We start from the raw sequence: 72,089 nt of genomic DNA, 5'->3' as shown, positions 1-72,089 counted from the left end.
AGACCCTTAGTTCCTTAATGATACAAAAAGCAGCTAAAAAACACTTAGACAATTAGATTTTCGGTTCTTCCTACTTTAAGGGCACGAAAATCGTAAAAGGTACAAAACCGTACAATACTTTTATTTGTCAACCATTGATCTCGAAATTTAAATTTTAGCGTAGAAATCACGTTTGGTAAATAACGTAAAAATGTAGGGATTCATATTAGTCTTTAAATCTGTATTAGCTGCCTTCATCTTATTGTAGAGTGTTCAAAAATTGAACCAGTTGTGTACAAAAATAGAAATGCTAATAATCTCTACCACCACCACATAGCGAGCTCGCGTGACCACGCAGGCATGTGACACGAAAAATTTTTGAAACAATACCCCTCAAATTATGTCTATACCCATCAATTTTTTTGTACAAGCTCATAAAATATATTATCTTAATATTTTATCTTTATTTAATATAGTAAAGAGTTGCATACCAAACAAGTTCTTTTTTTCTGACAAGACTATTTGAAATAGATTCGAGAAAAAAAGCATACAACAAAGTTCTAACATCAAGCTAACAAAAAAATTCTTCTCACGTTTGTTAAAAAAAAAAAACTGATTCAAGAAGTCTTCAAATAATGAAAAGACAACCGAAAATTGAAGAAGAAAGAATGAAGAACCCCCCTCAAAAAATAAGAAACATTTTTATGCATTCTTAGACAAAGTGTCAATGATCTCGCCAACAACACCGCCAACACTACGCTACAGCAACAACATTAACACCGCTGCTGGCAATAGCAACAGCCACAATAGCCGCATAATAACCATTGCCGGTCGGACGGCCGGCCAGCCGGACAGCTGGCTGGATGGCTGACAAGAACAAAAAAAAAAAAGAACTCCGAAAAATCAAAACCATAAAGATAGATCACATTTGAACATTTGTACATTAATGCCCTCCCCCCTCACCGAAAAAAGAGAGAACTTGGACAAAATGACGATAGTTCTATCTACGCAAAGGTACACATGACGAAAAGTTCACTAACCCTTTTTTCTTTCAGCACTGGCAACAAGAACAACAACAATAGCAACAGCAACATAATTCTAACAATAATTCATCATCAAAAGCTGGAAGATAGCGCATGAAGCGAACACTAATTTGTAGGTTATGATTTGTAATGTTGGAGCGGGATAATGAAATGTTCCCTTCAACATATGAAAGAATAATTTAGAGAATGCAAATTTTATATGTATGTGGATATTATTTAAGCGAAATAAATGTATGTTTTATCCGATCAGGAAATGCAGCCCAACTTAAACGACAACAAAGTTGTGTTTTCAATTATTTTCGCAAACGATTTTATACAAATTCGTGTGTAATTTATGTTATGTTTTCAAATTTACTTGGAAATGATTTTCTATTCATTTTACATTATTTGTTGTTCGCAGAAAACTGTGGAAACATCATAAATTCACTGGCTTCAAAAACTCCCAAATCTCCAACAATTAAAGCAAATTAGTTAAAACAGCTCCCCGCTAGGAAGTTGGATTCCGTAAGTAAAACATGCACAATTTAATTTTTACATAAGTGTCGTTCGTCTACTTTCAGCAGAAATGGAAAACGAAGTCCTAAAATATTCGCTGGTGTATCAAAATCTGAAACAAAATTTGAGGAAGGCATTTTGGGGCTGTATCTGATATCTTGTACCGAATATCATTGTGATGTAATGTATTGGTACATTGATGTTTGTAGCTACTTTTTCAATGGAATTGTCAAAAAATCCATATTAGAAGTTCTTTCTATGCTCTTTATCACCTGAAAGAGAAATGTCTATATTAGTCCACGATATCGTATAGCCCACAACGATACTCCCCGATATTCGACATTTTGACGATTTTAGGAGCGTTATTCACCGGTGTTGTTTCAAATTTTGTATTTAGAATTCGTAATGGGTACTACAGCCTATGACAAAAAAATTCGTATACAGGCCCACGTCTTCGTATAGCCTCTATTGAACGGAACTTCCCAATATTCGGTATTCTCATGATTTTAGCGACGTTATTCACCGGAGTTGTTTCAAATATCGTATTTAGAGCTCGTAATGGTCTAAAATTGTCTAGGCATGTTCAGGTCTTCGTATAGGCCCCATATATCAGTACTTCCCAATATTCGGTATTTTGATGATTTTAGGTACAATATTCACCGAATTGGTTTGAAATTTCGTGTTTTGTAGTTCCTAATAGGTACTACTAAAGCATGTGACATGAAATTGTAGCACCGATATAACGGCACCTCCCTATATTCGGCATTTTGATGATTTTAGCTACATTATTCACAGGATTTTTTTTTAAGTTTCGTATTTGAATATTGTAATGGCTAATGACAGAAGTTGTCTAATATATTTTTAAGATTTCAATAGCATTTTAACGGATTTTATTTTTTTTTGGAAAATTTCCGAATTCGTTCCAAACATTGGATGGCATTCTGTTTCTGTTTTTTTTTTTTTACTTTTAATACCCTACAACACTATGTGTTGGGGGTATTATAAGTTTGATTGGGCCAAAAATTATGTAACACCTCGAAATATGCGTTTCCCTCGACTCGCCGAGCTGAGTCGATCTAGCTATGTATGTCCGTCCGTCCGTCTGTCCGTCTGTCCATGTTAATTTGTAATCACTCTACAGGTCGCAATTATGGCCCGATCATCATCTTCACAAAATTTAGAATGGAGGTGCGGGTAAGGCTGGAATAGAACCCTATTGCTTTTGGAGATGATATTTAGGGGTTGAAATGGACCAAATACTGAAAAATGTCGGATTTTGCAGTAGCTATACAGGTCGCAATTGTAGACCAATCGACGCGGAATGTAGCTAGAGTTTAGGGCGGGGAAGAAGCCTACCAATTTGGGTGGTCATCGGATAATATTTATCGGGTAAAATAGATCACATATTTTGTGTTGAAAAAATTGAAAAATTTTCATTAAACAGCGTATATTTTAAATCCCGGCGAAATCACAAAGCCATGACAAGGTTACTTCTGACCTTTACATTGATGTTAACATCCAACAAATCGGATATATGTGCGATATATATGTCTATTAAAGAAGATATGCTTGAAAGATCTCTTATATGTCGAGAACGGCTGAACTGATTTCGACAGTTCTCATTAATTCAGAATGGCCTTTTGGCAGGAAAGAAAAAACGTCTAAAAAAATCGCATAAAAATATCTCTCTAAAGATGAAAATATTGATTTTGTAAAATTTTCTCATATTTTTTCAATTTTGTCATATTTTTGGCATATTTTCATTTTGAATTAAACATTTGGTAATATTTCTACAGCTAGCAAAACTAAGTAGTTAGGATATTGGATATCATATACAGATCGCATTTATGGTCCGATCCTTACGAAATTTTGCATGAAGATAAGATGAGGGTCAGAATAGAAACCTACTCTTTTTGGAGATGATCGTCATATATTTAGAGGTTGAAATGGCAAAATTGTCGGCAGGTCGTAATTATTGCTCGATCCTCACGTACATTTGAATGGGGGTTACCGCACATTGTAAAAGCCAAGCAGTTTCGGATGGCCATCCAAAAATATTCAATGTGTGAAATAGTTTGCCAACTTTTGTAGACAAAGTGACTTTTTTGGAGATTTCACAAATACAGGAAAGACGCACTTCTGACTATTTCGTTAACGCTAATTTCGTTGAAAAATATAGTCAAATATCTGTATCTCATATAGATGCGTTTCAGTCAAAAACCAATAATAAATGTTAATCTTTTGACACTTCTGAGATATTATAGGTCTTTGGGAAATATTGGTTCCAGATCTAGGAAGACCATTTACGTGCAACATCTACCAATAAATTGGAAATGAGCAAATTAGTTGAAAAATTTGATATTATTCGAAAATTAGAGAACGAAACCTGATGGTTTTCTTTTATTATTTGTCACAATATCTTGTGGAATTCTTTCGAGTATCTCGCCTATATAAACTGTATTGTTTATTATAGTGTTGTAGGGTATTCAACGGTCGGTCAAAGAATTAAATAAAACTAAAATTCTTTGGTTCCTCTTCTATTGAGCTTACGATCTCGTCACTTGGGTAAAAAATGTTTTTTTTTTTGTCATAGAAGTTATTTTTAAAATAACTTCTGGGGAGAATATTCCAGACAAAAAACAAGGGAACTGATGAGGATTGGTGGCTCTTTCCGAAACCTAGGTATTCCCTGCCTTACCCCCTGGTAAACATTACCATCGTTCTCCACTAATAAACAAACGTTGTTTTTATAAAAACAACAATAAAGGGATAAAGCCTGACCATTTTTTAGTTATTTAATATTCCTCTAATTTTAGTTTGAAAAAATGTGGAGGTGTTCCAGTTATACTCAAGAGCAATCATCATTCTTAATTTTAAGCAAAGTAAGCAAAGGCTACAGTCGTGTGGGGCCGATTAGGTGATACCCAACAATATGTTGAAAGGTCCCTTATGTCCAAACCATTTTACAGCTAAATATAATGCAATGGTCATACAAAATACTGGACTTCTTCCCTGTACTTAACTCTCTTCTTATTCAAAATTTCGTGTTGATTTGTTTTTAATGGTGCCCTCTGGAGCGACTGCAACATCAGGAAAATTTTAATTTTTTGGTCCATTTGAACCCTAAACACAATAGACTTTAATTCTGACCCAAACACCAAGCAAAGTTTCGTGAGTATATGTATATAACACGTAGTGTTGCAAGGTGTAAAAATTTATAAAATTTAAAATTCAAAATTGTAAATCAAATTGAAAAAATCTCATGCCATAACAAATATTGCAAAAAAAAATGAAAAATGTAATAAAAAATATATTCACTTTTTTATTATCGTATTTTTACGCCATTTTCATAGATATTATCTTTTTTTCTGGCAAGAGACCATTCCAAATTGATAAGAGTTGTGAAAATCTGTCCAGCGGTTCTTGATTTATAAGCAGAATAAATAAGAAATATTTCCTTTACATGTATATTGTACCTATTTTGCTATATATTTTGGCTATTAGCATCACTGTAATGGTCAGAAGGGACCTTTTAATGTATTTGTAATTTGACCAGGATTAAAAATATTCGCGATTTGGTGAAAGTTGTTGTACTTTTGTATAAAAGTTATGGTTTATTTTACCCCCTATATATTGTCCGATTACCATCCAAATTGAACTCTAACTCCCTGCGAATTTCCGCGTCAATTGGTTCATAATTGTAGCCTATAGAGCAACTTCAATATCAGGAAAATTGTCTGTTTTTGGTCCATTTTAACCCCCAAATATTGTGCGATCATCTTCAAACACAATAGTGTTCTATTCTGATCCTAGTCCCCTTCATTCCCCAGATTCATGGAATTTCAAAATTCAATACTTAAGTTTTTACATCCCTTATCGGCAATCTTCTTGTTTGTCCAAACCAAAGAATGAAGGGGTTCAATTACCTTTAAAAATTCGATGAGACGCCTGTCAAGAAAAAATGATTTAGCTTAGAACAAAAGTTATTATTAAAAACAATGTTTATGTTTTATTTATATCGTCAAAAAATACATATTGTTGTATACTTTATGTTTGTTTTATTTCACATTTATAGATGTGCGTATGTGTGTGTGTGCGCACATAAACAATGAAACATGCTTTTTGAAGGTGTGAAAGAGTTCGAATTGGATTTACATAAATTATGGAAATAAGCGTAGGGTATCTTTAATCAGCATTTATTAAAATGTTGAAGCATCCAAGAGAAATTTCCAAAGCCCAATTAGTTTGCAGGGTATTGGGCGCCAAATTGTTAGCATATTAAAGTTTAATGTATGTATTTTTTTTTTTTTTTTGAAAAACTGGATTTAATATCAAAATTTATGAAAAGAATGTGGGGGATGTGTTTTGTTATTCTTTGTAATCAAAATCTGTGTCATTTGATTTGTGTGGAATTTGGACCTATTATACATAATGATTCGACGTATGTGTGTGCAGTATTCGTATAAAGAAAAACATTTTTTTTTTTATCAAAAAACAAGCTATTAGTGAAATACTTTAAGAATTTCGGTGTGGTCAGGGGCACAGGGCCTCCGTGTGCCTACTGTACGACTATTTTCAATTTTTTTTTTCAATAAATCTACATTGTTTTACTGAAGAATGACCAACAATTAACGCATGGAAATTGGATGACCCACTGAAACTACAAAGGAATGACATAATCCAATTTTGGTCGAAAAAAGTCTGGCCTTTTATAAATCTACAAATTATAGTCTTGGACAATATATGGATTTTAAAATCCAAACCTTTTAATAATACTGGAATATATATGCCGAAATAGCTCAGTTGGGAGAGCGTTAGACTGAAGATCTAAAGGTCCCCGGTTCAATCCCGGGTTTCGGCAAAATTAATTATTTTTCAATTTATGAAATAATTAATATTTTATTTTAACGGATATTAAAACTTTTTACAGTGCAACACGCTTCAAAATATTATTATATTATGATTTTTTTCCTTTAGGTAAAACATAAATTAAGAATTACACTATTTTGTTCGAGAAGATACTTAATGTTAATGAACACTTCATAAATATTATAAAATATCTCAGTTTGCCGAAACCCGGGATTGAACCGGGGACCTTTAGATCTTCAGTCTAACGCTCTCCCAACTGAGCTATTTCGGCAAGTGAAGGCATTAATGTATTAATGTGGATTTTTATATAAAAAAGAATTAAATAATGCGAATATTGTCCGTTCTGGTCAGTATTTATGAAATTTGACTCAATTTGTTATTAATCTCTTAAATGTATATTCTAACAACCTGCAAGTACACTTTTTATGGAGGTGTGCATAGCACACTTATCAGCATTAGTGGCCTTTGTTCCGCAAAAAATGTTTCTAATTTAAATTATTTTTTAATTAAATCTTTCATTCCTATTTCTATGTTCTTTTACCAAATATAAAATGAAGCAGAAATAAAAAAAAAAACTTTAAATTTGTCCAGGTCGATCTTTGAATACCCTCCGCCATTTGGAACGAAGTTAGCAATTTTCCAAATATAAAATCCGTTAAAAATTCTGTTAATATCTTAAAAAATACCGAATGTAGCAGTTATATTACGGTCTATATGACGACGTGGACCTGTATAGGTAACTTTTGTCATAAGCTATTACAATATTAAAATGCGAAACTTAAAATAGTTGAATAATGTACCTAAAATAGACAAAATAGCGAATATTGGGAGGTACCGTTATATTTGGTCTATACGAAGGCCTGAACCCGCACAGAAAATTTTTTGTCTTAGGCTGTAATTCGAAACAGCCTAATACTAATACGGTGAATACTGTCGCTAAAATGATCAAAATGTCGAATATGGGGAGGTACCGTTACCTGAGGGCTATACGAAGACGCGAACCTGCATAGAAAATGTTTGTCATACATTGTAGTACCCATTACAAATTTGAATACAAATTTTGAAACAATTTCGTGAATAATGTCGCTAAATTCATCAAAATACGGAGGGCATTGTTATATGAGGACTTTACGAAGACGTGGACCTGAAGTACCTATTGCGAACTATAAATACGAAATTTGAAACAATTCCGGTGAAAATATCTCTAAATTCATTAAAATACCGACTATCGCGAGGTACCGTTATATGGGGGCTATGTGGAAACGAACTTAGCCCGCAAAATTTTAACCTTCTATCTGAATTCATTCGAAAGATAGTATTATTACAACAGATACATAGACAGACGGACATCGGACTTAGGATTTTACGCTTATCACTTTTTTGTTTCTGATATGAGTATTTCGAGGAGTTACAAACGGAATGACAAAGTAAATATACCCACCATATTATGGTGGAGGGCAAAAAATGAATAAACTAAGTTGACAAACAATTAAGCAAAGGCTATATAAGTGCGGGGCCTACCATGTGATACCCTGCAACACTTCAATAGGTTAGTAGCCCCCTTATGTCCAAATCCATTTTGGAAGATTTCAATAATGTCATAGAGCCCTGAACAAATGTTACTCTAAGGCATTTGTCGAATATTTACGCACTCGGTGTTGTTGTTAGGTATTCACAACAATTTCACACGAAAGTTGTGGTCCATTTTACAGCTAAATATAATCCAATGGTCGTCCCTGATCTTCCCTGCCTTAATTCTCTTTTCAAGCAAAATTCCGTATCAGGGCCATTTGAATTCAATACCAATAGACTTTATGTCTGACCCTAACCCTACCCCTTAATTTAAATTTATAAAATTAAAAATTGTAAGTCGATAAAAAATTAGAAAAAAATGTAACAACAAATATTAACTTTTATATTGGTATATTTTTCCGCGATTATATTATATTTTATCCCTTTTTGGAAAGAGACCAATCCGAATTGCTGAGAATTGTAAAAATCAGTCCAGCGGTTCGTGGCTTATAAGCAAAATAACTAAGATCTATTTATTTTACATATGAATATATTGTACCTAATTTGCTATGTATCCCATATCTTGGCTATCAGCATCACTGTAATGGTCGGAAGTGACCTTTTAATGTATTTGTGATTTGGTCGGGATTAAATATATTCGCGATCTAGTGGAAAATTTCGTTTTTTTATATAAATATTATTGTTTATTTTACCCAATGGTTGGTAGGCTTTTGCAGAGCTCAAACTCCTACTCCATGCTAAATTCTGCGTCGATTGGTTTGTAAAGAACAAAAGCAAAATCGGGAAATTTTTATGTTTATGTTCCATTTCAACCCCTAAATATATTGCGATCATCTCCAAAAACAATAGGCTTCTATTCGTTAGGATCGTGAGGATCGGCCCATAATTGCAACCTGTAGCGTGATTGCAAATTAGCATGGACAGACGGACGGATGGACGGACATATATAGCTAGATGGACTCAGCTCGGCGAGATTGGAAGATCCATATATGGTTTCCTATGTGGGGGACCAATATTTTGGCCCAATTAAAATTATAATACCCCCAGCACACAGTGTTGTAGGGTATAATAAATACACAAGTAAGCAGGCAAGTGAGTAAATAAATACATAAGTAATTAGACTAATCATAAAATCATAAATGAATAGAGAATTAAACGAATAAGAATTCAATTAATTAATATATAAATAAATATTTTGATATTTTTTTATTAAATTTTGGACATAAATCTTAAGTACTTTAAACCCTAAATATATTACCAAACCTGATTCCGATATTTCGAAGGTTTGAAAACGAAATGGTCGACTTCATCTCATTCCAGATTGTTGAGTATACATGTATACAAACTGTCTTAACGCCCAAACGCGAAGAGAAAAAGAAAAACTTTACAAAATTTATAAGAATGAAAGCAGCGATGACGTTTCCGTGTCCCACAACATTATGTGTGTCGGTCATCAACCTTCCCAAAAATAAAATTTTTAAATAAAAAAAAAAAAAAACAACAAATACAACAACAAATGTGCGTGTATGGGAATTGTGAAAACGATAGCCCCCCAAAGCATTACATGAAATAAAGAAAGCTAAAAGTAATAAATGACCAATAATAAGATGGGTCGAAAAAAATAAAAATAATGTTTGCCATACAATAAAACTTATAACAAAATATTGCCTAAAAAATTAACATTTTTGTTTAATGTAAAATTATTTTGATTTTTAAATTTGTACTAAAATGTTCAAAATGAGAAACTGAAATAATTTTATATTTTATTAAACATATCCTGATTGTTTGTTTTTTATTCCCTCCAACCGTTCGACCTTTCTGCCTCTCTCTTGGCATTGTTTTTTTTTGTTCTGTGGTGATTTACCGGTTTCGCAAAAAAATAAAACCCAATTTTGGTTTCCTTGTAAATTTAACTTTAACTCTTCAGATTCTTTGCCATGACATGGATGATGAGGACGTGGACAATGGTTATCTTTATGGTGATCGCTTTGTAATGGCAATTTTATTTTGTTTCACTTCTTCAATGTTCATCCCACAGAAGAAGAAAATAATCAAGCAGAATTGTAAAGGCTTTGTTTTAAGTTTTTTTTATATTCGAAAAAAAAAATAGATGGTTACATGTCGCACAGTGATGCGGAAATGTGTTTGACATATTCGTACCGAACCAAAGTCTTTTGAAAGTGTAACTATCAAAATATAAAAAAAATATCTGAATGTAGCATTAAGATTACAAATTTCATTGGCAAAATATAATTGAAAACCAGTAAAGAAAGTCTTAAAGTCGGGCGGGGCCGACTATATGATACCCTACACCACTTTGCTAATTTAGTAGAGCTCCACATAACAAATAAAAGTTTTTATGGGAGAATTCTATCATACACGCTATGATTATAATTATAATTTAAAGTTCAAAGGACTAAATATGCCGAAGCATTTGTATCTTTTAAATTCGGAATTGTATTGCCCATTTGGTGCACAATTAACTTGAAATCGGATAAATATATATATGGGAGCTATATCTAAATCTGAACCATCTCGATAAAATTTGGCAAAGATATTTCTGAGCTGTATTTGATATATTTCCCTGAATATCGTTGTTACGGAGTGCATATTACGGTTGTGGGTAACAAATATAACAAATCGGATGAATAATATATATGGAAGCTATAGCTATATCCGAACCGATCTTCACCAAATTTGACATACTAGCTACTAGACTCAATTCGGTCGTAAGTGCCAAATTTCATCCCTTTTGGACAAATATTAGACGTTTGGTGCACAATAAAAGGTAAATCGGACGAAGTTATATATGGGAGCTATATCCAAATCTGAACCGATCTCGATAAAATTTAGCAAATGTATTTCTGAGCTGTATTTGATATATTTCCCCAAATATTGTTTTTGCAGAGTGCATATTACGACGGCGGTGGACAAAAATAACAAATCGGATGAACTATATGGGAGCTATAGCTATATCTGAACCGATTTAGATCAATATTGGCATACATATTTTCAGGCCTAATTTGGGTGTATATGCAAAATTTCATACAATTCGGGCTGATATTACACGTTTGGTGCACAACAAAAGGCAAATCGGACAAAGATATATATGGGAGCTGTATCTAAATTTTGACCGATTATCTCCAATTTCAAAAGGGTTCGTCCTTGGGCCAAACAAATGATTTGTGCAAAATTTCATTTGGATAGGACAATAATTGCAAACTGTACTTTGTTTACAAAAATACATGGACAGACGGACGGACGGACATGCATAAATCGACTCAGAATGTGATTCTATGCAGATCATCAAAAGGAACTATGGGTCTATCTCGTTTCCTTTTGCCTGTTACAAACAAATGCACAAAGACATAATACCCTGACCACCTTGTGGTGTAGGGTATAAAAACGACCGAAAAAAACTAAACATAAAACAAATTTTTTGAAAAAATTATACAAAAAAATTTCTAGTTGTATTTAATTGTTCGCATATTAAGCTTGTCATTCCGTTTGTAACATCTCGAAATATACATTTTAGATTCCACAAAGTATATATATTTTTGATCAGCATAAAATTCTATGTCGATTTAGCGATGTCGGTCCGTTTGTCCGTCTATCCGTCGGTGGAAATCATTCTAGCTTCCCAACGAAATGAAGTAGGTTGGTAACATTTTACACAAATATGCATTATGCCTGCAGGACTTTTGGTACTGAAAATGGGTGATGTAGGTCCACGTTTTGGTATAGCCCCAATATAATGATACCTCCCTTATTCGGTATTTTGGTGATCTAAGCGACATTATTCATCGGAAATATTTCAAACCTCCACGGTACCTCCCGATATTCGGTACTTTGATGATTTTGGCGACATTATTCACCGGAATTGTTTCCAATTTGGTATTTGAATTTCATAATGGGTACTACAAACTATGACAGAAAATTGTGTGTGTATGTCCACGTCTTCGTATAGCGGCTAACATTCAATATTTTTAAGAATTTAACAGAATTTTTAACGGATTTTATTTTTTTGAAAATTGCAAAAATCGTTCCAAATAGTGGAGGGTATTCAAAGATCGCCCGGCCGAACTTACAGCTTTTTTACTCTTTTTCTGGAAACACTGTGCATTTTTATTAACCTCATTTTTGGTCGATCATTATTTAAAGTTTGCCTTTTCATGCATACATAATGAGCACCAGCGTATAGTTTTTTTTCTTCTTTGGTTACGAATGTTGATGATGATCATTCATCCCATCAGCTCGAAATGTTCTTCGAACCTTTGGTGTTGAACAGTCGGGCGGTCGGACTTTCGTGGTATGTAAGTACAGGTCTTGGCTTCACTTGACTTTTTGTAAAAGCTTGGATACGATATCAATAGAGAAGTCTTTTTGTGTCCATCCAAGTTATTTTGTATTTTTCGGACTTTCTTCTTCTTTTCTTCGAACACTTCACAAGGGCGTGGGTAAATTTTGTTGGTTTTGGTAAAGCCTATTACAGAGCCGCTTAAGGCATTTTGCTGTAAAAGGTTTTCTTTTTCTTGAGTGCCATTAATTTATGTTTCAATATTTGTTAGTGTGTATTGGTTTTTGGATTTGGGAATTTTTAGTTTTTAAGAAAAATTACATGAAGAAAAAAAATGGAAAATTGAAACATACAATAGCAATGGCTATATGTATTTTAGTATATTACTTTTTATGTTCTAAAACCTGTAAAGAATGTAAAAAATCGGGCGGGCCCGACTATATTATACCCTGCTCCATTATGTGAGGTACTTAAACACCAAATCAGATGGAAAATATGTATGGGAGTATATCTTAACCGATTTTTAACGAATTGGAAGTTCTTGCTTCTGGGCTGAATTCTGTCGGATGTGCCGAAATACATCCTATTAGGATGAATATCACACGTATGGTGCACAATAAGATTGAAATCGATTTTGGAAGATTTGGATGATTCCCAACAATTTCTATAGGGTTCATTCTTGAGTTAAAAAAACGATTTGGGGAAAATTTTTATCTCAATCGAACAATAAGTGTACTTTTATTCCGTATCCTTCTGCATGGACAACAGTGTATAAATATTGCAGGTGTTTTGATGTTTTAAAACGACTTTAAGAAATATTTTTTAGAGAAAATTTTAATTCTCCATATTCCTGGTAATGACGTTGGCGTATTTTTGCTTTTGACTCCATATTCTAATCGAATAGAAACATTTGTTGCAAAATACTACGAATAACCAAGTAAATGAAATTTGCAGTTATACGAGGGCTATATCAAGACGTGAACCTGCACAGACAATTTTCTGTCATAGGCTGCAGTATCCATTACGAACATCAAATACCAAATTTGAAACAATTTCGATAAATAATGTCGCTAAAATCATAAAAATACCGAATATCGGGAGGTACGGTTATATGGGGGCTATACAAAGATGTGGACCTGCACAGGCAATTTTCTGTCATAGGCTACAGTATCCATTACGAACATCAAATACCAAATTTGAAACTATTTCGGTAAATAATGTCGCTAAAATCATAAAAAATATCGAATATCGGGAGGTACGGTTATAAGGGGGGTATACGAAGACGTGGCTGTATTTTTCATTACGAACTTCAAATACCAAATTCGAAACAATGCTGGTGAACAATTTGAAACTCGAGTTGTGTACGATTTTTTTTTAATTTTAGCCTGTATTTGGACATTAGCCTTTTATAGTTTAAATGTGGTATTTGGTGTTTATAATATGAACCCCTTCAATGACAGCCAATTGTCTGTATGTACAGTACTTCTCGATATTCGGAATTTCGACGATTTCAGGCACATTTTTCAACGAATTCGAATATAGGCAATATCGGTCCACTCCAGAAGGAAGAAAAATGTGCATGAAATCGTCGAAATTCCGAATATCGAGAAGTACTTTACATACAGACAATTGGCTGCCATTGCAGGGGGTTCAAGGGGGGGATGGATAAACCAATTTTGCTCCAACTTTGCAAATCCTAATATTTGCACATGTGCTAGGTTAGGTGGGAACAAGGACAATATCGGTCCACTCCATCAAGTGCCTCCCCACAAAAGGCCAAAATTTTGAATTATTATAAGTCTTATAAAATGTGATGTAAGAGTCCGATTATCTTCAAATTACACACATCACAATATTTTTTTAACTTAAGTTCTGGTGTAAAGATGGAATATTTCAGTCCACTCATTTTGAAATTTGGATGTGGATTTGGAAATGAGTACTACATTTGTACGAAAAGTATTAAATGGTACTACATCTGGTATTTGGTGAAGGGATAGGACTGGAATCCTTAAATGTGATATTGAGGTCTCGTTTTTATCTGGAATGAGGAAATGGAAGTGGTTTTTGAAATGTGTACTATAATTGTACGAAAAGTGCTGAATTGTATTAAATTTGGAGCTAAAAGTACTAAATTTAAATAGTCAAATTTTTGGACGTTATGTGTTGGGATAGAATAGTACTGAAAATTTTGGTATTGAGGTCATATTGGTGTCTACAACGGAGAGAAGAAGGTGGTTTTTGGCTTGCATAGCATAACTGTACGAAAAAAAATCGTAACATATTTTGGACTGGGTCTTAGGACAGTCTTATATGTTACGCATTTTAGCTTCCCTCCTTCTAACTGCTAAGAAAAGGGGTCGCGAGTTGATTTTTTGTGTACCAACAATACCGAAAGTAGAGTTTTGAACTTAAATCATGCATGTAGGCACGTAGTATGTGAAAAGTTTTTAGAAATTCGTACTAAAACTTACTTATTTATATAGAAAACTTAAATTTGGTAAGTCGTTCTCCAGTTCTCCATTTTTTGCTGGTTACATATGAATAAAATTCCGATAATAAGCCCTTCTAAACTACGTTTTTTAGAAATTTACTCCAAATTTTCAACTATGTTCTGATGCATTAAATCGTAAATATAGTTATCTCGCTAATGTGACAATAATTAGCTCACGTTTTAGCCAAGATCAATAAAGCTATTATGTTGTTCACGTTGCTAGCTGTTGGTAGAACGACAACAATGTAAACAAGAGATTTTTCATGTTTCCCACGTTAACTTTTAAAAATTCCCCGTTCTCTGGGAGACTTTACGCTTTTATAGAGTAAAATAAAGCACAAAAAGAGTAAAATAAGACCACTCTTCATTAAATCCCCGCAAGTCTTACTCAAACAAAAATCAGCTGATTTACTCTAAATATCGTGGCCAGTATACTCTTTGGAATTCTCTTTCAATATTGTTGTGGGGGGGGGGGGGGCTATTAATGTGAATACAAACAAGTTTGATGGCATGAATAGCCAGTCTCTCATGGCCCCAACAGTCAATACCAACAGCAACAACAACGCCATGGAAATACTCCACAAACATTTATTATAAGCCCACAATCAACTACGTCACATCGCAACAAAATGCAATTGATGCCAAGCGGGGCATGGAGCGGGCAGAGCTACAACGTGTGTGTGCATGTGTGTTTGGCTAGGAGCAGCGGCAGCAGCAACAAGACAAGATCATGCAACAACTGCATTTGTTGTGTGTATCCACCGAATGCAATAACGCCAAGCTGCAGCGGCAGCAACAACACCAACAAGACAGGCACACAGTAGAAGAAGAAGAAGAAGAATAATGCGGAAGTGATATTGCATCCGTAATCATGTAACCAAACATGTGACTTTGTTTTGCCTCTCTGGCTCTAAGTTTGCTTCTTCTTCTGGGTTTTGGTTCACATAGGCCCCACATTTGTTGTTGTTGTTGGTAGTTTCGTTCGTTGTTTGGTTGTTGGATGTTGGTATGGATGGATGGTTGTGTGTTAATTTTTTTGTTTTTATTTTGTTGTTGGATTTATTCGGATTTCAATTGTATGAGCGAGCGAGCAGCAGTCAGCGTGCGATCTGAACAAAGTTCTCACACATCGAAGACGGCTCATAAAGTGACTAAACTGGTTCAAAATAAAAACAATTTTTTGATTATGCTTGTATGTATGTATATACGATGTGTAAGCTTGTCTACATGCATATATCACATGTGCATAAGGCACTATACAGTGGTTCTAAATAAAGATATTTACAAAAAAAATATCTATTAAAATAAGTTGAAAGGTCGATATTGTCGGGCAGATCGAACTTCCTTTATAAATAAATACATATGTCAACATGCACCCGTTGCGAATAATTTTTAGAATGTATTCTCTAAAAACAATTCAATTTTTTTATCTCATCCGCTAACTTGTAGACAAAGACACAATTATCAATTCCAAAAATGCGCCAAAATTTATAAAATATCCAAAAATATCAACTTTTTTATATATTGTGCATCATATGTTTCAAAATGTGATATTTCCTGTTATGTTGTCCCCTTGATAATGGTGTTGCTGCTGTTTCTGTCCATTGGCAGAAATATTGAGACGTCTAAGTTTGAAAATTTAAGACTAAAAACACTTATTTATAATGTTCAAATATGCGACTAAACATTTTGCCAACAAATTATGGAAATCTAGCCAAATAGAGAAGACACTTGTTTCATTGTTTTGAAAGTTTGCATTGCAAAGTAACCTATATAGAGGATGAATGTCCCATTCTTTTATACATTTTATGAAAATTTTCTGATTAAGGTAATACGAGAATATTTTTTTTTTCGAAAATTACATTCGAGTGTTTTTGAGAGCGCTCGGTTTGTAGATCAAAACTCCAAAATAGATTCGGGTTCTCATTCCAAACTTTTTTAAGTAGATCCATGTTTAGGAGTTGAGCTCTAAGGGATGATGAAAATATCGAATATTATGAGGGTTGTTATCATTTGACATTTTGACCTTTTGCAGGAGATATAAGATTTGCATTTACAAAAAGAAATCAGTCAGTTCCAATTTTCTAAAAAATATTGAGTGCTTTAAAAAGGAACAATACATTTTTTGAACAAGTGGAAATTCCCAAAGATGATTTAAAAAGTTCTCCTTTTTATACCCTCCATACAATATATAGAAAAAAGTTTGAGTTGAGGAAGCAAAACTCAACCTCTTTTAACAGTATCCTGCAAAATATGACAAATAAAAAGTGAAGTCTCACATTTTCTTTCTACTGCAGTATGCAATTATTATACCCTACACCACATAGTGGTAAGGGTATTATGTCTTTGTGCATTTGTTTGTAACAGGTAAAAGGAAACGAGATAGACTTATATATACTTCTAGGGATCTTCATAAAATCACTTTCTGAGTCGATTTATGCATGTCAGTCCGTCCGTCCGTTCGTCCATGTATTCTTGTGAACAAATTACAGTTCGCATTTATTATCCGATTGAGATGAAATTTTGCAAACAATATTTGTTTGACCCAAGGACGAACCCTATTGAAATTGTTGATAATCGGGATTAGATTTAGATAAAGCTCCCGTATATCTTCAACCGATTTCAAGTTAATTGTGCACCAAATGGCTAATATAAGTCGAAATGACCTGTATTTTAGTACTTCCCAACGAATTCAGTCTAGAAGTAAGTACATCAAATTCGGAGAAAATCGGTTTAGATATTGCTGTAGCTCCCATATATATGCTTAATCCGATTTGGTATTTAAGTCCCTCAAATTCGTAATATGCATTCGACAGCAATAATATTTGGTAACAGATATGTTATAGAGCTCGGAAATACCTCCGCCAAATTTTATGAAGATCTGTTCAGATTTGAATATAGGTCCCATATATGTCTTTAATCGATGTCGGGTTAATTGTGTACCAAATGGCCAATATCAGTGCAAATGACCTGAATTTTGGCATACATGTCCGAATTTAGTTTAGAAGCAAGTAAATTAAATTTGGTGAAAATCGCTTCAGATATAGCTATAGCTGCGATATATATGCTTCATCCGATTTGATGCTTAAGTCCCTCATATTCATAATATGCATTCGAAAACAATGATAATTGGTACCAGATATCTTATAAAGCTCGGAAATACCTTAGTCAAATTTTATCGAGAATGGCTAAGATTTAGATATAGCTCCCATATATATATCCTTAATCCGATTTCATGTTTATTGTGCAAATATTGGCTAATATCAACCCAAATGAAGTGAATTTCGGGACGTACGTTTCCATTTTGTGCAACTCGGCTCCGATATATTTTTATACCCTCCACCATACTATGGAGAGTATATTAATTTTGTCATTCCGTTTGCAACTCCTCGAAATACTCATGTCAGAACTAACAAAGTATATATATTTTTGATCAGCGTAAAATTCTAAGACGATTTAGCCACGTCCGTCTGTGTGTCTGTCTGTTGTAATCACGCTATCTTTCGAACAAATTGAGATAGAAGGCAAACTTTTTGCAGACATGTATATTTTGCCAGTAGGCAGGTTAAGTTCGTAAATGGGCCATGTAGATCCAAGTTATCATATAGCCCCCATATAACGGTACCTCCCGATATTCGGTATTTTGATGATTTTAGCGACATTATTTATCGGAATTGTTTCAAATTTGGCATTTGAAGTTCGTAATGGATACTACGGTCTAAGACAGAAAATTATCTGTGCAGGTTCACGTCTTCGTATAGCCCCCATATAACGGTACCTCCCGATATTCGGTAGTTTGATGATTTTAGCGACATTATTTACCGGAATCTTTTCAAATTTGGGATTTGAAGTTCGTAATGGATACTACATCCTAAGTCAAAAAATGAGCCATGTAGGTCCACGTCGTCATATAGCCCCTATATAACGGTACTCCCCGATATTCGGTATTTTTGATGATTTTAGCGACATTATTTAACGGAATCATTCCAAATTTGGTATTTGAAGTTCGTAATAGATACTGCAGCATAAAACAGAAAATGGGCCATGTAGGTAGACCTATAGCCCCCCATATTCGGTATTTTGATGATTTTAGCGATATTATTTAACGGAATCATTCCAAATTTGGTAATAGTAATAGATACTGCAGCATAAAACAGAAAATGGTTCATGTAGGTCTACGTCTTCGTATAGCCCCCATATAACGGTACCCCCTATATTTGGTATTTTGATGATTTAAGCTACATTATAAACAGATTTTTCTTCAAGTTTCGCATTTAAATATTGTGATAACTTATGACAAAATTTGCCTATGCAGGTCCACGTCGTCGTAGGCATTCGGTATTTTTAATATTTTAACAGAATTTTTAACGGATTTTATTTTTTTGGAAATTGCCAAATTTGTACCAAATCAAAAGTTCGGCCCGGCCGAACTTACAGATTTTTTACTTGTTTTTTTTTTTTTTTAATATAATCCTTCTCCTTCTCTGATAGCATATCATCACTCTAAAGCAAACTATAACTGCTGTAAAGCCAAATGTCGATAGATGGTAGATCTACTTGAAATAATTTCCTTTGTTATAGCCGGCCCCACCCGACATTTGACTTTTCCTTACTTGTTATGAATATGTATTTGATTGAAAATTGGTATGGAACCACTGTACAACATATAATTGTATTTACATACATTGTTATGTTATTAGTAAATATTTACATATACATTAAGTGATCGTATTTTTATGTTCATTTTTGTACGTATGTACGTATATTTGTACAGAATGTTATCTACATAAATATTTGATGTTGCGTACCAGTGGTACTGCAATTTTGAGCGATGATAACATGTCAATATTTAATGGTGTTCACTGTTCGAAATTATGTACATACCATTAATCTCACAGGAGCTATAACATATATCGATTGGAGAAGATAAGCTAAAATGTTATCGGATTAGATGGGTTTCAAGGATAAGCGAGTTATAGCAAAATTAGGGTATACATTGACAACATCATCCAAGGGCGTGTGATAGTCTCAAACAACTCAAAATGAAAATTGCACCTAAATAAGGAGGAAATGTGGATAACCTGTTTGTTTGATATTGAGAACTTAAATTGATTAGACTGAACTCTAGAAATTTGTAATTCAAGATTTACCAAAATGTAGACCAATATGACCTGGCTCATATTCACTGCCAACAGTTTGAACAAAAAAAGCTCCAAAGAAAATATATGTTGCACTGCTCTAAAAAAAATATGACCTGCACCTGAGCGAGGGGAATAGCAAAATATTTACTTTCGTGAGATGGCTGATAATACTAATTGTCATAATGGGGCTTATCGCGGTATAACACTCATATGCTCTTAAATTTTAATGGACTTGCTTTTTTGGCTACAAAATAATAACGAAAAGTGAGCCGGCAAATAATAATAAAGACAAGTGACAACAAAATATTCAGCACCTTGGCGTTCTCTGCTGTAACCGCATAAATGTTTATGCCATTAAAAAGTCGTTAAAACTGATTTAATTTAGAATACAAAAACAAACCCGAAAGCAACAACATAAATGTTGGCAAGAATTAAAAAAAAAACACTGACTTTAAAAACAAAGTCTGTCGTCTTCAATGGCAAGTGGCTGTGAAAATGGCTATGGGTCTTTAGCAATTTTCTGAAGAAGGTGCAGGCTTGGCAAAATGAAATGTAAACATGATCGTCAGCGATCCAAGCCATTGCAGACACAATATTGCATGAATTATATTGCCGCAGCGACAGCAGCACCAGTAACAACAAATGTTGATAACAACAACGGGACAACAACCACAACCAACGTCCTCGTCCTCCCCCTCGTCGTCGTCATCATCATCATCGGAACCAAAACAAACCACCAAAGGCATCATCAAGCAATTGATTGCATTAACACACCGTAAACATGGCTAAGAACTCAATAAAGAAGGACGATGTAAAACAATATTTGTCCATAGCCATTGGTAGCAATAATAACATCAGCAACAACATAACAACAACCACAAGAATATTTTATCAACAGAAACACGATCAGCAAAGCAATCAACCCAGCAATCAATTGCAGGGTGTGGACGACACTGACTCTGGCTGACTTTCTTTTTTCAACAATTCATAACAATTTCAATTTTATTGACATATTTGTTGCAATCGGATGGGTCCCCACTTTATCGCCTGTTTGTGTTGTCGTTGTTGTTGTCGTGGGAATCAGTTTTTTATGGCATTTTATGAGCGGACCTTAAATATATGACAAATTATGTCTTTGATCGTTTTGGAGTTGATATAATTCGTATAATTATTACCCTAAAGTTAGGTTTGATACAAATTGAGAATTATGGTTGGTTGGATAAGAATACAAAGTGTTGAATATTCTAGCTAAAACAACATGAAGGCAGTTGATGTTGTGATTTCACTATATGCGTTGAAATAGTTAAAAGTGTAAAAACAGTCCTAGTCATCACATCCAGAAAAAAAAGTATTGTATAACCGTATGCCTACAGAGTGTATATATCTTTTGATATAACCAAAATGTCTATCAGGCTGGCTAAACTTAGATATAGAAGGCAATAAACGAGTAGTCCTTACGTAAAATTAATCACTTATATTCTTCAAGAAATTGTGTATTAAAATATTTCCACTAACCAGTTATAAGGTAAAGATAGGCCATATCGCTCTTCTCATTCTTGCACCTGTTCATATATATATATATAATTCTCAAATAAAACGTAAATCGGTCTTCTGGTAACTCTCCAAAAAATTGCGAAATTTTTAATGATCCGGACTCTTTTAAAATGCGAAATAATTCACCGATCCCCAACTGGATGTACATATATTTGTTGCATGGATCTGTTGGCAAACCTACTGGTACTTTCTTGCTAGTTATACCCTCAGCCATATGGCTACAGGGGTGATGAAAAAACTGCAACCAATTTTAGACTGCTGTCATTTCTAAGCCACTGGTCCGACAGCTGTTAAAATTATTCCAGTGGCAGCTCATTATATTGTTTACAAGCGTACAAAAGCATTTTGGTGAGAATTTTCCAGAAAAAAGTTATTCGTGATAGAATTCAAGCCTGATAGTATGATTTCTTTACATTATTTGGCTGGAAAACCACAAGTGGCTATCGTTAGAGCACTCCAACATTTAAATTTGAATAAATCTTTTGTGTCTCGTACCATCGCTCGTTACAGTGATGCTGGCAGCGTAGCCCGACGTCAAGGAAGTGGACAGCAACATCAGCAGAAATGGTTCGAAAAGTAAAGAAGCGCCTTGATCGAAACCCGCGTCGCAGTGGCTGAAAAATGGCTCGAGAGCTGAACATATCGCAATATTCCATTCGGCAAATAATGAAAAATGAGCTTGGGGTAAAGCCATTGAAATTCAAGAAGTGCAAAAAAATACACCGCAACAGAAAGAAAATAGACTCATATGAGCTAAAGAGTTGCTTCGCTTGGCCGAAAGTGGTGAACTGCCGAATTCGGTTTTCCCCGATAAGAAAACATTCGTTGTCCAGCAGTTTGTAAACAAACAAAATGATCGTGTTTATTGCCAAACATTCGTTGTCCAGCAGTTTGTAAACAAACAAAATGATCGTGTTTATTGCCAAAGAGTTCAGCTGAAAATGTGCACCTACGGTTGACCACCAGATCTCAAGCGCCGGTCATAGTAATGGTGAGGCCGCCATAACAATCTACCGTGGCATCAGAAAACATTATGGAGGTGTATTGGGACACGCAAACATTTTGGCCGCAGACCTTGGACATTTCAGCAGAACTTAGCACCATCGCACTCAGTACGAGCCACCCAATAATGGTTACAAAATGAGGTTCCTCGCTTCATTTCCAGCGCACAATGGCCCCCAAAATCTACGAATACCAATTATGGAGGTGTATTGGGACACGCAAACATTTTGGCCGCAGACCTTGGACATTTCAGCAGAACTTAGCACCATCGCACTCAGTACGAGCCACCCAATAATGGTTACAAAATGAGGTTCCTCGCTTCATTTCCAGCGCACAATGGCCCCCAAAATCTACGAATACCAATCCGTTGGACTATTGTGTATGGAGTATTTTGGAAAACAAGGTTGACACTAAAAAATACCAAAGTGTCGATCACCTTAAGCAAGCGCTTCGCCGGGAATGGGCCAAAAGACCGCAGAGTAACATTCGGGCAGCGTGTGACGGTTTCATTGGCCGTTTGAAGGCCTAATTCGTGCCAAAGGAGACAAATTGGAACAAATCTAAACTTATTCTAAAAATTGATGCTATTTCTGACATTTTTTGCTTTCATTCAATAAAATTTTTTTAAAAAATGCAAAAATTATGGCTTTTGACTTTGTTGTGTTTTTTATCTCACCGTGTTTATCAATTTTATATTATGCTGTGAATACGGTAGATATCGGCCCACACCCTATGGTACCTCTCCCTCAAAGTCTCAAAATTGCGAATAACCAAAGCGATCATAAAATGTGAATTGAACTGCCGATTCTCTTCAAATTTCATACATCCGTCCGTCCGTCTGTCCATGTTAATTTGTAATCACTCTACCGGTTACAATTATAGCCCGATCTTCACGAAATTTAGAATGGTGGTGGGGCTAGGGTCAGAATAGAACCCTATTTCTTTTGGAGATGATCGCATAATATTTAGGGGTTGAAATGGACCAAAAACTGAAAAAATGTCGGATTTTGCAGTAGCTATACAAGTCGCAATTATACACCAATCAAAGCGGAAGTTAGCATGGGGCTAGAGCTTAGGGCTGGGTAGAAGCCTTCCAATTTTGATGGTCATCGGATAATATTTAGTGGGTGAAATAGGCCACAATATTTGTGTTATATAAAAGACAAATTTTCCATTAAACCGCGAATATATTTAATCCTGGCGAAATCACAAATAGACGAATAGGTCAATTCTGACTGTTACGTAGATGTCGATAGGAAATATATCGGATATATATAGCGAAATATATACACTGCGTATATACAAAGGAAGGGGATGTTAGTTAGAATGCTTATATCTCAAGAATAGCTGGACCGATTTGGACAAATTTTGTCAATTCAAAATGCACTCTTGACATAAAAGTAACAAATATAAAAAAAAATCGCCAAAAAATATGCCAACAATGATGTTAATATAGATTTTGTAGTATTTTGTTACATTTTTTTACATATTTTTTTTTATCGCATGCGATTTTTTCAATTTGACTTATAATATTTTGTAATATTTTTTTACAGCACAGGTTGAGGATATTATATAAGTATTGCAAATATCGTCCGATCCTCACGAAAATTTTCACAAGGGTAGGGTTGGTCTCAGAAGGGCTAGGAATATTGTTTTTAAAGATTTCCGAAATATATTAGGGGGTTGAAATGGACCAACAACTAAAATTTTCCTAATTTCGCAGCCGTTATAAATGTCACAAATAGAAGCCAAAGGACACGAAATCTCGCATAAAGTTAGAGTTTAGGACAGCGGGTACAATGGACCACTAATTTTGTGTGAAAAAATACAAGCATTACTTACAGGCGATATCTGAAATACACAAAAGTCGAACTTCTGGTTTTTTAATGTTAAGAGATACAGAGGGGCTTCTTGATTTTGGAGATGATTTCAAAATATTTAGGGGTTCAAATTAACTAAAAACATTAATGTTTTTCCAATCACACAATTGAAGCCAATCGACACGCCTGTGAAGAGAGTTTAGGGCAAGGAAGAATTCTAGCATTTTGGATGACCATTGGATTATTTTATCTGTAAAATGGACTACAGAAACTAACAGCCCGACGGAGTGCATAAATGTTGGGCAATTGTCCCTAGTAAAAATCCTAATTTCAAAAGCGAAATCTTCCAATATGGATTTGAACATAAGGGGGCTTCTAACATATTGTAGTGTTGTAGGGTATAACATAGTCGGCCCCGCACGTCTATAGCCTTTGCTTACTTGTTTAGTATAATTTTGTTAATTATAAAAAATAAAATAGTCAGTCATTTCTTAAAATTACATTTTTGAAACGGAATTTTCTGATATATGACACTCTTTGAGCGAATCAGTGACGTGTCTTATAAAATCTCAATATTTCAACAGATCTTTTCGGAACACAGAACAAGGGGTCAAAATGGCGAATAATCAAAAGTATCAGAAAACATAAAAATACCAGCATTAAATAGAAGATGAAGATATAATATTTGGTACAATAGGCTTAGAGTTAACGGATATTGACACATTCTAACCTATTTAAATTAATTTTAAACTATTACACCAATGAATCTGCAACTTCTGCAAAAGTCGTACCGTATGCATCTCAAAAGGGCTAATTCGATTCGAATTAAACTGAACCCAACTTCCTATTTTCATTCACTTCACTGCAAGCCGAGTTGAAGTTCGAGAAAAGCGATTGCATATTTGTGTTTGTTTTCTTGTGTGGAAACTTTGTCATGCAACTTGAGGCACAGACAAAAAAAAGAAGGAAGAAAATACCCAACAATGGTAGTGTCGTCGTCGTTGTTGTTGTTGTTGTTGCTGCCGTTGTCGTCGACTTGCATGCAGCAATGCATATAAAAATAAAAATAACAATAAAATCAAATAACAAATTACATGCAACACTGGTCACACGATCATCATCAAAAGGAAACCACATCACATACAAATGAGGATCGCCAACGAATGCCACGAAGAGGAGAGACCCAACAACAACAAAGCCAACGAAAGATCATCGAAATTCGTGCATTTTAATTCGTCTGAATTCGTCACGTATAATAACAACAAGGAAGTCAGAAATGGCAGTAGCTGGCTGATATAGGCATGGTGAGAACTTTTCACAATTATTAATTTGCGAATTTGCGAAGGTGATGGCGGCGTCGAAACAACAATGATGATGCCCAAACATGGGCATATTTGTTGGTAATGTAAGTATGTATGTATGGTAGATGTTTGTTAGCGCCAATCTTCGATGCGACATATGTATATGTACACGTGCATACATTGTCATCACTCATCACATTTTTTCCGGTATTTCAGAGAGTTTAGGTATTGGTGCTGTTAAGGTCATATGGAAAATAGTATATCGGCAAGCATATATTGTAGGACATTTTGTTATATCGTCTTCCAATTTCCCCTCTCCTCCTCCAATATGAAAGTAATGGTAAAGAAGGGATATATTTAGTCTGACATCACCACCAAAAAACCAAAAATATATATATACAGAAAAAGCTACCGGACTTTTCGGTCTCTAAATTTCTAGCACTCGTGAACATGGCATGGGCCGAAATTATGGTCGATTTAACTTGCTAACCACCCAAAATTTTAGCCGTATGTCCTGCCTTAAACTCTAACTCCACGCAAAATTACACTTCGATCGATCTATAATTATGATCCGTGATTAGGTAAGGCTGAAGAGGGGGGCAAAAACGATCGCCACATGTCCTAGTGGACATACACTTAAGCCAGTATTAATTATTGAGAGGTTTTATAAATGAATTTCAGTTGCCCTCACAAAATTCATTAACTGTATTATTTCATTTAGCACAATCTGATTTAGGTCTGGTATGGAGTCGATCCCTAAGAATTAGGATCTGATATTTGCAAACGCTGGGCATTGACAGAGAAAATGCTCCAAAGTTTCATCATCTTCCCCGCATGCCTTGCATATGCTGTTATCTGCACAACCTATTTTGTACAGATGAGCTTGTAGGCCCAAGTGACAGTAAGGATGCGTGTTACCTCACTAATCTCTTTCTTGACTAAAAATATAAGTTTTTATCGTTTTTATCTCATTGGAGTCGCCCCATACGATTTTTGTGGTTTTCCCTACGCCTATATGGGAATTCCGCGGCGGTATATTAGGTTTGTCGTTCCGTTTGTAACACCTCGAAATATACATTTAGACCCCACAAAGTATATATATTCTTGATCAGCAAAATGTTATGTCGATTTAGCGATGTCCGTCCGTCCGTCTATCCTTCTATTGAAAATTGGTCATGTCCACGTTTTGGTATAGCCCCCATATAACGGCACCTCCCGATATTCGGTATTTTGATGATTTTAGCGACATTATTAGCGGAATTGTTTAGAATTTGGTATTTGAAGTTCGTAATGCATACTACAGCCTAAGACAGAAAATTCTCTGTGCAGGTCAACGTCTTCGTATAGTTCCCATATAACGGTACCTTGCGATATTCGGAATTTTTTATGGTATTATAGACATTAGTCAAGTGAATTGTTTTAAGTGATGGGAATTTTTCCAAATTTCGTATTTAAAGTTGCTTATGCAGGTCCACGCCTTCGTATAGCCACCATATAACGATACCTCCCTATATTTGTTATTTTGATGATTTTAGAGACATTAGTCAACGGAATTGTTTTAAATCTCGTATTTGAAGTTCCTAATGGGTACTACAGTTTATGACAAATAATTAGTATGCAGGACCTCCTCTTCTTATATCCCCCACATAACGGTTTGCATTTAAACGGTACGTAAAACTTAGCTGTTTATACCCTACACCACAAGGTGGACAGGGTATTATGTCTTTGTGCATTTGTTTGTAACAGGCAAAAGGAAACGAGATAGACCCATAGTTCCTTTTGATGATCTGCATAGAATCACTTTCTGAGTTGATTTATACATGTCAATCCGTCTGTCCGTCCGTCTGTCCATGTATTCTTGTGAACAAAATGCAGGTCGCATTTATTATCCGATTGAGATGAAATTTTCCAAACAACATTTGTTTGGCCCAAGGACGATCCCTATTGAAATTGGAGATAATCGGTAAAAATTTAGATATAGCTCCCATATATATCTTCGTCCGATTTGCCTTCTATTGTGCACCAAACGTGTAATATCAGCCCGAATAGTATGGAATTTTGCACATATAAGCAAATTAGGCCTTAAAATAAGTATGCCAAATTTGATCGAAAACGGTTCAGATATAGCTATAGCTCCCATATATATTGTTCATCCGATTTGTTATTTTTGTCCTCCACAGCCATAATATGCACTCCGTAACAACAATATTTGTGGAAATATATCAAATGCAGCTCAGAAATACCTTTGCTGAATTTTATCGAGATCGGTTCAGATTTGGATATGGCTCCCATATATAACTTCGTCCGATTTACCTTTTATTGTCCACCAAACGTCTAAAATTTGTCCAAATGGGATGAAATTTGGCACATACGACCGAATTGAGTCTAGGAGCTAGTATGCCAAATTTGGCGAAGATCGGTTCAGATATAGCTATAGCTCCCATATATATGTTCATCCGATTTGTTATATTTGTTACCCACAGCGGTGATATGCACTCCGTAACAGCGATATTCAGGTCATGATTTCAAATTAATTTTGCACCAAATGGGCAATACAAGTCCGAATTTCAAAGATACAAATACTTCGGCATATTTAGTCTTTTGAATTTTAAATTGTAATTATAATCAATCAACTCAACTAAAGCTCAACTAAATTAGCAAAGTGGTGTAGGGTATCATAAAATCGACCCCGCTCGACTTTAGGACTTTTTTTACTGGTTTTCACTTCTTAATTCTTCCATGCTCGAGGATAAAGAAATTTCGAACTTAACTCCGAAATAACCATATATCTGTCGGTTTCTCAATTTATTTATTTAAATCACTATCCAATCGAAAAAAAATAAAAAAATCTTTTAGGCAAAAAAATATTACAAATCACAACATAGACCAAAATAGAACGTCCAAAGTATATGTGAAGCCATGACCAAATTTCCACTAATTGATCATAAATCAAAATTGAATAACCAAATATATTATTTTAAACATTAACAAAAAATCACAACTTTACATGGTATCTCCCATAGAAAGATGGTAGACAAGAGATTCAAACATTAAACATTTGACCAAATTTGGTCAATCCATGAACAAAATGTCGGACAAGACCATTAGAAGTTCATTAGCCATTTTATGAGCAATTTATAGTCAACAACTATGGCAACAATGTAATTTATAATTAAATAAACGGAGAGAATCAGAAAGAGATAAGGAGAAGAGAAACATAGTAAAGATGCGGGTATGGATAGGTACAACACGAAACGAAGACGAGGATAATAGTGTTGAATGTGGCAAATAAGAGGAATTATCAATATAAAAAAGAATGTAATTGTGATTGCACTATGGGGAAAAATCGGACAATATAATATAGACATGACTATATGCCTTATTGTAAATGGTAAAGCCTAGTTGGCAAATGGCAAAAGAGGGCAATTTCATTTGGGTTTTTGATGTATAAATCGAGTACTATCCAATGGCTCGTCCTCGCCGCATTTTCAAACTGAATGAGCTGAAGTCTCAAAGGCATCGAGTTCGGAGATGAGCAATGTCGGTCCACTAGCCCCACAAAAGTTCAGAATTTGGTAAAATATAATCAATCCTTATTGGCTAGGTAAAGCTACATAAAGCACCAATACAAAGTTTGTTTTGGGATCCCGAAACTTTGTTTGCTGTTGGAATTTTACATAACCATATGCGCATAACCTTCCGTTATGTTTATTCAAATTGTTAACCCTTTATGAAGGAGATTCTGAAGGAATGGGCCGATATTGTCCTATTCGCATCTGAGCCAAGTCTGATATAAATATTACAACCTGCAACCTACTTTCTTCACTTTATATGAGATACGTGATAATTTTCGGAAAATGTTGAAATGTGTGTGAGGTGACAAATATAGTGGATTATTCACGTGGAGTAGAGTATTCAACTTCCTCTAATACCGATAAAAATATTGGCATGTGTGAAATTTGAAGAGAATTGAATTCGTATTTCGCATTTTATAAGCGTTTTACTATTCAAAATTTTTATACCAGTAGTAGCGGACCGATATATTCCATATTCACACCGGATCTTGTATGTTGTCTTTGAAATATTGGTATGTGTGAAGTTTAAAATTAATTTGTGGAGGGGGTAGAAGAAGTAACATTTGTTAATGAAACAAGTAAAAATGCTGTAATTCGGTGAATTATGTACCTAAAATCATCAAAATACTGAGTATAGGGAGATACAACTGTATCTCAAAACGTGGAGCTGCACAGACAATTTTTTGTCTTAGGCAGTAGTATCCAGTAGGAACTTCAAATACCGGATTCGAAACAATTCCGGTGAATAATGTCGCTAAAATCACCAAAATATCGAATATCGGGAGGTAACGTTATATGGGGGCTATACGAAGACCTGGACCTGCACATACAATTTTCAGTCTCAGGCTTTACTATCTATTACGAACTTCTAATACTAAATTTGAAACAATTCCGGTGAATAATGTCGCTTAAATCCTCCAAATAATGAGAAAAGAGAGGTACCATTATATGGGGGCTATACCAAAACGTGGACCTCCATGACCCATTTTCAATATCAAAAGTCCTGCAGACATAATACACATTTGAGTAACATTTTAGTAAGCTACTTCATTTCGTTCGGAAGCTAGAGTGATTTCCACTGACGGACGAACGGGCATCGCTAAATCGACATAGAATTTTATGCTGATATATTATTGATCAACATAAAATTCTATGTCGATTATATACTTTGTGGGGTCTAAAATGTATATTTCGAGGTGTTACAAACGGAATGACAAACTTAGTATACCCTCCATACTATGGTGGAGGGTATAATAGAATTTTGTTGCACAGTGTAATATATGAAATTTACATTGATCTCTCTTCAGTTAAAACACTCAATTTTCGTCTAAACGGAATATTCACCAAACAAAATCAACACGGCAGCAGGGCCAAATTTGTGTGCCCAACGACCCACATTCACATCCCATTGTGCAGGTTCACCAATCCTACGGAACCAAACATCTGATTTCTAAGATCATCAGAGATTGAAACTGAGAATCAAGATAAGCTTAAATTAAGAGTTATTTTTTTATCAAAACAGAGAATAAATTAATCTGTAAAAAAGTTCTACAATGTTATGAGCCATGTTAGCCTCAACCTCAAAACTCTTTGAAGAGCAAATGAAATTTAAGAGCATGAAAAAACTGAAATGCGGAAACAAGTTTAATATAAACTCTTTTGACGTTTTTGGTTACCAGCCAGTCAGCCAGCCAGCCAGCCAGCCAGCCAGCCAGCCAGCCAGCCAGCTTGACTGACTGGGTGTGTGAGCCGTGTAGTGTGGATACAGGCAAGATACAAAACATAACAACAATAATAACAACCACCACCAGCAAACACTCACACAATCAGTAGTGGATCGTACAGCACAGACAATCTGGGTCACAATTTGCCATTGAACCGGTGACGTCACAAGGGGCCAATGACCGTAGTAAAAGCAACTATTCAGTCACAGCATTGCAACTGCCAACCAACTGCAGCGATTGCTGCAGCCACGGCAACAGCATCATCGCCATCCATCGTTGCAGCGATACAACCAACAACAACGAAGCAATCGCATCGACAAACAACTACAATAACAACAAGCACAGCCATGATCACGATACCTACTGCTGCTGTATGGAGCGAGACCAAGTACATTAACCACATTTGTTGTAAGCGCATTGCAAACAGCAACAACCATTATTTGGCTTAAACTTTAATACGGATACAAAACATGATAGTATGTTACCCATACACACACACACACATACACACAGGGGAAATACTGCTGATGGTGATGATGGATTGTAGTGTTACCACTTAGTAGGATTATGAAAGTAGATTTAAAATACGCCCTTTTGAAAGCTTATATCTCAAAGTAACCTAAATAAAGGGGGCAAATTCCACACACTTCTATATGTATACCCTACAGAACTATGTGTTGGGGGTATTATAAGTTTGATTGGGCCAAAAATTATGTAACACCTCGAAATTTGGTTTCCCACATTAGAAAGTATATATGGATCTTCCTATCTCGCCGAGCTGAGTCGATCTAGCTATGTATGTCCGTCTGTCCATGTTAATTTGTAATCACTCTACAGGTCGCAATTATGGCCCGATCTTCACGAAATTAAGAATGGAGGTGGGGATAGGGCCATAATAGAACCCTATTTCTTTTGGAGATGATCGTAAAATATGTAGGGGTTGAAATGGACCAAAAACTTAAAAATTTCTTGATTTTGCAGCTGCTCTACTGGTCGCAATTATACCACCAATCGAAGCGGAAGTTGGCGTGGTTCTAGAGCTTAGGGCTGGGCAAAAGCCTTCCAATTGTGATGGTCATCGGGTAATATTTAGTGGGTGAAATAGGCCATAACATTTGTGTTAAATAAAAGTCCCGGCGAAATCATAAAAAGACGAACAGGTCAATCCTGACCGTTACGTAGATATCGATAGTGAATATATCGGATATATATAGCGAAATATATACAATACATATATACAAAGGAAGGGGCGGTTATCTAAAATGCTTATATCTCAAGAATGGCTGGACCGATTTTGACAAATTATGTCAATTCAGAATGCCCTCTTGGCTTAAAAGTATAAAATCTAAAAAAAAATCGCATCAAAAGATGCCAATAATGATGTTAATATAAATTTTGTAGTATTTTGTGACATTTTTTTATTTTTTCATATTGTTTTATCGCATGCGATTTTTTCAATTTGACTTATAATATTGAAGTGTATATTTTGTAATATTTGTTCACCTTACAACACAGGTTGGGGTTATTATATACAGATTTCAATTATCGTCCAATCCTCATGAAAATTTTAACAAGGGTAGGGTTAGGCTCAGATAGGCTAGGCCTATTGTTTTCAAAGATGTCCGCAATATATTTAGGGGTTGAATGGACCAACAACTAAAAATGTTCCTGATTTTGTTCCTGTGTGAAAAAATACCAACATTACTTACAGGCGATATCCGAAATACACAAAAGGCGAACTTCTGGCTTTTTTATGCTGATTTCGATGACGAATATATCCAATTATCGTAGACAGGCAAATCATATAGATGAGTATAAATTTAGAGATACAGAGCAGAGGCCTCTTGCATTTGGAGATGATCGCAAAATATTTAGGTGCTCAAATGAACCAAAAACTGAAAAAATCCATTCAATTGAAGCCAATCGACACTCCCGAGAAGTTAGCTAAGGATAGGAAAGAGTTCCAGAATTTTGGATGACCATTGGATTATATTTAGTTTTAAAAATAACAGATCTTGCATTGATGGAAATATTGAGATGCACAATGTCTGAATGGAATCGGATGTTAATTTCGCATTTTAATGAGTTTCACGGCTATTCAAAATTTTGAGCCTTTGTGGGCGAGGTACCAGAAGAAGTGAACCGATATATCCCATCTTCACAGCAGATCTTGTGTCAGTAGAAATAATGGGATATTTGAAATATAAAGAGAACCTGATGCTTATTTCGGATTTTATGAGAGATATAAATATTCAACATTTTGATCCCTTTGTGGGGGAGGTACTTGATGGAGTGGACCGATATAATATAAATTTTTTTGCACCTGACCTAGCACTGACGCAAATATTAGGATTTGCAAAGTTGGAGCAAAATCGGATTATCGTTTCCCTTTCTGTGCAGCGATCTATGTTTGACAAAAATATTACTACTAAGGCAGTAGTAAAAGAATTACTTCGGTCTTTTCGGTTCTTCTTTAAATATTGGTTGGAAACTCCATTTTAAACGTGGCTAGCAACAATATTCAACAAAATGACTAAAATTTAGAATTTTTGTATTGGGGTCCCTGTTGGTGGTAAGTTTGCGATAAATAGGTTGTTTTGGAAATGTGTACACCAGTACACAAAAAGTACTAAATTGTATTACATTTGGTAGAAATTGGTGGCGGGTGAATTGATTTAGGGTCCTCAAAGTGGGGTTTAGGGTTCTCAAATTTCATCTGCGATTGAGATATGGAGGTGGTTTCGGAAATGAATACCACAAGTGTACGAAAAGTACTGAATGATACAATATTTGGTCTTAGGTGAAGGGATAGAGGGAAAATTGTGAAAATTGATATTGACATCACTGTTGGTTTCTGTGGTAAAGATATGGAGGAGATTTTGGGAATGTATGCTACAATTGTACGAAAGGTACTAAATGGTGCTAAATTTTCTATTGGCTGAAAGGATAGGACTAGGAAATGTTCCTCTAAACATTACTGAGTTCGGAATTAGGTGAAGAGATACAGCTAAAATTCTGATGTTATGGTCAGTATTGGTTTTTAATGTTTTACACAGGAAGACGTTTGGCAATTGAAATGAATCTTAAATTTGAAGGTGCACTTTTCAAAATTCGAATATAATTTACTTCAAAACTATCATTCCCAAAAATGTGGTTTTATTTAGGACTTATAATTTAATTTAGGTGTAGAATATTTCCTCCGCTGAAGTTTTCTGTCTAAATCGAAGTTTTATGTTACTTTCATACAACAAATCGAAAAAAGGCTGAGAAAAATGGATAAAAAAATCATTTCATTTTTTACGAAAATTTTGCATAAACTGATATTAAGTACGGCTTTAAACCTAGAATGCATTTTTATACCCTACAACACTATGTGTTGGGGGTATTATAAGTTTGATTGGGCCAAAAATTATGTAACACCACGAAATATTGGTTTCCCACATAGGAAAGTATATATGAATCTTCCTATCTCGCCGAGCTGAGTCGATCTAGCTATGTATGTCCTTCCGTCCGTCTGTCCATGTTAATTTGTAATCACTCTACAGGTCGCAATTATGGCCCGATCCTACGAAATTTAGAATGGAGGTCAGAATAGAACCCTATCGCATAATATTTAGGGGTTGAAATGGACCAAAAATTGAAAAATTCCTGATTTTGCAGTTGCTCTACAGGTCACAATTATAGACCAATCAAAGCAGAAGTTAGCATGGGGCTAGAGCTTAGAGCTGGGCAGAAGCCTTCCAATTTTGATGATCATGGTAATATTTAGTGGGTGAAATAGGCCACAACATTTGTGTTAGATAAAAGTAAAATTTTCCATTAAACCGCGAATATTTTTAGTCCCGGCGAAATCACAAATAGACGAACAGGTCAATTCTGGCCGTTACGTAGATTCCAATAGTAAATATATCGGATGTATATAGCAAAATATATACAATGTGTATATACACAGGAAGGGGATGTTAGTTATATCTCAAGAATGGCTGGACCGATTTTGACAAATTTTGTCAATTCAGAATGCCCTCTTGACATAAAAGTATAAAATCTAAAAAAATCGCAGAAAAATATGCCAATAAAGATTTTAAATAGACATTTGTGACATTTTTTTATTTTTTCATATTTTTTATCGCATGCGATTTTTCAATTTGACTTATAATATTTTTTCAGCTTACAACACCGGTTTGGGTTATTATATACAGATTGCAAATATCGTCCGATCCTCACGAAAATTTTTACAAGGTCAGAAGGGCTAGGCCTATTGTTTTCAAAGATGTCCGCAATATATTAGGGGGTTGAAATGGACCAACAACTAAAAATGTTCCTAATTTTGCAGCCATTATAAAGGTCACAAATAGAAACCAAAGGACACAAAATCTCGCATAAAGTTAGAGTTTAGGACAGCGGGTACAATAGACCACTAATTTTGTGTGAAAAAATACCATCATTACTTACAGGCGATATCCGAAATACACAAAAGGCGAACTTCTGGCTTTTTATGCTGATTTCGTTGACGAATATAGCCAAATATCGTAGACAAGCAAATCATATAGATGAGTCTAAATTTGAAGATACAGAGGGACTTCTTGCTTTTGGAGATAATTGCAAAATATTTAGAGGTTCAAATTAACCAAAAACAGAAATGTTTTTCCGATCACACAATTGAAGCCAATCGACACGCCGGTAAAGAGAGTTAAGGACAGGGAAGTATTCCAGCATTTTGGATGACCATTGGATTGGATTGGATTGGGTTATATGTGTCTGTAAAATAGACTACAACAACGAACAGCCCGACGGAGTGCATAAATGTTGGGCAAATGTCCCTAGTCAAAATCATAATTTCAAAATCGAAATCTTCCAATATGGATTTGGACATAAGGGGCTTCTAATGTATTGTAGTGTTGTTGGGTATAACATAGTCGGCCCCGCACGGCTATAGCCTTTTCTTACTTGTTTAATATAAGTGAATTCCTAAGGATTAGGAAAGATTTATATTTTCAATGTATTCTGGGACCACAAGAACACATGTAGAATGGCATTAAAATATGTTACAAATAGTGCAGGTACTATGGAGATACCTCGCAAGGCATACCTTATTTACTACGAACTGTGTCCCATTGGGGATGTTGTCGTTTTCTGCTTCCCTAGAACATGTTTAACCTCAATTGGCTAAGATGCATTAAAAGACATTTACTACGATCATGAAATAATTGATAGGGCTTGAATTTGTTTATCTCTGAATATATGGGTTCCGGTTGCGTGTGGTTGGAATGTGATGTAAAGGACTGTCCCTTTTGCATCTCAATTAAAATTGTTCAACACATGAAATAAAATGGCTACCCACATTCATACGACTCCCATTTTTTGTCGATTTTTCAAAAAGTTCCCCTTTAAAACAGATTTGCCCCGCCGTTGGCAACCCACAAACAGCCAATGGTGTTTGACTGTTTGTTACAAGGCAGTCAGCCGAATAACGAGAAGATCATTTTACACCGGAATGGATGGATGGTTGGTTGGATGCATGGAGTGTAGTGGCACTTCATTTCTGGTTTTCGGAATTGTATGTGTTCTACGTTTTGCTGTTGTTGTTGTAATTATTCTGGTTGGACTCTGCAAGCGAAGCGCGAGCAGCAGCAGCAGTATGCAGTAGTATATTCTCTGTTGGTTAAACCATACTGCAGTAGTTCCTGATGCTGCCACTACCATAGTTACGAACTTACTTGAAGTTGATATCGCCTAGTTTTTCTTTTTGCCATGATCATGGTTTTGTTGTTGTTGTTTTGACCACATTCATAAGTGCGGCGAGTACTCGTATATCGTGTCTAAATACTGGCTATGTGTGACTGCATTCATGCAGCAAATATTTGTACTTCACAGCATTGCATTCAATGTTGTTGTACTTGTTGTTGTTTATTTCGAAGTCAAGTATTCTCGGCTTTGAATGAATTCGTTGGGCTGAAACTGAGTTTAGACTAGACGACTAAGTTAGATGCAGTTGGAAGAGGAAGTTTTGTTTTGAATTTGTTGTTGTTATTGTTCTATTGAATGGATTTATTGTTGTTGTTGCTGCTGTTGTTGTTAACAAAGCAAAGGTCACATTTTTCTAGTCAACTTTAGTCATCTGCTTGGTGATGAGGATAATGATGCAGCTGATTATGACGATTATGGTATTCCACTAAAATTTGCATTGTGTTGCCATGCTATGGGTGAGTCCAAATATTGCAATTGTAAATTTGCCAAATTATAATATATAACATTATAAAAATTACTCTGATTTGCTTCAAACTAATTTGATTAAAAAATTGTCTAGGAATTGATTGATTGATAATTCGTATTGGTTTAAGAAATATATATGATATGATACAATATATGGTTCGAGGACCAATGATGTATTTTGTATACATGAAGAGGAATGTCTATTCCGGACACCGGCTGACATCTGAAATTGAATATCTTTTTCAACTTCACATCATTAGACACATAAAATAAATATAACTGTCGAAATTAGTTTTCAGAATCTATAAGGGAAAACTTTTTGATCGTCACAGTACCTTACTTTAAGCGGTTTTGAAGGGGTTTCAGATATTTCAAAAAAATTTTAGTAGGATTTCTCGAATGAATTTTAAGAATTATAGAAATGCTCTCTCATACACGCCGAAATAGCTCAGTTGGGAGAGCGTTAGACTGAAGATCTAAAGGTCCCCGGTTCAATCCCGGGTTTCGGCAACACCGATTTTTTTATAAAACTGTATAACATTAATTGTAATTCAAATCCTAAAAAAAATAAAATAAATGAGTAAAGGTCAAGAGTTGGGTCCCGGTTGTACCGGGCTGTACGATAGAAGAGCTGCTACCGGAAAAAATACATGAGATGAAAAAGCTGCAACCAACTTCAGACTGCTGTCATTTCTAATCCTCTAGTCCGACAGCTGTTAATATTATTCCAGCTCACTACACTGTTTACAAGTGTACAAAAGCATTTTGCTGAGACTGTTCAATCCTTGTTCGATCCAAATGTCTTATTTATATACAACGATGTGCTTCGTTTGAACTATATCGGCAGCTTCCTTCGGTTTGTTTTTTATTGCAACAATTAAGAACTTATATGGAAAAGGTGCCAGAAGTGTGGGCGGATTTTGACCGTTTACCCCCTAACATTTTTGCCATATAAGATTTTTGAAATTGCATCGTAATCGGATAATTCCTTCGCTTTCAGTTCGATATGCATGTTTAATAATTGTTTCAATTTTTACTATTTGCAGAAGAAGTGGACGAAAGAGGAAGGAATGCATGGATATTATCCATATTCGAAAATTTAGACCCATACAAAATTTAGACCCATACATAAATAATGTTTCGCCGCCGGAGCTAGAACCCATTATGACCCACAAATACCAATTTTTAAACAAATCCGTAAAAAAATGTGGCAAAAATCATCGAAATATCGGGAGGTACTGTTATACAGAGACTATATAAAAACGTGGACATATACATACAATATTTCGCCACACGAGCTACAACCTATTTTAGACAAATCCGTGGAAAAATGTGGTAAAAATTATAAAAATACTGATTATCGGGAGATACCGATATATGGGGCTGTGCCAAAACGTGGACCGATATATCTCATTTTCAATACCAGCCATCCTAGACACAATGCAAATTGTTGTTCCAAATTTTGAAGCTCTACGTCAAATAATGTGATATCAACAGACGGTCAGACAGACGGACAACATCAAATCGACTTAGAATTTTATGCTTATACGCTCCTTTTCAAGGAGGAGGGTATAAAAAATCACCCATAGAATATATATTATCACCCATAGAATGTAATAATCTATATATTCGAAAAGTGTTCTCAGTCAGATGTTAATATTTTCAGAAGAAATCTTCCGTGATAGATAATTTATCTTTTCAATTGTTCCAATGAGAAATATTCTTTCAAAATTTTCTAGGGGATATAAAAATATTTGCATATTTATCTTTCACAGTTTTTCTCTGTCGCTTCAGTACTTATTTCAAATAAAATCCAATTAAATATAAATAAATATTAAAAAATAAAAAAGGGACACATTACAGTTCGAATGGATTTTGATAACAATAATATTATTATCATAATTGCAGTTGAACACCTACTGTTTGAACTGCGACATATATACCGATATAAAGCTATATATAGCCGAAATAGCTCAGTTGGGAGAGCGTTAGACTGAAGATCTAAAGGTCCCCGGTTCAATCCCGGGTTTCGGCAAAATAAAATATTTTACCTCTTATAAGGAAAATTCTAATTCAATTGTCAGTTTGGCAGAAATGCACATGGCCACATTAAAACAAAGACATTTTGGCTAATACATCAATTGTCATGGATATGATTGACCACTAGTTGATAATTGACAGGATGAAATGGATAAACATTCGCACCTTTTCCAGCTTAGCCAAAACAATTGTATTATTAATATGGTATAAGTGGAATATTTAGGCGTGTGTCCACAAAAACATATACATACATTCATACACACATGTCTCCGTTTATATCCACAAACAAAAACAATTTTGTTTTTGCAATTTTGAAAGGATATACACAGATTTACTTACCTGCACCCTCCACATACTTCATTGGGCAGTTGTAAGAGTGGTAGGAATCACCAAAATACGCACCAACCGCATTTATTTCTTTTAATACAAAACACAGTATAACTATCCAACGTCTGTCCTTCTGGAAAAAGGCATGTGTCCTGCTTCGTGCTATTGTAGCAAAACAATAAGTATATCAAGGTGGTCAACAGAACAATACTTGTAGGTTATTAATTTTGGCCATGTGCTATATGTCCAGGCAACTGAGTTAAGTGTAAATGACCAGTTCAATGAGCTTATTAACATTTGAAATGTCTTAATTCAGGAAATTGATTGAGGTGTACTTAGATACGCTGAAAAGAGATTTGATGCGTATGAGTGCATTTTTGGGGATTTTGGCAAATGTTGCAAAAATGGCCAAGGTACATAAGTGAACAATAAAATAGCAGTGCTCAAGGAAAAATGTGGTCAAATATTTTCGGGAAACGTTTCCCATTAAGTATTCCAAATAACAAAAACATATTCAAAATAACAAAGTCTGTGCCTATCGGTTGAAAATTTTTCTGCAACGGAAAAATTTTTGATAGTGTGATTTCTTTATATTTGGCTGGAAAATCACAAGTGGCTATCGTTAGAACACTCCAGCATTTAAATGTGAATAAATCTTTTGTGTCTCGTACCATCGCTCGTTACCGCAATACTGGTAGCGTAGCCCGAAGTCAAGGAAGTGGACGGAAGGAAACAGCAACATCAGCAGTAAGTAAAGAAAAGTAAAGAAACGACTTGATCGAAACACCCGTCGCAGTGGCCGAAAAATGGCTCGTGAGCTGAACATATTGTAATATTCCATTCGGCAAATGTTGAAAAATGATTTCGGGGTAAAGCCATTGAAATTCCAAAAAGTGTAAGAACTTACATCGCAACAGAAAGAAAATAGACTCAAAAGAGCTAAAGAGTTGCTTCGCTTGGCCGAAAGTGGTGAACTGCCGAATTTGGTTTTCTACGATGAGAAAACATTCGTTGTCCAGCTGTAAACAAACAAAATGATCGTGTTTACTTGCCAAATAGGCCAGCTGAAAATGTGCACCTTCGGTTGGCCACCAAAACTCAAGCGCCGGTCATGGTGATGGTGTGGGCCGCCATAACAGCCGATGGTCTATCTCCGGCAATCTGGCAATCCGTTGGACTGTTGTGTCTAGAGTATTTTGGAAAGCAAGGTTGGCACTGAAAAATACCAAAGTATCGATCACATCAAACAAGCGCTTCGCCGGGAATGGGCCAAAACACCACAGAGCAACATTCGGGCAGCGTGTGACGGTTTCATTGGTCATTTGAAGGTTATAATTCATGTCAAAGATGACCAATTCGCAAAATCTAAACTTATTCTAAAATTTGAGGCAATTTACGACATTTTTTGCTTTCATTAAATTAAATTAAAAAAAAAGAAATTATGGCGTTTGACTTTGTTGTTATCTCAACCTGTATACAATTAAAACAACAGTGTAGGTATAAAATCTGTCCTCAGCGATAATAAATTTGTTATATCAATAAAAATCTTTCAACAGTGGCCTTATTATGTTTTCATGCTAAACATCTATTCTTGCCTTAAAAAGTTCTCTTTTCATAGACATAGAAAACAAGTAAAAAAATCTCCACCAAAAAAATGCTTCAAAAATTCTGTTAAAATCTTAAAAATACCAAATTTAGCCATTATATTATGGTCTATACGACGACGTGGACTGCATAGCCAACTTTTGTCATAAACCATTACAATATTCAAATGCGAAACTTGAAAAAAAATCGCTGAATAATGCAGCTAAAATTATCAAAATACCGAGAATAGGGAGGTACCGTTATATGAGCGCTACACTCAGACGGGGTGGTACAATAGTGGAAGGTATAAAAATCAAATACAGTTTATATTTCAATAGAAACAGAATGAGATGAATGTGTTTCCAAATGGCTTTAGCATTTTATGCAGCAAAAATCTAACCTCTGTAGGAGACATCGGTCGACAATGTTCAATGCTGTTTTCATTCATGAAAAAAAAAAACAATTTTCTGTACTCCTAAATCGAACACTACTGTAAAAATAAAACACACTGCACCTACGAACATTTCTTATTGGGGGTTTATTGGAATGAATATACCTGTCTTTTGTCTCTCGCTTTCTTTGAGTGACCATAAATGACGACGGTCATCTATTGTATCCTCTGTGCATTTGATTGTTTCAGTAACCTTTAGGGAGGCTAATCCCTATTTAAATTGGCAATGTGTTTCATTTCTCTTATGTCCGATTAATATTGCACGGAGATTATGTCGAACAATGGAAACTATGATTTTTGAACTAAGCCACGTGTATGCATCGTGGCGGCAAGGTGATGATTAATTTATTTGAAATCAATGCTGGTAACATATAGCTACACACTTTTGGCGACCACATGAAGGTTAATTGGAACGACAATTTAAAAAAAAAGATTGATTTGATTAATTCATTGTTTGGGTAGCACACGAGACTGGAATTCTTTAATAGCATTTTTTCACATGCAATTGCCTACATCTGCATGTATGGGTAGGTTCTGTATGTCGAGGAAGTATTTAGTTTATATGTACGCCGAAATAGCTCAGTTGGGAGAGCGTTAGACTGAAGATCTAAAGGTCCCCGGTTCAATCCCGGGTTTCGGCAAAATATTTTTTTCATAATCAATAGGCCATGTAAACCGATTCCTAATGAAAATGGAAATTTGAAGATCTCGAAATTAAAAAAAAATGTATGGGGAGAAGAAAACCATAGTTGCAAATAAGTCAGGATATCTTGGAGCTGTTCATAAGTTTATACTATATTTTTAGTGACATATGTTTGGTAATTTTTGCAGCTTTATTTGTTCGCCGAAATAGCTCAGTTGGGAGAGCGTTAGACTGAAGATCTAAAGGTCCCCGGTTCAATCCCGGGTTTCGGCAATCAACGTTTTATATTCAATTTATATGGTATGTTAATATAACTTGTATTCAATTATAATAAATATTTACAGATTGTCAAACCTAGATCAGGTAGTTGAACGTTGGACTAAAAAACTAGCGATTCCTTAGTTCAATCCCTGATTATTCGTATTGTATTGGAATCGAATTTGTTATAACCCAAACCAAAATGCCTTTCCAATGACTTGGCAATATATTCATATTACAATTATCGTATTCATATTACAATTATCGTACCATCTGTCATTTAGAAAAAAAAAAGCCACACCCTTCTTGCAAATCACACAATCGATCGAATCAAAAGACCAATAAATAATCATACGATGTATCTAGAATTAAAATAAACAATTATGTATATTGCACTCATTCACAAATAAAGATTTAGTTCTATTCCAGCAGCAAACTTTAATTGACGTGTTATTTTTTAACGCGAGTTTCGCCAAAGGGAGGAAACTCACTTTAGTTTTTAAAAAATATAATACTATTAAGAATGATTATAATTGGCGCAGTCGGTAGGATTACCATGATCGTTTGGTAGTCCGTGAAACGAAATCCTACGTAAAAGGATAAGTCCTCCGGAAAGGGACAATAAACTTAGTGATTAAAGAAACATTTTAGTGAATAGTAAAAAAGAAACAAGTTAACAAAATTACGTTAAACAAGAAAACTAGGAAAAGTTAAAAGTGGACATCACATCCTAATAAGAGAGAAATAAATTTTTAAGATTAACAAATTGTTACAAATTTAAAAAAGCAAATAATTACAATATAAGAAATAATTACGAAACTTAAAAAGTGAAAGTGGTAAAACATTAGAGGAAAACTAAAAAACATTAAAAGACTTACAAATAGCCAAAAAATAGCAACGAAGTGAAATTTGGAACATTAATAAGATTATAAAAAAATTGAAACAAAATGAATAACGCAAATCAACCAGCCCTTAACCCAGCGCAAAACAACATACAATTACGTACGCTAGACATCAATCCCCTTACATATATTGAAAAATTAAGGGAATTTGATGGGAAGAAGGAAGACCTCACAACATTCATAACAAATGTAGATGACATAATTCCTACATTAATGTTATACAACGAACAAGCTCAAAGAATGTGTATGAACATCGTAAAATCAAAACTAACTGGAAACGCCAGAAGAGCAATGGAGGTTCATCCCCATTTGACCCTTTGGACTGACATAAAAGCGATGCTAAATACCAACTTTGGTGGCTTTGCCACTGTGGACCAATTATATCAGGAACTGAGAGCAGCGCAGTATAAAGGAGATACTATGGATTTCTACAACCACATCCAACACAAACTAGCAATTCTTAACCAAAAATGTGGTCAGGAGAATCGATTGGATGAAGTCGATAGGAATATCCAAACTGGTCTGAAGACTTTTATAACACGTCTTCCAATCCATATGAGGACTGTATTATGCGCATTAAAACCACAAAGTATGGAGGAAGCTTTGCATGAATTGAGCTCTGCGGGATTCCTGAACAACGAAAAGAAGAAGGACAAACCACAACCAAGTCCCCAACAACAACATTGGCAACCAAAAATAATGCAGCCACATTACCAACAACAGCAACATTGGCAACCAACGATAATGCAGCCACATTACCAACAACAACAACAACATTGGCAACCAAAAATAATGCAGCCACATTACCAACAACAGCAACATTGGCAACAAAGGATAATGCAGCCACATTACCAACAACAACAACATTGGCAGCCGAGAATTGTACAACCAAATTTCCAGCAACATGGATCGCAACAACCTTACTACAAGCCTCAGCAACCACAAATCAGACAACAGCCTCCAACATCATATCAACAAAAGCATGAATCAATGGATGTTGATGCATCTCAACAATCAAAAAGGCAGACACACCACCAGGAGCAGAAATCATGTAAGAATTTAGAAGGTATTAACAATAAAATAGAGATAAGCGAAATGTATCAAGATGATTTGTATCAAGACAGTGTATATCAGGATAATAAAGAAGATCAATACAGTTCTGAATATGAGTATGGTACTAATGAAAATTTTGAAGCCAAAGCGGAAAATTTTCGGTTAGTTCCTTACAAGGAGCCACCGGACTTCCCTATATCATACTCAAAGGAAGATCAAGGAAAACAAGATTATTAATTGACACGGGTTCCACAGAAAATCTAATATGTAAAGATCATTGTCCTCCACAGTATATAAAAAATTCTCACACTCCAATATACATTAAAACTGCAGCAGGTGTCATTACGGTTGACCGCAATGCCCATTTTCCAAAAAATTCTATTAAGATTCCCCTTAATTCAGGTACAACATTTAGGGTGTATACCTTTCACAAATTCTTCGATGGAATATTAGGCAACCAAACATTACAAGAAAATTGTTCTGTAATTGATTATAGGAAAAAAGAAGTAAGTATTAACGGTCAAAAGTTCAGGATATATTTTGAAGGAGATTCTGAAGATGACGAATTTTCACTACAAACATTGCCAGAACTCCATCATATTAACATACTAGGAATTACTGAGCAGCTAAGGACAGACCACCTAAATACAGAAGAAAAATCAGAGCTCCAAAGATTAATAACTAAATATGAAAATGCCTTTTACCATCCGGGAGATGATCTGACCTTTACCAATGAGATAAAGCACAAGATAGAAACAGGAGATCATGGCCCTGTATATACGAAATCATATAGGTATCCAGCAATACATACTGAAGAGGTAGATCGACAAATGAATGAAATGCTAGAACAAGGTATAATAAAGCATAGTTCATCTCCATATAATTCTCCTATCTGGGTAGTACCCAAGAAGGAAGATAAAGTAGGAAACAAGGAATGGAGAATTGTTATAGACTATAGAAAATTGAATGCTATCACTGAAGATGATAGATATCCAATACCAGTAATTGACGACATACTAGATAAACTAGGTCGAGCTAACTATTTCACAACATTGGACTTAACAAAGGGATTTTATCAGATTGAGGTAGATCCAAAAGATAGGGAAAAAACAGCATTCTCTACAACAAATGGACATTATGAATTTATAAGAATGCCATTCGGTCTAAAGAATGCTCCGGCAACTTTTCAGCGAATGATGAACAACGTGCTCAGAGAGCATATAAACAGGATATGTGTGGTATACATGGATGATATTTTAGTATTTTCGACTTCATTACAGGAGCATATGGAAAACTTGGGAAAAGTTTTGAAAACATTAGAAGTTGCAAATCTAAAAGTATCCTTAAATAAATCAGACTTCTTGAAAAAAGAGACTGAATTTTTAGGACATGTAGTGACTAATAATGGGATAAAACCAAACCCGAATAAAATAAGATGTATTAAGGAGTTCCCCATACCAAAAGATGTTAAGGAAATACAAAGTTTTCTGGGATTAACGGGTTATTACAGAAAGTTTATCCCAAGTTATGCAAAAATTGCAAAACCCTTGACCATGAGACTTAAAAAAGATGCAATAATTAATACTGAAGATGCTGACTATGTACAAGCATTTAAGAAGTTACAACAGATTCTGATGTCCGATATGGTACTTCAATACCCGGATTTTGAAAAGAGTTTTACTCTGACTACCGATGCTAGTAATTATGCATTAGGAGCCGTCCTGTCACAAAGCAATGGACCAATAGCGTTTGCTTCACGCACTTTAAACCGTCATGAGATTAATTATTCCACAGTTGAAAAAGAATTACTTGCAATTGTTTGGGCAGTTAAGCAATTCAGACAATATCTTTACGGTAGGAAATTCGAACTAAGAACCGATCATAAACCCCTTATATGGCTGGCAAATCTTAAGGACCCTAATTCCAAACTAATCCGTTGGAAAATAAGGTTAAATGAATACGAATTTGACATCAAACATGTAGAAGGAAAGGATAATAAAGTAGCTGATGCTCTCTCAAGAATTAGAGAAGTTAATGCAATCACAGCTAAAAGAAAACATAAATGTGAGATATGTAATAAAATGTTTAGTAAGAAGAATCTGCTTAGGAAACATTTGGATGAACATTTAAAGAAAAGACCACCTTCACCTACTTCTACAATACACAGTGCTGACGAAGATGGCCATAATTTCTTTAAGATATCAGAGAAACCTCTTCAGCACTACAAGAACCAAATAAAAATTGACAATTCCAAGGACAATAAGACGACACATGAACGGATATTTGATAGGAATAGGAAAATATACGCTTATGAAACATTCGACGACGAATTAATATCACGAATATTGAATGAAGCCATGGAAAATAATCTTTCAGCATTGTATTGTGAGGATACGGAAATTTTATTGAAATTACAGGAAAAATATAAAACCACAAAAGATAATCCTTTAAATACAAAACAATTTGAAATCATATTAACAACTAAATTTCTGCAAGATGTTAGATACGAAGAACTCCTAGAAATCATAAATAGACACCACCGATTTGAAAACAATCATCCAGGAATAGATAAAACATATATTGAATTAAAAAAGAAATACTATTATCCGAATATGAAAAAGGAAATTGTTAAAATTATAAATAACTGCGTTATATGTAATTTCAAAATAGAAAGAAACCCCGTCAAATTACCATTCGAGAAAACGGAAACACCACATGGACCTTATGTTCATTACCACTTGGATATTTGGTATCTTAATAACCAAATATTTTATTTGACCATGATTGACAAATTTACAAAATATGCAGCAATGGAAGAATTATCTGACAAAACACCATTACAGGCTATAAAAGCTGTAAATAAATTGTTCCTCATCATGAAGAAACCCCAAAAGATTACTATGGATAATGACCCGACGTTTTCTAATCCAGTATTTACGGGACACCTTGAAGATAATGATATTCAGTATCACTTTACAACACCTCATAGACATACTGGTAATTCGGACATTGAACGTTTTCATAGCAGTTTAAATGAGAATATTAGAATATTAAAAATTAGGGAGGAAAATAATGATGTAGCATACAACTATGATTTACCTTTGCAGGCATTACAGGCATACAACAATAGTTTACATCTTTCTACGAAACAGAAACCCATTGACCTTCATTTTTATAACTCAGATATTCATATGGAAAAAGTTTATAATGAAATTGAAACAGCAAGGGAAAAGATGTTAAAATACAGAAATAAAGAAAGAAAGGATGAAGATATTAATCCTAAATTTGGAAGAACAGCAATCCCTCATAAGACCGAGACTAAAATAAAACAGTTGACTACACGGAAAATTAATGACAAAAAATATAAATTAGATAACCGAAATACAATACTTCATAAAGACCAGTTCATTAAAAGGAAATGTCTTTCCAGGTCTCTGGAAGTCCTTGCTGGCGATTTTCTTGATGATATCCCCAGTGGTAGCGCAGAAGCTCGAGGTAGTCGATTTGAATAAAGGCAACGGATATGCAATGATACAACTTAATGACAAAATGTTAATAGATGACTATATTAAAATTCTTCACATATTTAACACCACAAAATATATGGATTTTTTGAATGAATTGGGAGAGGAAGTTTCGCATATTAATGATTCATTTTTATCGCATGAAATCGAGCACATACATTTACGACTTAAAAGTATTATTCCCCATCAAGCTAGAAATAGAAGAGGTTTAATTAATCTTTTTGGTACAGGATTAAAATATCTATATGGTACAATGGATAATAATGATAGAGAAGAGATTGAAAGACAACTGCAAAATTTGGAGAAGAATGAACATAATATAATAACGCAAACTAATAATCAAATACACATAAATACACAATTTGACAATCAATTAGCTAACTTAACAAAATTATATAATGACCAAACAAAACTGTTGATTAAGAGCATGTCAAACGTTAAATCAATTAAAGATAACACAGCAAAAGCTGATAAAGTTTACCGTCTTAAATACCAAATTGATCATATGGGCAAATTATTAGATAAAGTAAGAGACCTAATCTTGGCTTCCAAATTAAATATTCTCACTCGAGATATCCTGAGTGATGAAGAAATTAGAATATATAATATAACCATAGATAAAATGAAAGAAATTAAGATGAATTTAGCCCTTTACAAAAATAATATAGTATTTGTCTTAAAAGTACCCCAATATAATCCTAAAATATTCCAAGAAGTATATATTCAACCAATACCTAATAAAGAAAAAATGCAAATTAATATTGCAGAAAAATTGTATATCACAAAAGATAATAAAATTTATTATGATGTTAATGAAACCAAATCTAAGGGAAGTTGAGGATGATTGTATATCCAATCTGTTTAATTATAAGCTCATGAAATGTCATTATATACAAAATACTAAACCAAAAGTTGTCGAAATTGGCTTAAATATTATAATTGCTATAAATACTAATCAAATTGTTAATCATACATGTAACAAATACCCATTAAAATTATCTGGAAATCACATGCTGATCATAGAAAATTGCAAAGTAAAATTGGACAAATGGTACAATAAAGTAATGTTTCAAAACATGTTAATAATTCCAAATCCCTACAGAGACATACATATGATAAATGATTCATATGATTCTTTAGAGGAAATACAGTATCATCATATTAAAAATACCGAATTCATATCAGAAATAAAATTTGAACAGAAAGTAACTAATTACACAGTAATAGTCTTGACAGCTGTAATTATACTTATTATAGCATTGTATCTGTATGTAAAATATAGATCAAGCACAGTAAAAGTAATTATGCCCTTCCCCTCAGCTCCTTTGGAACACGGGAAAGAGTCTTCGTCCGGGGGTGTTATAACCCAAACCAAAATGCCTTTCCAATGACTTGGCAATATATTCATATTACAATTATCGTATTCATATTACAATTATCGTACCATCTGTCATTTAGAAAAAAAAAGCCACACCCTTCTTGCAAATCACACAATCGATCGAATCAAAAGACCAATAAATAATCATACGATGTATCTAGAATTAAAATAAACAATTATGTATATTGCACTCATTCACAAATAAAGATTTAGTTCTATTCCAGCAGCAAACTTTAATTGACGTGTTATTTTTTAACGCGAGTTTCGCCAAAGGGAGGAAACTCACTTTAGTTTTTAAAAAATATAATACTATTAAGAATGATTATAATTAATTCCTACCATTACACATGGATGAAACTATAGTTGTTGGATTTCCGCTTCCTCTTCTCACCAACCTCTCGGTGAAGACTAAAGTTTGTCCTAATATTTACTATTGGTTGATTGTTTTAGTGAAATAGTGTGAAGACATTTCAGATTTTCAAGGAATGAAAATGCAATTTAAAAATATTGACAGTTATTATTTGCTTCAACCGTATTTTATTTTATTATTTACGAAATCGGGTGTTTAGAAATTTTATTATAATTTTTTCCGTAAAATATTTTAATTGTTTATTTTATATTTATACTTGTTTATTTCATAAATACATTTTATCGGCCGAAATAGCTCAGTTGGGAGAGCGTTAGACTGAAGATCTAAAGGTCCCCGGTTCAATCCCGGGTTTCGCAAAATTTTTTAAATACGTTTATGGGACAGAAAATTACTGCACTTTAACAAGACTTGAATATTAGATTGAATGATCTGGCTTTTAGAATTAAGATCTCAATACATCCAATCCCCATGTAATTACTAATGGTTTTCAAACTATATTAGTGACAAATGAATTTCAAATGTAAATTTTCATGTAAGAATTGGAACACAAGTTTGAAGAATTATTTCAAAGTCACACTACTGGTCATTTTTACCCAGAGCATGGAAAATTGATTTGTCATCGATAATATAACATATACAGGGTAAGATAAAGAAAACTGCAACAAAGTCAAACCCTAAAATTTAAATTTTTTTTTTAATTTTATTGAAGGAAAGCAAAAATGGCATCAAATTGCAGAACAAGTTAAGATTTGTACGAATTGGTCACCTTTGGCACGAATTATGACCTTCAAACAAGCAATGAAACCGTCACACGCTGCCCGAATGTTGCTCTGCGGTTTTTTGGCCCATTCCCGGCGAAGCACTTGCTTGAGGTAATCGACACTTTGGTATAATTTTGTGCCAACCTTGCTTTCCGAAATGCACCAGACACAGTAGTCCAACGGATTGGTATCCGGAGATTTTGGTGGCCATTGTGCGCTGAGTTCTGTTGGAATGTCCAAGGTCTGCGGCCAAAATGTTTGCATGCCCAAGGCTTTAATACATCCTCCAGAATAATTTTGCGATTATATTCGGCATTTATTCTGATGCCACGGTTGACTAATACGAGCGGAGAGCGACCATCGGCTATTATGGTGGACAACCGAAGGGGCACATTTTCAGCTGACTTTTTTGGCAAGTAAACACGATCAGTTTGTTTATTTACAATCTGCTGGACAACGAATGTTTTCTCATCGGAGAAAACCAAATTCGGCGGTTCACCACTTTCGGCAAAGCGAAGCAACTCTTTAGCTCTTTTGAGTTTGTTTTGTTTCTGTTGCGGTGTAAGTTTTCACACTTTTTGGAATTTCAATGGCTTTACCCCGAGCTCATTTTTCAATATTTGCCAAATGAAATATTGCGATATGTTCAGCTCTCGAGCCATTTTTCGGCCACTGCGACGCGGGTTTCGATTAAGACGCTTCTTAACTTTTCGAACCATTTCTGCTGTTTTCTTCCGTCCACTTCCTTGACGTCGGGCGACGCAACCAGTATCACGGTAACGAGCGATGGTACGAGACACAAAAGATTTATTCACATTTAAATGCTGGAGTGCTCTGAAATCACACTATCACGCTTGAATTCCATCACGAATAATTTTTTTCTGGAACAATTGGAACAATTTTTTTCTTGGAACAATTTTCGTAGCTTACAATTGAAGAAGCTTACACAATAACGATCGATTTTGAATTACGGTGTGCAAACCATTCCGATTCGATTCTGTGACATGCCTGATAATGTATAATTTGTCTAAAATATGTTCGATGTTTTACTTAAAATGTTAAATATGTGCCGAAATAGCTCAGTTGGGAGAGCGTTAGACTGAAGATCTAAAGGTCCCCGGTTCAATCCCGGGTTTCGGCAGTATCATTTATTTTACTTTTGAATTTCTTTATAAATTGCTATCAAAAATGCTATTGATGAAATTGAAAATAAAGGATGATTCGACGATCTAAATATCATTAGTATAATGAATGGGAAAATGTATAATATAATGTAATATATTATATATTATATTATCACTTGGCATATTTTTGTACCCTCCAGCATAGTATGGAAATATACATTTTAGACCCCACAGAGTATATATATTCTTGATCAGCATAAAATTATATATCGATTTAGCGATGTCCGTCCGTCTGTCCGTCTGTGGGAAACACTCTACCTTCCGAACGAAATGAAGTTGGTTAAAATTTTACTCAAATGTATATTATGTCCGGGACATGTAAGAGCACGTTTTGGTATAGCCCCCATATAATGGTACCTCCCTATTTTTGGTATTTTGGTGTTTCAAGTGACATTGTTCACCGAAAATGTTTCAAATTTGGTATTTCAAGTTCGTTCTATGACAGAAAATTGTCTGTACAGTCGTCTTCGTATATGATACGGTACGTCTTCGTATATGATATTCGGTATTTTGATGATTTTAGCGACGTTATTCACCGGAATTGTTTGAAATTTGGTATTAGAAGTTCGCAATAGATACTATAGCCTGAGACAGAAAAGTGTTTGTGTGGTTCCACGTTTTTATAACGAAATTCGGCGTTTTGATGATTTTAGCACAATATTCAACGGAATTATTTCAAATTTGGAATTTGAATTTCGCTATGGATACTACAGCCTGAGACAGAAAAGTGTCTGTCCACGCCTTCATATAGCCCCCCATATAACGGCACCTCCTGATATTCGGTATTTTGATGATTTTAGCGAAATTATTCACTGGAATTGTTTTAAATTTGGAATTTGAAGCTTGTAATAGTTACTACAGCCTATGACAGAAAATTGTCTGTGCAGGCCCACGTCGTCGTATAGTCCCCATATAACGATACCTCCCGATATTGAGCATTCTTATGATTTTAGCGAAATTATTCACCGGAATTCGGAATTTGAAGTTTGTAATAGGTACTGGAGCCTATGACAGAAAATTGTCTATGCAGGTCCACGTTTGGGTATAGCCCCCATCTAATGGTACCTCCCTATTTTGATGATTTTAGCTACATTATTCACCGAATTTTTTATTTAAGTTTCGGATTTGACTCTTGTAATTGTTCATGAAAAACGTTGCCTATGCAGGTCCACGTCGTAATATAGACCCTAACATAACTTCTACATTCGGTATCCTTAAGATTTTAAAAGAGTTTTTAAGGATTTTAATTTTTTGAAAATTGCCAAAATCGTTCCAAATGGTGAAGGGTATTCAAAGTTCGGCCCGCAGAACTTACAGCATTTTTACTTATTTTTGATATCTAATCTAATTGCAATATTTATTTAATTGCATTTTTTCTGTAAAAATGCAAAAATTAGAAAAGCAGGATTACTACCCGTTAAAAATATACAAAAATTATAATTTTTTTATAAAAATGCAAACTTTTGAAATTTAATGTTTTAATACCCTCCACCATTTGGAAGGAACTTCAAAAATTTTGAAAAAAATCGAAAACCACCACTTACATGAAAACTGTTATTTAGAGACTATACGAACCTGGACCTGCATACGAAATCTTTTGTCATAGGCTTTGGTATCCATCACTAACTTTAAATACGAGTATCGGGAGGCACCATCATATGGGGGCTATATGAAGACGTGGACCCGCACACGAAATTTTTTGCTGAAATCATAAAAATACCGACTGTCGGGAGGTACCGTTATATGGGGGCTATACGAAGACGTGGACCTGCATACAAAACATTTTGTCATAGGCTTTAGCACCTGTTACGCACTTCAAATACGAAATTCGAAATAGTTTAATTTAATAATGTATTGAAAATACCGAATATCGGAGGTACCGTTATATGGGGGCTATGCGAAGACGTGGACCCGCATACGAAATCTTTTGTCATAGGCTTTGGTATCCATCACTAACTTTAAATACGAGTATCGGGAGGCACCATCATATGGGGACAATACGAAGACGTGGGCCCGCACACGAAATGTTTTGTCATAGGTTGTAGTACCCACTAAGATATTCTAACACGAAATTTGAAACGATTCCGGTGAATAATGATGTTGATTTCATCAAAATATCGAATATCTGGAAGTACCGTTATATGGGGGCTATACGAAGACGTGGACCTGCATACAAAACATTTTGTCATAGGCTTTAGCACCTGTTACGCACTTCAAATACGAAATTCGAAATAGTTTAGATAATAATGTAATGAAAATACCGAATATCGGGAGGTACCGTTATATGGGGGCTATACGAAAACGTGGCCCGACATGGCCCATTTACAAACTTAACCTACCTGCTGGTAAACTTCGTTCGCAAGATAGCGTGATTACAACAGACAGATGAACATCGCTAGATGGTCTTAGAATTTTACGCTGATCTAGAATATATATACATTGTAGGTCTATTATGAATATTTCGAGGAATTACAAACGGAATGACAAAGCTAACATACCCTCCATGGAATGGTGGAGGGTATCAAAAAATCTACATTTTTCTGAAAGTCTTCGAAATTTAGCAATTTTCAATTGTAAACTCTAAGTCATCTAAGATAAATTAATTGCTACACAAATATTGATCACAATATTGTTGGAGCTTGTTCAAGTTTACTTCTGCGTTTACTTAAAGAGATTCCAACTCATTTGAGTCAAAATACAAATACGCGTTTTATATTCTACATGTAAACTAGCCAATAGTCATATGTATCGAGCTAGTCTGTATCCAGCCCAAATATATGTTTAAACTGATTATAAAAATGTAGTTTTGATTGCCACTGTACTAGACACAAGTACAATAGTCAACCGCACAAAATCTGAATGATAGGCCCCAAATGTTAGATATTTATATGCATGCAGCACACATATGTACATTCTCTATTTTGTACATAAATTAGTTTATTTATAAAACACACAGCGTCGAAAGTTTTCCAAACGTGTGATAGATAATCTTATCACAAAAGCAACAAAACAAAAAAAAACTTGTTTGTTCGGTAAGTGTTGTTAAAAATAGAATCGAGACAAACGAATGCGTGTGGCCGAAATAGCTCAGTTGGGAGAGCGTTAGACTGAAGATCTAAAGGTCCCCGGTTCAATCCCGGGTTTCGGCAAGCAATATTTTAAATTGCGATAAACTGAGAAACGCAAAATCAAAATGTGGGAGGGTAATAGTTCATTCATTGTGAATAGTTCATTCGGTTCCAGACCATTTGTTCACATACCGCCGTGATGGTGCATATATATTTTTGAGAAAAATTTTCATCACGAATTGCTTGAGTTCATAATATAAATATATATTTATAATATAAACTTTATGTTAGCGGCGAGAAAAATAGAAAATAAACAAGTAAGCAAAGGCTATAGTCGTGCGGTGCCGACCATGTGATACCCTACAACACTACAATATGTTCGAAGTACCCTTCTATCCAAATCCATTTTGAAATATTTCGTTTTTGAAATAATGTCAAAGAGCCCCGCCTAGAGGTTACCCTTAGTTTTTTGACTTGGAGAATTTGGCCAATATTTACATAGTGTTGTTAAGTAATCAAAACAATTTCACACGAAAGTTGTGGTCCATTTTACAGTCAACCAAAATGCTAGACTTCTTCCCTGTCCTTAACTCTCTTCCGATGCGAAATTCCGTGTCGATTAGTTTCAATTGTGGCCTATAGAGCGACTACAAAATTAGAAAAAATTAAATTTTTTAGTCTATTTGCACCTCTAAATCTTAAGAACAATAGGCTTTAATCCTGACCCTAATCCTACCCCGATGCCAAATTTCGAGAGGATCGGACGATAATTGCGATATGCATATAATACCCTCAAACCGTAGTGTTGGGGGTGTAAAATTTTAGAAAATTTACAATTCAAAATTGTAAGTCAAATTGAAAAAATCGCATGCGATAAAAAATATGACAAAAATTGACAAAAGATATTCACTTTTTTATTGGTATATTTTCCCGCGATTTTCTTAGATATTATCGTTTTTGGACAAGAGCCCAGCCAGCGGTTCTTGATTTATAAGCAGAATAAATAAGATCAATTCTTTTACATATATATTTTACCTATATATCCGTTTTGTTGGCTATTATCATCACTATAATGGTCGGAAGTGATCTTTTAATGTATTTGATATTTGGCTGGGTCGGAAATATTCGCAGTTCAGTGGAAATTTTCCTATTTTCTTACATAAATGCTAAGGTCTATTTTACCCGCTAATTATTGTCTGATGGCCAAGTTGGTGGGTTTCTGCCCACTCCTAAACTCTAACTCCATATAAATTGTCGCGTCGATTGGTTCATAATTGTGGCCTATTCAGAAAATGTTTCTGTTTTTGGTCCATTTCAACCCCTAAATATCGTGTGATCATCTCCAAAAACAATAGGGTTCTATTCTGACCATAACCCCACCTCCATTTTCAATTTCGTGAGGTTTCCTATGTGAGAAACCAATATTTTGAGGTGCTACATAATTTTTGGCCCAATCAAACTTATAATACCCCCAACACATAGTGTTAAGGGTATAAAAAATAACCTAAGTGAGTTTTAAAATTACATTTCTTATTAATGTTCTATATTTTTTGTTTGCTTTTTGAAATATTAATAATAAAATTATATAAATAAAAAATTATAAATATATAAATTATTACCAATATTATTAATATAAATAAATTATAAAGAGCATGAACGTGGATTTTTATGGAAATTATAAAACATTTTTAAAAACTATTTTAATTTCATTTCATACTACACTATTTTAAAATCTCTTTGAGATAATAAATATTTAAATGATTTCTAAATAAAAAATCTTATTTTAAAAATAGATTTTTAGAGCTGTATATTATTATTGTGCTGCACTCAATAGAAACCGTGTGTATCTGTAAAATTAGAGACAATAATGGAAAACTGACCAAAAACTCAGAAATAGTATTCCTTAAAAAAAAGCTATGCCTCAACAAACCAAAAATGGCGTAAGGAATACTTAAGTATTACACCAGCGAAATAACAATAACACTAGTAACACTTGACCTAAGTCTTATCTAATTATTACGTTGTGCAAAGATCGATGAGATTTTTATACCTTCCACCATACATAGTATGGAGGGTATATTAAGTTCGTCATTCCTTTTGTAACTCATCGAAATAATAATTTTAGACCCAACAAGGTATATATATTCGTGATCAGCGTAAAATTGTAAGACGATTTAGCCCTATCCGTACGTTAGTCTGTCTGTCGGTCCGTCTGTTGTAATTACGCTATAGTCTAAACGAATAAGGGTAGGAAGCTAAAATTTTGCAAATATCTCTCTTTTCTCTGCAGGCAGGTCAAGTCCGAAGATGGGCTATATCGGTGCACGATATCGGTACCCCTCGATATTCGGTATTTTGATGATGTTAGCCACATTTTTCAATGGAATTGTCTGAAATTCCATACAAGAAGTCCCTTGTGAGTACTTTACCCCCTGAGAGAGAATTGTCTATATAGGTTCACGATATAGTATATCCCCCATATAACGGTACCCCCCGATATTCGGTATTTTGATAATTTAGCCACATTTTTTAACGGAATTGTCTGAAATTCTACACGAGGAGTTCATTGTGAGTACTTTATTCCTTGGAAGTGAGTTATATATATAGGTCAACGATATTGTATAGCCCCCATATAACGTTTTCAACGGAATTGTCCGAAATTGTACACAAGGGGTTCTTTGTGAGCACTTTACCCCCTGACAGAATTCTCTATATAGGTTAACGATATCGAATAGCACCCATATAACGGCAACCCCCCATTATTCGGTATTTTGATGATTTTAGCCACATTTTCCAATCGTATTGTCTGAAATTCCACACAAGGAGTTCTTTGTGAGCACTTTACCCCCTGAAAGGGAATTGTCTATATAGGTCCACAATATAACGGTATCCCTCGATATTCGGTATTTTGATGATTTTAGCCGCTTTTTCCAATGGAATTATCTGAAAATCTACACAAGGAGTTCCTTGTGAGTACTTTACACCCAGACATAGATTTGTCTTTATAGGTCCATAATATCGTATATCCCCCATATATCGGCACCTTCCTATATTAGGTACTAGCTGGCCCGGTCCGCGTTGCCGGTCCGTAGTTTTAGTCTGTAATGCAAATTTTATATAGCATAATCTTTCACAAATCTAGTTCATAAAGGTGAACAAATTTTAATATAAATATTGATCCGACTAAATAGAAATAAATACCTATGGAATAATTTCTCAAAGTTAATTACGCTTTGCACCTCAAATTGCGCATAAGCGTCCCCATAAAGGTGAACAAATTTTAATATAAATATTGATCCGACTAAATTGAAATAAATACCTATGGAAGGAGGGCAAAATTATTCTCTGAATAGTCAAAGTTAATTACGCTTTGCACCTGAAATTGCGCATTAGCGTCCCCAAAAAGTCTATGTTCTTGTTCATAGTAAAAATCAATGACAATTAAACAATGCCCGTGTTGTCGTCCGCCAATCGGTAAAAATCACTATAGATCGGCGGCCCTGGGGACTATATGGAGACTGTGCCAAAATATTTGCGTATGTTGACATTTTTCTGTAAGATGGTTCTCTACTCACAAAGTAGCCTAAATACAGCAAAATCGATTGGAAAATGTGGTCAAGACCCTCGAAATAGAAAAGCCAAGATGCCAAATAATGGCCAAATCAGTTGAAAAACGTGGCCAAGACCACAGTCATAGCTGGAATCAGGGATACATTCATATGAGGGTTATACCACAACGTGGCCCAACCAATATTCTCTTGGGGTTACAAATTCAATAGAATACAAAATTTTCTTTTCTGACCACCAATTAGATGTAAAAGTGGACTTGGGGATACTCCAATGTGGGGACTTTACTTAAATAAATTCCTATGTGGCAATTATCTGTATAATGGTTCCCTACCCTGGGGGCATACATTTTTTTAGCCAAATCAATTGATTAAGGTAGTTAAGACCAATATGGGCCCTACTCTGAAAATTTCAAATTTTATGCGAAGAGGTTCTCTACCCCCTTAGAAACAAAAATGTCAAATAAGGGCCAAAAAATGAAAAAGTGTCCAAGACCCCAAAAATAGCTTAAATCATAGATGGTTATATAAATATGAAATCGGGTTGTACCCTTATCCGTGAGTTATGATCGATATCAAGACCTGCAGAGGCGATTTAAGGTATCTTAAATGTTTGGGAAGAATTTTTGGAACGATATAAATCCTTTTCCTACTAAAAGTCCCATTCACTCTAATATTTTGCACCCTTTAAATTTGGTATTTTACTGATTATACTCCCAAAGAATTTTGCATTTTGAGCTCTCATTGGACGGATTATTGCCACATCAAAGAAGAATGTCCATGCTTTGAAATGAGCCCCATTAGACTTTTTCGGTCAATTTTATAGATCCTTACAAAGTTTGTCAATAGAATGTACTATTATTTTAAAATTCGATTCCATTGAAAATTTTTTTCTATTTTTTCCCGATTTGAGAATTGTTGCAATGAGATCTCTTTTTCCGTGATCTTTTTAACAATTTTGAAAAAGTAATTATCTTTTAACTTTGTTGTGACCGCATTAAATTATTTCGGTATCATCTATTCCGTTTCGCCACCACATAATTCGGTACTACACTTCCATGTAACCCGACATCAATTTCAGTTCTCAAGAAATCAACTTAATTAAATCAATTGGTATTAATATTCGAATTCAAAAATAAAATATAAAAAACACTACAAATGTACATTAGAAAAAAGTAAGTCAAAATGGAAAAAATCATGCAAAATAAAACATTACTATTGTACATTTCAAAAGTCAAAATGAAAATGTTAAAATATCACATTTTTACGCGATTTTTTTTTTAAAATTATCCTTTTCGGATAAGAGACAATTCCGAATTTGTATGAATCATTAAAATCAGTTCAGCGGTTCTTAAGTTATAAGCGTAGTAACTAACACAACTTTCATTTATATATATAGATTTTGAAGATTTTAAAAAAATTTTTAATGGATTTTAATTTTTTGGAAAATTTTCTAATTCGTTCTAAATGGTGGAGGTTATTCAAAGCTCGACCCGGCCGAACTTACTGCTTTTTTACTTATTAGTTATTATTATTATTTTATTTTTTGGTGCAAAACTGTTGAGTTGTTTCCGATGCGTCGGAGAGAGTGGTCTTACATATTTATTCTATTTTCACAATTGATTAATTAGTATAGGCACAAATATTGTGATGTACTGAGCGTTTGATTAGTATCGAATATTTATTGCCGATAACCCCTATATTCACACTAGTGTTATCAGAGGTGGAGGTACCAGAAGGAGAACATCGAACAATTTATATTGTGTCTAGTATGGTTGGTATTGAAAATGATATATATATATATGTCCACTTTTTGGTATAGCCCCCATATAACGGTATCTCCCGATATTCGGTATTTTCATGATTTGTGCCAAATTATTTCACGGATTTGTCTAAAAATTGGTATTTGTTGATCATAATGGGTTCAAGCTCCGGTGGCAAAAAAGTGTATGTATAGGTCTAAGTTTTGATAACCCCCATATAACGATATCTCCCGATATTCGGTGATTTGATAATTTTTGCAACATTTTTTAACGAATTTTTCCAGAAATTGGTATTTGTAGTTCATAATGGATTCTAGCTCTTGTGGCGAAACTTTGTATGTATAGGTCCACGTTTTGGTATAGCCCCCACATAACGGTACCTGTCGATATTCGATATTTTGATGGTTTTCGCACACACATTTTTCCACGGATTTGTGCAAAAATTTGTATTTGTAGTTCATAATGGATTCTAGCCCGGTGGCAGAACATTGATCTTTTACTCTAAGGTGGAGTTCGGCCCGGCCGAACTTACTGTTTTTTTCATTGTTTTACCTCACGGTGGTGGGTACTAAAAGTTAGGCTCGCTCGAACTTAACGCGTTTTTTACTTATTCTATATGTAGAATTTTAACTATGCTGGATCTTCAAACTAGGATTGATCTTGTATAGAAATTTAGGACTAATATCTGGTTACCTCTTTGAAAATAACTGTTTTTGTGTAATAAACTTCTAAGTTCGGGGAGTTAAATTTTAAACAATATCTTAATATAAGAGATATGTAAACATCAAGTTAAAGATTTCCAAAAGGGTTTCGAAACAGTGCAGCCAATCAAATCAGAATTTATTGGTACTATACCATCGAATTATATGTTTGTTCAAAAAATTTTAAGTCCATAATGGTACTTTTATTGGTTTAGACATTTCAAAAACTGCAATAATTTGTTTTAAAAATGTTGAAAACCATAATGAAAGCAAATTTCAAAGCTTTGGCGACTATGCGTAAAAAATAAAAAGAAAAAACATTACCACATTTTTCGTACCAAATGTCTTTTTTAGCTCGTGCTACTTTTCGAAAATAACAACATTTTGGATTAAATTTGAAAAAAAAAAAACGAAACGAAAATTGTTAACACGATCCAAATGGCACATGACAGCTTGAAACTATCAAAAGAATTGCCTGTGTGCTACCACATTTTTGAGGTCGTAGCTGAAATATAACCCAATGCAGGACGGAATGAATAATCCAAATGAATGAAATGTTCCATTTTTTTTTATAATCCGCGCTGGCACGCTGCACAATTAAAAAAGATGCATAAAAAATATTACCCCAAAAAAAAAAAAAAAAATCATGAAAACAAATTTTCGGTTGAGGTCATAAAAAATGCGATGACGCGCCTTTCTTCCGTTTCACTTTCGGCGAGTGTGGTTGGCCGATAATGATTTGTTTTTACTTTCAGGTTTCTTATTCTAATCTTTTGTGATGGACCAAACGATCTTCGAGGCTGTCCTCCACACACACACACACATTTACCTTTGTAATCTCGTAATGAATGAAAGTGAAAATGTGAGGACGTCAGTTGATTTCTGTTGTTCCCTGGGTGAGGAGCCAGCGATCGAACGTCTGTTTGATGGTTTTTGGTTGTGTTCTCCAGAAGCACCCCTAACTACTTTTGTGTAAGTGTTTGTATGTGATGAATGAACATCTTGTGCAACATCTGATCAATGAAAGTGTGTGAGTGTGGTGTTACCCTGTTGGAGGAGTATCTCTGATCAAAAGTGGAAGTGAAAGAAGAGCTCGTGGCACAAGCTGTTGAAAGTGAAAGGATCTGTTCTTGGGGTTCTGTTTTTTTTTTCTTTCATTTTTGGTGGGTAGATTTTTTATGATCTTCTATTGTTTAGGATTTCGTTTTTTTATTGTGTTTCCTAAAGATTTCTCCAGAGTGGTAAGGTTTAACTTTTTTATGCATGCATATGTTGATATTATCGCGGAAATGTTTTCTCATTTTATGAGCCTGTTGTTTTTTTTAGTTTTCATTCACCGTTGATGATCTTTCATAAGGAGAACAACAACAACTGCAGTGAATTTAAATTGCTAAGGGTGCCTCATTTTTTGCGCATATGCATGATTTTTTAAGGACTTCCTTTTCGACTGGTTTCCCTCTGATGGCATGTGGTATCTGGTTTTTTTTTTTGTCGTGGGTACTTCAAAATTCCTTTGTGACCCCCAGAAAAATATGTTGTGGTTATAATGGGAGGACATGTTAATGGACTCTTTGTTTGTGTGGTTTTTTCTAACCATCATAGTTAGGATATTCAGATTTGCCTTACGTGTTGTTTTTTGTTGGAAGGAAGAAAGAAGAAGCCGGATGTTTTCTTAATATGGTAGAGAAATTAAAAGTTAAGAGCCCATTAAAATTTTCTTTGAAAATAGATATTTGATATGATTGATGAATTTGGTGATGAAATGGAGTGAGGCAAGAGAAACGAGGAATAGGAAGCTCGTTCTTATAAAAGAAGTTGAAAAAACAAAGAAGACCAAATTGTCATCAGATGTCAATAGATGTCCAAACGATTGTCTTACAAAGACCCTTGAATTAGTATGTTTTAGCCGTGTATAGCCGATTTGATATACAAGTCTATGAAACTCGAATGGTTGTCCATTCTTTGTGAATCTTTGATCAGATTTTATGATTTTTCAAGAATAACTTTTGAGAGTCTTTTGCCTTTTCTGGTCAGAAACTGATCATGACCACCCCATTTTTGAAGGACTCCTGGACGTAAATCTTATACATATATGGATTTTTAAGACTCTTTTTTACAAAGATCTCCCCAAACAAACTTTTTTTATTTTTAACGAATATTTTTTAAGCAAACCTAGTCTATATAAGACTTTTTTCAACTTTTTTCTGGACGTATAGGGGTAATATTTCAAGGTTGTTTCAAAGATCTCAAGGTCTCCAAAACCGTGGGTTTTCTAAAAACCATTTGTTGGCCTCTAGCCAATATACGAATTTACTTTACAAGTTTTCCCTGAAAAAAATCGAGAATGTTTAAAAACATCACCATGGACAAATATGTCCAACGCTTTTAAAATTTTTAAAAAATATTCTGGCTATGTGGTATATATTAACTCTTAAAATTTTCGGTATATGAATAATCCAATAATCCTCCACCATTCTATGGAGGGTATATTAGCTTTGTGATTCCGTTTGTAACTTCTCGAAATATTCATAATATACCCTACAAAGTATATATAAGGGGTGAGATGAAAAAACTGCAACCAAATTCAGACTGCTGTCATTTCTAAGCCACTCGTCCGACAGCTGTTAAAATTATTCCAGTGACAGCTCATTATATTGTTTATAAGCATACAAAAGCATTTTGGCGAGAATTTTCCAAAAAAAAAAAAAGTTATTCGTGATGGAATTCAAGCGTGATAGTGTGACTTCCTTTTATTTGGCTGGAAAACCACAAGTGGCTATCGTTAGAGCACTCCATCATTTAAATGTGAATAAATATTTTATGTCTCGTACCATCGCTCGTTACCGTGATACTTGTAGCGTAGCCCGACGTCAAGGCAGTGGACGGAAAAAACAGCAAAATCATCAGAAATGGTTCGAAAAATAAAGAAGCGACTTGATCGAAACACCCGTCGCAGTGGCCAAAAAATGGCTCGTGAGAGAGCTAAAGAGTTGATCCGATTGGCCGAAAGTGGTGAACTGCCGAATTTGGTTTTCTGCGGTGTGGGCCGCCATAAAAGCCGATGGTCTCTCTCCGGTCGTATTAATTGTCCGTGGCATCGGAATAAATGTCGAATATTATCGCGAAAATATTTTGTAGGGTGTATAAAAGCCTTGGGTACGCAAACATTTTGGCCGCAGACCTTGGACATTCCAACAGGATTCAGCACCGTCGCACTCAGCACCGGCCGAAGAATGGTTACAAAATGAGGTTCCTCGCTTCATTTCCAGCGCACAATGGCCACCAAAATCTCCGGATACCAATCCGTTGGACTATTGTGTCTGCAGTATTTTGGAAAGCATGGTTGGCACTAAAAAATAACAAAGTGTCGATCACCTCAAGTAAGCGCTTCGCCGGGAATGTACCAAAACACGGCAGAGCAACATTCGGGCAGCGTGTGACTTCATTGTGGTTTCATTACCCGAACACCAAAAGGAATCCTAAAAGAGAACACCGAAAGACCGTCTTGAATAGATAAATAAAATTTCTTCTAATATAAAATATCAAAGGGTCCTCGTCTATAAATCATGAAAAGATAGTTAATATAGAGGTAGACGAGTCATCTTATACGGAAAGCTAAAAAGGTTCCATATATGTACCCAATGTTCTTTCCATATCCTCTCCTTCTTGAATATTATAATATATCGTGAATAACTGGCCACTTCTGTGTACCTTCCATAAAATGGGAGTTGGTGGCATATCCCAAATAAGGACGCGCGCACAATACTTTCTCTTTCAAATGGCCAGATAGATACCAAAGATATTTGCACACACCAATACACATATACATATATTAAGTAAACATGGCGTGGGAGGGGATAGGCAGTGCAAGTTCGTGGATTGAAGAAGAAGAACATAATGATAAAAGTTTTAGTAAGCAAACGTGGAGGTAAGACCCCTCCCCAAAACACGTGTGGGCAACATTTTCACATGTGTAAGCTCTCACACACACACTTGAAAATATCGTGACGTATTATGTCAAGAAGAAGAAGAAAAAAAAAAAAACGAAATTGTGATAGTTTTACGATAGTTGCTGGATCCCAGTGAAAATTTCTGTTCGCCCAATACTTAGTTATGGTAATATATTAGTTCTGAAACACTATTTCTGTTAGTTATAGTTTTAGTCGTTACTAAATAGCACTGCAGGAGAAAGGGTTGAGAGAAAATATCATATTATGTGGGTAGGCGCCAGCAAAGAAATGGTTGTGGACATATTATTTTTCTGTTGTGTATTTTATTGTGATGGAAGGGGGGCTACCTTTGGAGTTTCTGTTAAATACAACATAGGGAAAAGAGAGTTGGGTATGTTGGCTACATGTATGTTGTAATAGAGATATGCTGAAGAGCCAGATGATGGACCAGGTGTTTAAACAGAAAAAAATACGATTTTCATTATTTTGTTTGAAAATTTCAGTTTAAAAAAAATATTAGAAAATACTGATAGAAAGTAAATTAAACAAAACAACAGCCCAATTTGGTATGGGTAGAGGAGACCTTCCAACCCAAGGTAGTATATACACTGGTGGCCAAAACTAAAGCAACTTAAATCGCAAAGACATTAAATGTCCTGTAACTTTTACAAAAATAAACAAATCGTAATTATTTTTCCAGTTTTAAATGAGGGGTTTAATTCACTTTTAAGAAACTAAAAATAAAAATACAAAAATAATTTTGAACGAAAAATAATATGTGGAAAACTAAAATGACCCAATTTTTGCTTGGTCAAAACTAAAGCAACTTTTGATTTTTTATTTTAAAATAATTAAATTTTGGCTAGTAGTCGATAGCATAACCATTATTTTCGATAGCAGCTGCACACCTACGAGGCATTGAACCTATAACACGCTCAATTTGATCCTTGGGTGTGCTTTCCCAGGCACCCCGAATTCTTTAGAAAATGTTGTGCTTATTTATTTCCGAATCTCTCTTGATCTTCCTATCTACGATACTCCAAAGGTTTTCTAAGGAGTTTAGGTCAGGTAATTGTGCCGGCCATAACAAAACATGAATTTTTGATTCCCGCAATCAATATTTGACAAGTTTTGATACAAGTTTGGGATCATTGTCATGCTGAAACACCCAAATCAGCCGAATATTTTACTCAGCGTAAGGGAACAACGTGATGTCCAACACATCTTTGTAAACAAACGGATCCACAACTTCCTTTATTTTATGGATAGGACCAAGTCCATAGAAAGAAAAACAGCGCCACGCCATTTTTGACCCTCCCTCATGCTTTACTGTACCTTTGCAACACTGCGGCTTGAGTCCTTCATTTTTTGGTCTTCTCACCGTAAAATTTTTCACCTCTGAGCCTTTAATATTAAACGTAGACTCATCCCAGAAATAATGTTTTTTCCATTGAGCTTGATTCCACTTAATATTATCGTTTCCGAAAGCCTTTTTGATTTTTTCAGATATAAATGGTTTTTTGATGTCTTACGGGCATGCAGACCAGCTGCCACTACTCGTCTACGCACTGATCTGGAGCTTATATCCAATGATTGCTCTCTCACCAATCCAGTTGAACTCTTAAATAGTTGTTTTTTATTTGTCTCACAATTTGTGGATCAGTACGGGCTGAAGTTCTTTACGGCCTTCATCCGTTATGGACTGTTACTACTGATCCAGTTTCAAAAAACCGACTTAGTATACAGAAATAATTATGAAATCACATAAATATTTATGAAATATTTCTCGGAAATCATTTTCTGTGATATGTTGTTTTGATAGTCACTGATAATTTGCTGTTTTATTCAGGTACTGTATTTGCTTTTAGCCACTTTTAAATTTTTTTTGGGCAGTACTTAAAAAACGAAAAGAAAACCACATACTGTTGTAAAAAACTTCTCAAAAAGGATTTATGACAAGCGAAATTATAGAAGGAAGCAAAAAGCGATAAATATCACAGTAAAAACAACTGAAATTGCAGCGGTTATATGAATGTACAACAGAGTTGCTTTTGTTTTGTCCAAGCCAAAATCGGGTTAATTGACTTTACCAAACATTATTTTTTATATAAAAATGAATTTTGGTTTTATGTTTTAGGTTTTTAAAAAGTGAATAAAGTACCTAATTTATAACAAGAAAAACTTTCTCATTTTCTTAATTTTTGAAAAAGTTACAGGGCATTCATTCTCCTTGTAATTTCAGTTGCTTTAGTTTTGGCCACCAGTGTATCTATTATAATATCGAAACAGTCTCGATAATTAGAATGAAGCTGTATTGAATGTTTTGTTTAGATAGGGAATATACAACATCAGACGACAGCCAATAGTTTTAAAAAATGCGCTGAAATTTCCAACAACTTTGTACCGATTTCCTCTCCCCCTTGCCGCAAAGGTCATATATCTATATAAAACGTCAAAGAAGTAAACAACGTCATAGACTTTTATATTATTGTAATATCCGATGTAATGGGTCTCACGTTGGTTGTTATAGATTTAGGTCGTATTTTGAACATTTGTGTGCATTTTCCAAAAGTTGCATAAGAGAGAGGAAAACATAATGTTGGATTCATTTTTTATGAAAAACATGCGAGGGTTGAGCATTATAAAAAGTTTAATAATATTAAATCACTGTATAAAATTAACCTGGTTTTTACCAAAAACTTTAATTATTTGCTGAGGTTGACGATTCGATCGGAACTTTTTTTCTATACTACGTCAAAGTTTCCGATAGGCCATCTATGAACTATCTCAAATCATGTGGTATCTGAATACATAAAAGACTACGAAATTATAATAGTTTACATCCACCATTTGGGAAAATACTTTAGTTTTATCTTCATCCATATGTCTTCAGAATATATATACGGTCATCGAAATACGATTTTGGACTCTGCGCCTCTTTTGACGAAATCTATGTTGGGACCGATTTAGTTATGTCCGTCTATCTGTCTGATTGGTGAACATTAAAACTTTCTAAGGAATATTGGATTTGGTCTAAACTAATCACGTCGTAATATTTATGTCCTTAGCTATTTACTTTCTTGGTCTCTTTGAACGAAACCCTTTTTGGAATGGGAATCAAGGTTGGAAAGTATGTTTGATATTTGATTTTGGAAATGTGTACTAAGTGTGAGAGCTCTGCAAAATGGTACTAAAATTTGTAACAATTTGGTTTAGGGTGTACGCATGAAACTAGAATTTTGAAATATTCTATTGGGCCCCTTTTGGTGGTTGGTTAATGAATGAACTACAAGTGCACGAAAAGTATTAAATAGTACTACATTTGGTACAATACTGTATTGAGCGAAGAGATGGGGCTTGAAATCTGAAATTTGGATAGCCTGGACATATGGAGGTGGTTCCGGAAATGTGTCTTATACATATTTGTACGAAAAGTACTAAATGTTGCTTTATTTGGTATTGATTGAAGGATAGAGCTGAAAACGTGAAATTTTACATTACTGTTGGGGCTTAGGATTGAAATATGGAACGGTTTTGCAAATGAGTGCTTAAATTGTACGAAAAGCACTAAATGTTACTAAATTTGGTGTTGGGTGAAAGAATAGAGCTGGAGTTTCGAAATTTAATATTGAGGTATCTGTTGGTATACCTAAAATTGGTCGATGCCACAACTGTGTTAAAACGTAAACCTATATATTTCTTAGTGAAAAAACAAGATGCCTTTTAGACCCAAGGAGGTACAAATTCAGCCACTTAAGCTCAAAATACTGAACATCGAATGATATTGAGAGATGAAACTCTTGCCAAACCTGGACCTATATTGACTAATTTTTGAGAAGAACTATTCTCATCATTGGGATCGAAACAAACTAATTGACGGCTGATTTTGTAAGCAAATGTGTCAAGTACCTTCACAAAAACTTAATTCCAATGGTATTAATGTATAGTACCCATGACTAAACATTGTACTTTAGTGATATTTATACCTTATCAAATTGGGCCAAAATCTATGTAACACCTCAAAATATTGGTCCTGCACATAGGAATGTATATATGGATTTCCTACCTCGCCGAGCTGAGTCGTTCTAGCTATGTGTGTCCGCCGTCGTTTATGTTAATTTATACCCTCGCTACAGATCGCAATTATAGCCCGATACTAACAAAATATGAATGGAGGTAGGGTTATGGGCAGAGTAGAAGTCTATTGCTTTTGGATATTATCACAAAATATTTAGGGCTTGAAATGGGCCAAAAACATATGGTTTGTAAAAAATGCAACAATTTCCAGCTCGTGTGGAGAACATTGTATGCATAGGTCCACTTTTTGGTATAGCCCCCATATTCGGTATTTTGGTGATTTTTGCCACATTTTTTCGCGGATTTGTCTAAAAATTGGCGTTTGTGGATCATAATGGGTTCTAGCTCCGGTGGCGAAAAAAATGTTTCCTTTACCCTCAGGTGGTGGTTATTAAAAATTGGGCTTGGCTGAACTTAATGTTTTTTACTTGTTTTGTATTGCGTGCGATTTTTCGAATTTGACATCCAATTTTGAATTGCTCATTTTGTAAAGTTTATTTTTACACCCCACAACGCTATGTGTTGAGGGTATTATATTCAGGTCGCAATTATCGTTATATTCTCACGAATTTCGGGGTTAGAGTCAAAATTGAATCGTATTGATTTTGAAAATGTATATTTAGGGGTTCAAATGGATAAAAAAAATAATATATAAATAAATAAAAAAATTCCTGTAATTTTTGCAGGCACAATTAAAACCCAATTGACACGGAATTTTGCATGAGGTAAGAGTTTAGGACTGGACATAACCGTTTTAGTTGACCATTGAATTACACAAAGTGAGTAAATTGAATGCCGACTAGGACAAGAGTGGGAGTAAATATAGAGCAAATGCCCCGGTCGAAAACAAAAGGTACCATTTTTGTAGGACTGTATGTTGTTATTTCAAAAATGAAATCGACCAAAATAGGTTTGAACCTGAGGAGTCTTCCAATATATCCAATATATAGTTGGGTATCACATAGTCGGCCCGTATGACTATAGCCTTTGCTTACTTGTTTTATCATGGATACTCCTACTTAGGTCAATTTAAATACCGATCATTTTAGAAGAACGACAAGTGTACTCATTTATTTTAAATTTGTGAATTTGAGAAATATATATTGAAAAGATTACAATAAAAGTTAGGTTGAAATATTTGAGCAAAGTATATTAAACTGAACCCCAGTATAAATGAAACTTAAGATAAAATAATATTACAAATATACAACAAACACTAAAGATGTGCCAGTAACACGGACCGGGTCAGATATACCAAGCATAATATTGCCCAATAAACTAGCTCACACATTTACTTAAACTCAACTCTTAATCAACAAAAGGAAGAATTAATGTGGCCTCTATCTTATGGTAGAGGGCAAATCAAAAGGAATGACAAAACATTCATATGATGATTTGTTCAACAAATTTAATTACAAATGTATTGTTGTTATTAACTTGGATTATAACATAAAAAATGATTATAATTTTCCTACCTTACCATACTTTCAAACCTATTTCTAGCAGATCAAAACTCTAGCAAAAAAACACACAGTTTAAAAATGTAACATTCTCACATTAACACGAAACGTTACATTAATGTAAACTAATTTAGAAAAAATAAACACTTTCGATATATTCTGTTAACCATGTCATTATTTGTTAACACAAGTCATAATCCTGAACTCCCAATACCATAGACATGTTAAATGTGAAAAACAACAACAACAACAAACAATTTACTTAATTGGATTCTTATACTAAAGGTGACTTGGGAGGATACAAGCGAATAGAACAGAACAAACACACATTGAAAGGTGGTGTGTGTAAAAAATAAGTTACCTTATCAGCCCACCTATTTCATACACCTGGAATTCTTAAACTTTGTCAATACTGGTGAATGTCACAGTTCCCACATAGGGGAATTAGTTTTGTTTAAGAAAAAGATAAGGTGTCGCGATAAAGACTGCATAATTTACCTGTATGGAATAGGTTGGCAGAATTCGAAAGTTAGTTAATTTCACCTCTCACCTTGTCTAATGAAAATGCACGCTTTCAAACACAAACAAACATTTATTGTAACATAAAAGAATCCTATAACAACAACAAAAAATAAAAACAACAGAAAACCATAAATTTGTTCACTTCCTGGGGGATTATTTGGTGTTGCCGCTTTACATTGTACAGATTCCAACCACACATACACATAAAAATGAATTCTCATTGTGGCGTTCATCTCCACCTCTGACACATGTTTTACAACCGGGGTGGGGATCTGTTGTGGGAGTTATAAAATGTCATTCTATTCATTCCCCATATAAAGAAAGTGTTGTTGTTGTTGTTGTCTTCTATTGTTACTTTTTGTTATACCATTTGATAATCTTTTTCTGTTAGACAGAGGGAGAGAGTGTCTGTCTGTCTGTCTAATGTTAGAAATTTCTAATCAAACTTCGTGATAGGAATTTTGATATTAGAAAGTATCAGGCAATCATAAGGGCATTGCAGGTATGTTGTGGCATTAGAACATTTGAAATATGTATCCCCACACATTCTTACATACCAAGGAATTTTTTCCACCCACAAAACGAGGTTGGTGGATGAAAGGCAAGATGTTAAGGGTATACACACTTAACATCGCCTGGCGTGTTGTAGACACGCCAATGTATTTCATGAGAGCTTAGCGCCCCTTTATGCAGAAGGTTGGAAGAGGGTTGTAAAATCACAACCTATGTTTGTGGAAGAGAAAGTGGTAGACGTTATCATGCGTTTGGTACAGCAGCATAAGTACTTACACCCAGCCTCAAAATGTTGTACAGATTTATACAAAATATTGGTTTTGGGTTTAGACGTTTCACTGCTTTTTTCATTGTACGGAGGCTGAATATGATATAATATTTAGTTACCTCACACATGCAAAAACACATACAATGTGACAAGTTTTATTTGTAACTCTTCTAATCCAAAAACTTGGATCAAGAGTAGCCAACTTGACTTAGGAAATGACACTTTTAACAAGTTAAAAAGCAGTAAGTTCGGCCGGGCCGAACTTTGAATACCCTCCACCATTTGGAACGAATTTGGAAATAAAATCCTGAAAAAAACTTTGGCAAAATTTTAAAAATACCGAATATTGCCGTTATATTGGTGCCTATACGACGTGGACCCACACAGGCATTATTTGTCATGAGTCATTACCAAATTCGAATTCGGAACTTGAAATAAACGGTGAATAATGTAGCTAAAATCATCAAAATATAGAATATAGGGAGGTACCGTTAGATCGGAGCTGTGCGAAGACCTGAACCAGCGTAGACAATTATTTGTCATATTCTGTAGCATCCATTACAAACTTCAAATACGGCATTTCAAACAATTTCGGTAAGTATTGTACCTAATCTCGTCAAAATACCGAATATAGGGAGGTACTGGTATATTGGGTTTATACGAAGACGTGGACCTGCATAGACAATTTT

General features: G+C 34.7%; 9 non-coding genes across 9 annotated transcripts; 8 read left to right on the top strand and 1 right to left on the bottom strand.

Annotated features, from left to right (window-relative positions):
• The first annotated feature begins 6,305 nt into the window (after positions 1 to 6,305).
• TRNAF-GAA (transfer RNA phenylalanine (anticodon GAA)) lies at positions 6,306 to 6,378 on the top strand. The gene has a single exon. It is a non-coding gene; the product is annotated as a tRNA-Phe (tRNA).
• Positions 6,379 to 6,584: 206 nt separating this feature from the next.
• TRNAF-GAA (transfer RNA phenylalanine (anticodon GAA)) lies at positions 6,585 to 6,657 on the bottom strand. The gene has a single exon. It is a non-coding gene; the product is annotated as a tRNA-Phe (tRNA).
• A 30,817-nt stretch (positions 6,658 to 37,474) lies between these two features.
• On the top strand, positions 37,475 to 37,547 carry TRNAF-GAA (transfer RNA phenylalanine (anticodon GAA)). Its single transcript has one exon. It is a non-coding gene; the product is annotated as a tRNA-Phe (tRNA).
• A 1,452-nt stretch (positions 37,548 to 38,999) lies between these two features.
• On the top strand, positions 39,000 to 39,072 carry TRNAF-GAA (transfer RNA phenylalanine (anticodon GAA)). The gene has a single exon. It is a non-coding gene; the product is annotated as a tRNA-Phe (tRNA).
• Positions 39,073 to 42,007: 2,935 nt separating this feature from the next.
• TRNAF-GAA (transfer RNA phenylalanine (anticodon GAA)) lies at positions 42,008 to 42,080 on the top strand. Its single transcript has one exon. It is a non-coding gene; the product is annotated as a tRNA-Phe (tRNA).
• A 202-nt stretch (positions 42,081 to 42,282) lies between these two features.
• Positions 42,283 to 42,355, top strand: TRNAF-GAA (transfer RNA phenylalanine (anticodon GAA)). The gene has a single exon. It is a non-coding gene; the product is annotated as a tRNA-Phe (tRNA).
• A 7,495-nt stretch (positions 42,356 to 49,850) lies between these two features.
• Positions 49,851 to 49,924, top strand: TRNAF-GAA (transfer RNA phenylalanine (anticodon GAA)). The gene has a single exon. It is a non-coding gene; the product is annotated as a tRNA-Phe (tRNA).
• Positions 49,925 to 51,396: 1,472 nt separating this feature from the next.
• On the top strand, positions 51,397 to 51,469 carry TRNAF-GAA (transfer RNA phenylalanine (anticodon GAA)). The gene has a single exon. It is a non-coding gene; the product is annotated as a tRNA-Phe (tRNA).
• Positions 51,470 to 54,588: 3,119 nt separating this feature from the next.
• On the top strand, positions 54,589 to 54,661 carry TRNAF-GAA (transfer RNA phenylalanine (anticodon GAA)). The gene has a single exon. It is a non-coding gene; the product is annotated as a tRNA-Phe (tRNA).
• The last annotated feature ends 17,428 nt before the right edge of the window (positions 54,662 to 72,089 follow it).

Source organism: Musca domestica, unplaced genomic scaffold (genome assembly GCF_030504385.1).
Source record: "Musca domestica strain aabys unplaced genomic scaffold, Musca_domestica.polishedcontigs.V.1.1 1, whole genome shotgun sequence".
NCBI lineage: Eukaryota > Metazoa > Arthropoda > Insecta > Diptera > Muscidae > Musca > Musca domestica.
This window is presented reverse-complemented; position numbering and strand designations above follow the sequence as displayed.